The sequence below is a fragment of the Amblyomma mixtum genome, chromosome 4, assembly GCF_055824585.1.
Source record: "Amblyomma mixtum isolate Tamu chromosome 4, ASM5582458v1, whole genome shotgun sequence".
Lineage (NCBI taxonomy): Eukaryota > Metazoa > Arthropoda > Arachnida > Ixodida > Ixodidae > Amblyomma > Amblyomma mixtum.
The window spans coordinates 4,748,198-4,820,286 of record NC_143015.1 but is presented as its reverse complement, the minus strand read 5'-3'; the positions used below and the strand labels follow the sequence as shown (position 1 = coordinate 4,820,286).

The 72,089-nt window shown below is 45.5% G+C and overlaps 2 protein-coding genes and 1 pseudogene across 2 annotated transcripts; 2 read left to right on the top strand and 1 right to left on the bottom strand.

Moving 5' to 3' along the window:
* Positions 1–21,021: 21,021 nt before the first annotated feature.
* Positions 21,022–30,196, top strand: LOC149345526 (uncharacterized). Its single transcript, XM_089586104.1, has 5 exons — positions 21,022–21,226; positions 23,128–23,417; positions 25,731–25,916; positions 26,916–27,683; positions 29,598–30,196. The coding sequence occupies exons 1-5, from the start codon at positions 21,022–21,024 to the stop codon at positions 29,961–29,963; spliced, it is 1,815 nt and encodes a 604-aa protein (XP_089442230.1). The 3' UTR covers positions 29,964–30,196.
* Positions 30,197–51,437: 21,241 nt separating this feature from the next.
* On the bottom strand, positions 51,438–58,942 carry LOC149345525 (uncharacterized; annotated as a pseudogene).
* A 5,717-nt stretch (positions 58,943–64,659) lies between these two features.
* Positions 64,660–66,252, top strand: LOC149345524 (uncharacterized). Its single transcript, XM_089586103.1, has one exon. It carries the CDS (start codon positions 64,675–64,677, stop codon positions 66,139–66,141), a length of 1,467 nt encoding a protein of 488 aa, XP_089442229.1. The 5' UTR covers positions 64,660–64,674; the 3' UTR covers positions 66,142–66,252.
* Positions 66,253–72,089: the final 5,837 nt, after the last annotated feature.

Sequence of the window (72,089 nt, the reverse complement as noted above, 5' to 3'; positions counted from 1 at the left end):
CAGCGTGTCATCGGCTCTGAAGCAACAAGTGCAAGGGTAGGAACGAAAAAATACTGGCTTTGTGATTGTTGCGTCGCGGCACTTATTCACGTGAATACAAACTGCAAAGGTAGAAATGGCAGATGTTAATTGCACAGAGGACCAGGCTCTTTGTGATTAATCGAAGATGTTTCTAAGGGATGGGCGCTTCCTTGAATTCTCACACCCGTATTTCCCCCTTTATTTTCAGGACGTTTTAAAAAGAAATGTAGAACCGTTGATGAAATGTTTCTGATTTCAGCGCGTTGGACAGTAACGATAGAAAGATGGAATGGAATTGTGTAGAGCGATTCCTTTAAGGGACAGCGTATTCGTTCGATGTAGTACAGTTTGCGGGCGCCCTTACTTCAAGAACGGCTGCCTTTCCTCGGCTTACTTGTTAGCATTAAATATCTAATTGTATTGACAATATACGTCACGGTATAACGAAAAGGAGCTTGTCAATGCTCCTGAAAACAATATACAGGAGGGTGTTGTAATGGTCTTACGCAGTACTTTTTTAATTTCCGTAATAGCGAAGGAGGTGGGGGACTCCCGACATAGTTGCGGTCACTAGATGCAGGTCCCCTCAACATGCAGTGCAAAAAGAAATTGACATTGTTCTGGACTTAGTCGAAAGTCAGTGTATCGAACATTGTTAAATAAAATTACGATTGTTATAGACTTGTCTATAGGCAGTATGCTATCTATAGTGTAGTCTACAGACAAAAGGAAATTGAAGCTGCTATAGACCGTAGTCTATAGAGAGTCTATATTGTTCTGGACTTAGTCGAAAGTCACTGTATCGAACATTGTTAAATAAAATTACGATTGTTATAGACTTGTCTATAGGCAGTATGCTATCTATAGTGTAGTCTACAGACAAAAGGAAATTGAAGCTGCTATAGACCGTAGTCTATAGAGAGTCTATAGACCGTCTATAGACGAAAAGAAATTGAGGCAGCTATAGACTTTGGCCTATAGAGAGTATATAGACCGTCTATAGATGAAAGGATATTGTGGCAGCTATATACCTTAGTCTATAGACCGTCTATAGACGAAAGGAAACTGAAGCAGTTATAGACTTTAGTCTATAGACAGTCTATAGACAAAAGGAAATTGAGGCAGCTATAGACCTTAGTCTATAGCGAGTCTATAGACCGTCTATAGACGAAAGGAAATTGAAGCAATTATAGACTTTAGTCTATAGACAGTCTATAGACAAAAGGAAATTGAGGCGGCTATAGACCTTAGTCTATAGCGAGTCTATAGACCGTCTATAGACGAAAGGAAATTGAAGCAATTGTAGACTTTAGTCTATAGACAGTCTATGGACAAAAGGAAATTGAGGCGGCTATAGACCTTAGGCTATAGCGAGTCTATAGACCGTCTATAGACGAAAGGAAATGGAGGTAGTTATAGACTTCAGTCTATAGAGAGTCTATAGACCGTCTATAGACGAAAGGAAATTGAGGCAGCTATAGACCTTAGTCATAGAGGGTCTATAGACAGTCTATAGACGAAAGGAAATTGAGGCGGCTATAGACCTTAGTCTATAGAGAGTCTATAGACAGTCTTAGACAAAAGGAAATTGAAGCAGCTATAGACTTTAGTCCATAGATTTTCTATAGACTGTCTATAGACGAAAGGTAAAGTCTATAGGATGGCTATAGAGTCTATAAAAAGTCTATAGAAAGTCTATAGACCATTTTTATAAGGGTCATATCGCGCCGTCGGACGTCGCCCGGCGGAGGCCTCCACGCTTCAGTTCGCGCCGTCGCGCGCGACGCGGCGGCGGCGCCACCATCGCTGCATCACGTGATATGTGACGTCACGCCAGGGATGAAGCGGCGCGCGCCCGCCGGCGTCTTCGCCAACTGCAGCCGGCACAGCGCGCTAGCGCGCTATTGGCTGCGCAGTGCTTTGACGCACTTCCGGTGCAATTCTGTTTTCGGTTTCAAAGGCTCTCTCAGGGGTCAAAAAACATTTTTGTTTTCGGTTTCGAAGGCTCCCTTAGGGATCAAGAAACATTTTAAATATGAAATTTAAAATTAATAAAAAGACTGAGGAGGTATAAAAAAGTGCTGTCGACGGCGCGAAATACTGAGGAGGATGACAGCTGGGTTAAACAAAATGGCGCCGGCCACTCGCGATAGCCGCCGAGTTCGCCTGTGTTTGGACCCGTTAGTAAAGTTAAATAATGCGCGCCGTGGTACCTGTCCTAGGCTGTTGTTTCAACAGTGTAGGCCCGTGATTGTGCTGCGCCGTGCGTGTGTTAGCTGTTCTTCCAACGCTGACCACCAGGCTGTCGATCGCTCACCGCCTGTGCGCCGTTTGTTCTTGTACGATCAGTGTAAACCTGTGATTGCGCAGCTCCTCACTCCTGTTCGCCGCCGTTTGGCTCTTGTATGATCAGTGTATGATTGTGCTGCGCCGTGCGTGTCTTAGCGGTTGTTCTTCCAACGCTGACCACTCTGAACCAGGCTGTCGATCGCTCACGCCTGTGCGCCGTTTGCTCTTTTTGATCAGTGTAAGCCTGCGATTGTGCTGCGCCGTGCGTGTCTTAGCTGCTGTTCTTCTAGCGCTGACCACTCTCAAACAGGCTGCCGATCGCTCGCGCCTGTGTGTCGTTAGGTCAGTAGTGCCAGATAGTTTTTAGGTTGCGATTTACAAGATGCTAGCATGCTCATTGCCGATAATGGGCGCATCATTATATTGCTTATCCTGAATACGTACGACTGCGCTAGCGTTTTGGCCACGGCTGTTGTAGCGGCGTACAGTAGAGACTAATGTCACTGTAAGGTATTGCGCCCTAGGTAACATCGCGGCTAATTATGGTCATGGGTCATAGGCAGCGAGGCCCTTCGTAATACACACATACAACATACTCCAGCAAAGGGCAGAAAGCAAGGGAAACAGGTGCCCGCCCCTTCTTTGCCTATTTTTGAGTGTGTCCCTGTCGAACATCAGTAATAGCTAAAAACTTCTAACAAGCTGGACATAACAGTTCGATACAGCTACTGCTTGTAGCAACATATATCATCCTGAGTGAACTTGCAGCAGTTTAGTCAAGAAGAGAATAATAAGCAAGAATATATATTTTGTATTTGTACTGAAGATGAATTGATGTAAATGATCATATGTACCTGTTAACCTAAATGGCAGTGTACAGAGTCGCTCGAGGAGTTCTCCTGCAGAGCAAATTAAGTGAACTGTTGTATAGGATTTTTTTCATTTGGCAAGGAGCTTGTGTCTGTGCTGTTCACAAGTATTTTCAGCTGCCTGCGAGCGCAAGTATTATCAGGGAAAGCCAGTAGCTCCTTTAGAATTTCAGGTTATTCCTTCCGCACCACATTGTGCGATCGCTCGACAAGTGTGATCAACTCTGCACATTTGGTGCTACCGACACAAAGTAACAGACAGTGCAGTTAAATTGAATTCAATACCTTGCATGCTTGATCATGCTCCCAGCACTGAATTGGTGTGAAAGAAATGATTCACTGATAAACATATGGGTGTTAGCTTTAAAGAACTTACAGAATTTCATCATTAGCTTATGTGTTTGGGAGCCACTCCCTTATGAAAATTTCTATAGACAGTCCAAAGACTGTCTATAGACTTTAGTCTATGAAGTCTATAGACTGTCTATAGACAAATCCTTTAGACTGGTCTATAGACAGTCTATAGATTTATGGCCATACACTTTTAGTAGACTTTTGTCTTTAGACAGTCTATAGACAAATGTCTACTGAAAGTCTATAGGTCTATAGGTAGTCTATAGACACAGGTCTATAGACAGTCTATAGACGATCTATAGACTTATGGTCATACATTTCCTATAGAGCTCTCTATAGACCGTCTATAGACACTTGTCTATAGACGGACTATAGACGACCTATAGACTTATGGCCATCGACTTCCTGTAGATTACTTTCTATAGACAGTCTACAGACAAAAGTCTACTGGTCCAGTAGACATATGTCTATAGACTGTCTATAGACATTCCATAGGTGTGTGGCCTGGCAGTGCTATAGACCTTTGTCTATAGACAGTCTATAGACCTCTGTCTACTAAACTGTTAGTAGACCATTATCTATAGACTGCCTATAGACAGACAGTCTACAACCGTTGAAAAAGGTCACCAGACAAAGTTCACACATGAAACAATCAATATACTTACAAATTTACTTTATTTCCAAGCTATCCAGGCTGAGAATATGCAATACATGCACCATAAGAATGCACCACAGTAACATAAAAGTTGAAAGTAACAGTCCGGCTAGTTTCCTCAGAAGCATTCTTGTGGCCTGTTGTCTGCAGTAAATCATCCGGGCATGTTCACCTGTACAGCACAAAGGAAAAAAAATAATATAAGAGGAACTGAAAAAAAAATTCCCATTCCATCTCTACACATGTGCTTTATAAATGCAAGGCATATCCTGGCTATGCCATTCCAGAAAGGCAATCTTGATCTTTTGGTTTGGTTTTATGGGGTTTAAAGACCCAAGGCGACACAGGCTACGAGACGCTAAAGTGAAAGGCTGGGGAATAATTTCGGTCACCTGTGCAGAGTACACAGGCCTTTAGCATGTTGCCTCTATTAAAATGCGACCGCCTAGGCCGGAATCGAACCTGCATCTTTCAGGTCACCATACGAACATGATAGCCACTGAGCTATCACGCCGGCTCAATCATTTCAATAAATACACGACAGATTATAAGTGTCAGAAAACATTGTAACAAAGACCCCTAATCCCTGGAGCACTCTACTCTGAATCCAGTACTGATATTGATTTCTGTATGGCAATAATGTTAGAGCCAATACTGATCTCTTTATGGCAATCCTTTTACACTATTTGTAACAGAAGACTTCGAACAATTGTGCCACATATCTGCATTGACTCGCAAGGAGCTGTTAAGAATGCCACCTCCATAAAATACAGATTCAGTGCATCTTACAGAGGGATCCAAAAAGGAGAATATTGCAGCATTTATTCTTATAACCGCTATAGAAGAAGCGCTTCAGAATACCCTGCGTGAATTAAGCCTGGTACACCCGGCCAAATTTTTAACTGGCTCGGGTGTTGCATCGCTAAATGCACCTTGTAAAAAAGGTGCCTTTCGGCTACACTGCTGGCATATTCATGCTGTAATTTAACGAGTGAAATGTCATTTCGTGGTTCCTTTTTGTTCATATAATGTTTGAGTGCAGTACTTGCGTGTTTAGATCAACGTTATCAGAAACATTCGTCTGCCACTACGAACAGCTGAAAGAAGCGGCCTACGCAGCAATGGATATTGTCCATATGGCCTCATCCTCTGGGTAAAGTACCACTCCTTTCATGGCGGACAAGCCGTTTACCCAGATTAGTGCAAATGCGCCACCATAACCATTGCTGCGTATTCCGCTTGTTTCGGCTCTTCGAAGCGGCAGACGATGAATATTTGATAACATTGATCTAAACATGCAAGTACTCCACTCAAACATTATATTAACAAAAAGAAACTATGAAATGCCATCTCACGCATCAAATTACAACATGAATATGCCAGCAGTGTAGCCAACAGGCACCGGTGAATTTAGCGATGCAACACCAAAGCCAGTTAAAGATTTGGCCGAGTGTATACGTAAGCCGATACTCAAACGAGCACAAGCATACAAAACCAGCAGGCAGAAGCAACCAGTTCACCACAGATTTGCGCCTATAACTTGAAGCACAGAGATGGAACAGCATACTCGTACATGTGCGCGCGCTCTTAGAAACAAGCGGGTTGCAGCGCTTCCATGCCGCGCTCATTATTCAGAAAACTAATACAGTACACAGAGGCTGCAGCTGCGCCGTTTCAAAAGCAGTCGCGAGGTTGAGACAGCAAATTACTGTCACGATAAAATACTGCTTGAAATTCACTTAGTTTTTCCTTCAAGTGCAGCTCCAACAGCGCAGTAAAGAGGTGTGTTTCTTGCATGGAGGCAGCCTAGCCCAACGCTGCTAGAAAAATCAGCGAAAGCATTGAACGTGCTCAAAGTAGGAAGTATTTCAATGAAACAATTAACGCCTTCAACAGGCGCAGCTATAATAACACGAGAGCTTAATTTAATTTTAGGCGCAAATAAGCGGCGAGTCACATCGGCGCTTTCGTAACGTAGCAGTCTGAAATCAGAAACACATACTTTGCCTCTCGCGCAAATGGTATTCTAGAAATCTGTGCACGCGTGAGCGGGATTCATGAACGAACCACTCGGAACGAAATGTAAGCCACCTCTTGTCGAGCCGACCTTTACCCAGCTTTCAAAATGAAGTGCCCGCAAGCCAGCGGCGGCGGCCAACAGCTCTGATGACAGACACGGACGAATCCATACGTGTGCAACGAAGGGGAGATGGGATGGCGCTCGTGGGTTCTTCGCGGTGTTTGAGCACGACGGCCATTCGCGCCGGCAACGAATTTTATTCACCCATCACACTATAAGCATTCCTCCAGCGCCGCTTGAATACAACTTTGACAAACGTCTCGCGCTCCAGTCTATAGCGTTACAAGACACCTTTGCTGAAACGTCGGCGTCCACGACGCGCACCGAGCGAGCGTCCATACGTAGCAAGCAATGCACACCTCAAAAAGAACAGCACTCCATGGTTCAGAGAGGCGATAACACAAAGATAAGAAAATAAATGTAATCCACCACTGAACGAGACTGTATGTAAGCACGTTTTCGGAGGTGCAAAGTGAATTGAGCTCACACGGCGCTAACTAACACACAGTTCCATTTCGGCCGTCATTCACAGGCTAAACGACATTTCTGGCCGCGCATCTACCTTGAAACACGAAAAATCTAGTAGACAGCTCGCGAGGAGCGGCTTATCATCAAGGGCATCGCACAGACTGCCTTTCCGCGCGTTAGTAAAGACAGCGGGACAGAGATAAGCGGCATAAGTCGAGAACCCGATGGCTTCCGCCTTAGAAACGAAGATAGGACGTTTGTAACTGCGCACATAATCTGTTCTGCACACACAGCTCTGCTTAGAGTGGTTTAGGAGACCAAGTTAATAAAATATAAACGTGTAGACTTACCGTAAGCGGACGATGAAGCTGGATTTTGAAGAAAACGTAATCCGCGAAAAACACACCAACGTCATTGATGCAGCCACGCACAGGGTTGTTTGCAGCCCGAATGATTTTCCGCCGTCTCGCGGTAAAATGGGTAAAACGTGAAACAGAAACCCATTTCACGGTCGTATCTTTATCGCTCGCACTCTTGCCGTGTGCAGCTTGATCTGATATCCAAGACCACAGAAGGCAATTGGTTTATAAGCTTAAATTCTTCGCTTACCCTCTAAAAATCTTATTGTTTTCGTGAAAACAGAACCGAAATCTAACTTCTTGTCGGTATACGCGCCGCATCTCCCACCGAATAGTATGTTGTACAATTCTCAAATAATAATTATAAGGTTGCATAGCATAACGTCTTTTTTGCATGTGTTCGTCTTTAGAAAACTGATATGCGCCACATCAGCGTGTCATCGGCTCCGAAGCAACAGGTGCAAGGGTAGGAACGAAAAAATACTGGCTTTGTGATTGTTGCGTCGCAGCACTTATTCACGTGAATACAAACTGCAAAGGTAGAAATGGCAGATGTTAATCGCACAGAAGACCAGGCTCTTTGAGATTAATCTAAAGTGTTTCTAAGGCATGGGCGCTTCCTTGAATTCTCACACCCGTATTTCCCCCTTTATTTTCAGTACGTTTAAAAGAGAAATGTAGAACCTTTGATGAAATGGTTCTGATTTCAGCGCGTTGGACAGTAACGATCGAAAGATGGAATGGAATTGTGTAGAGCGATTCCTTTAAGGGACAGCGTATTCGTTCGATGTAGTACAGTTTGCGGGCTTACTTCAAGAACGGCTGCCTTTCCTCGGCTTACTTGTTAGCATTAATATCTAACTGTATTGACAATATATGTCACGGTATAACGAAAAGGAGCTTGTCAATGCTCCTGAAAGCAATATACAGGAGGGTGTTGTAATGGCCTCACGCAATACTTTTTAATTCCCGTAATAGCGAAGGTGGTGGGCGACTCCCGACATAGTTGCGGTCACTAGATGCAGGTCCCCTCAACATGCAGTGCAAAAATGAATTGACATTGTTCTGGACTTAGTCGAAAGTCAGTGTATCGAACATTGTTACATAAAATTACGATTGTTATAGACTGGTCTATAGGCAGTAGACTATCTATAGTGGACAGTCTATAGACGAAAGGAAATTGAGGTAGTTGTAGACTGTAGTCTATAAAGAGTCTATAGACCGTCTATAGACAAAGGAAATTGAAGCAGCTATAGACCTTGGTCTATAGAGAGTCTATAGACCGTCTATAGACGAAAGGATATTGTGGCAGCTATAGACCTTAGTCTATAGACCGTCTATAGACGAAAGAAAATTGAAGCAGTTATAGACTTTAGTCTATAGAGAGTCTATAGACAAAAGAAAATTGAGGCAGCTATAGACCTTAGTCTATAGCGAGTCTATAGACCGTCTATAGACGAAAGGAAACTGAAGCAGTTATAGACTTTAGTCTATAGACAGTCTATAGACGAAAGGAAATTGAGGCAGCTATAGACCTTAGTCTATAGCGAGTCTATAGACCGTCTATAGACGAAAGGAAATTGAAGCAATTATAGACTTTAGTCTATAGACAGTCTATAGACAAAAGGAAATTGAGGCGGCTATAGACTTTAGGCTATAGCGAGTCTATAGACCGTCTATAGACGAAAGGAAATGGAGGTAGTTATAGACTTCAGTCTATAGCGAGTCTATAGACCGTCTATAGACAAAAGGAAATTGAGCCAGCTATAGACTTTAGTCTATAAAGTGTCTATAGACAGTCTATAGACAAAAGGAAATTTGAGCCAGCTTTAGACTTTAGTCTATAAAGTGTCTATAGACAGTCTATAGACAAAGGGAAATTGAGGCAGCTATAGACCTTAGTCTATAGAGAGTCTATAGACAGTCTATAGACGAAAGGAAAATGAGGCAGCTATAGACCTTAGTCTATAGAGGGTCTATAGACAGTCTATAGACGAAAGGAAATTGAGGCGGCTATAGACCTTAGTCTATAGATAGTCTATAGACCGTCTATAGACAAAAGGAAATTGAAGCAGGTATAGACTTTAGTCCATAGATTTTCTATAGACTGTCTATAGACAAAAGGAAAAGTCTATAGGATGGCTATAGAGTCTATAAAAAGTCTATAGAAAGTCTATAGACCATTTTTATAAGGGCTGTAAGAGACTGAAGGTGCACATTTCGGAATAATGAACAAATTAACCTTTCTCTCTGTTTCTGTAGTCTGTATCTTCCAAGCGTGTGGTTGTCCAAGTGGCACAGCATATAGGACATGCTGAAGCATACATGGAATGGTACAAGCAACTAAATAGCTTCCTCACGTCAGAAAAGTGCTAGCGAGACTGACAGATGACACAGCACACGGTCTGGTTTATGTCAGCACGTCATCCATCAGTCAAAGATACAGACAATTGGATGCCGCGGTGGCTCAGCGGTTACGGTGCTCGGCTGCTGTCCCGAAAGACGCGGGTTCGATCCCGGCCGCGGCGGCTAGAATTTCTTTGGAGGAGAAATTCTAGAGGCCCGTGTACTGTGCGATGTCAGTGCACGTTAAAGAACCCCAGGTGGTCCAAATTTCCTGAGCCCTCCACTACGGCGCCTCTCATAGCCTTAGTCGCTTTGGGACGTTAAACCCCATAAACCAAACCAAACCAACCTTTTTTAGAGCGATGTTGCCACAGAGGGTCATATGCCAGCATAGAGGTTGAGGCAGATTGGCTCTCTGAAAGGAAGTGCGACACGGTTTTGATATATTTTACTGCCTTTTGAGATTCACGTGGCGCTACTATTTAGCAGACACTATAATTAATGCCTCTGCGGTGGTGCAGTGGTAAGACGCTCGACTACTGTGCCGGAGTTCCCGGGTTCGGCCCTGACCACCGGTGGCCGCGTTTCGATGGAGGCGAAATGAAGTGGCGCCTGTGTGCTCTGTGATGTCAGTGCAGGTTAAAGATCCCCAGGTGGTCGAAATTATTCCGGAGCCCTCCACTACGGCACCCCTTTCTCTTTCCTCTTTCACCCCCTCCCTTTCCTTATGGCGCGCTTCAGGTGTCCACACTGTGCCTTTCTTTTCCTGTGAACCAATTATTATTATTATTATTATTACATCTAAGGATTGGGCTTGTTTGTTTAAACTGTCCAGACTCTAATCAGTGGCCCTTTAACACCATCAGAGCTATCTGATGCATGGAAAGTGCCTAGCACGCAGGAACACAACCTTATGCATGCAAAAAATTGGCAATCTGCAATGAACAGCAGCAACTGTTGCATTCAATCTAAGCAGTAAAGGAATGGGTTCAACTGAAACAGCTCAAAAGTTTCTGTCACAAGCTGCCTCACATATAGAGCGGAACTTACGGGATCTCTCCTCTCCTCCGACCAAGGTTCGACATGATGTTCGGGGCTCGTCCTTGACGCGGCCACAACGCAGCCAACCGAGAGTATAAAAAGGCATACCGCAGCACGCCCACGGCAGTGCGCTCTGGGAAGATTCAGTCTTCCGGGCCTCTCTCGCGGCCGCTCTGGGAAAGTGTCTTCTGTTTCACTGAGCTCACAATCAACTCAGCGACTTTGACGCCTCATCTTATTTATTTATTTATTATTCCTCAAAGGTCCACAAGGACATTACATGAGGGGTGGGCTGACAAAATTCTATTATTTTGGACACAGGTGATCTTCGATGGCGGATTTGAAATGAACTGGATTGGTGATGGTCGCCACCTCAGATGGAAGGCCATTCCAGTCGTTGGCTGTTCTAAGGAAGAAAGACTGCTGATATGTTACAGTACGAGATTTCTCGGGGTAGACGGTGTTAGGGTGGGAGTTACGGGATATCCGATGAGCGCGTGTGATACGGGGGGCATCATGGTTAAAGGTGTGTAAAAATCTGTGATACAAGGAAGGACGGGCGATTTTGCGACTGCAGGCTATCGTGGGAAGACTGAGCTGGGATTTTAATGCAGAAACACTGGTGTGATAAGAGTAGTCAGAACAAAGGAATCTGACGGCACGGTTCTGGACAGATTCGAGCATAGTGATAAGGTTAGCATTGAAAGGATCATACGCTGCACATGCAAATTCAAGTTTTGGACGTATAAAAGTTAAGTAAGCAAGAAGTTTTATCGAACGGGGAGCTAATGATAAGTTACGCTGTAAGTACCGGAGAACTTGATTTGCTGAATTAGTAACATGATGAATGTGATGGGACCATGTTAAATCTTTACTACTTAAGTGGATGCCAAGGTACTTGTAGGAGTCAGCTGATATGATAGGAATAGTGCTAATAATGCAAGTATTATCCAGGTGGTTGCAGCGGCGATGGAAAGAAAGAAGGGACGTTTTAGTACTATTTAGTGACATGAGCCAAGTGCGGCACCAATCTTCGATACGAACAAGATCTTCATGAAGGATGGTAGTGTCAGAATGATCATTAATTTGGCGGTAAATAACACAATCATCAGCAAATAGTCGAACATTATACCTGATGTTAGACGGTAAATCATTTGTGTAGGTTAGAAATAGAAGTGGTCCTAATACGGTGCCCTGGGGAGCGCCATACAAGACAGAAGAGAGGGATGACGAATGTGAATTAGCATGGATGAATTGATAGCGGTCAGTTAGGAAAGCTCGAATCCAATCCAGAACCGAGGGATGCAGATTTAGGCGTGAGAGCTTATGTGTTAGGCGCCTATGGGGGACTTTATCAAAAGCTTTTTCAAAATCTAGGAATATGGCATGAGAATACCTTTTTGCCACAGACTGTCGGTTAATAGAATTTTGTTTTTGCCTTTTTTTAATTAACCTTGATCTGTCTTAGTAGTTTTTTCGCTGTATTTTCTGTGTAACTTGTGCCCTTACTATATTTGAATAATTGCCTTGTTATCTTTATAGTCTTCTTATCACAGTGTTTTGTTCACTGTCGGGTTTTTCCTCTTGTCATTTACTAAGTCATCTTTTATCACTATCTTGTCGTGGCATTTTATTTTTTTTATTGTACTCTTTTATTATGCAGTGTAATTTGGACCACTATCTGTAAATATTCAATTGTTTGTAAAAGAAAGTGACTTTTTTGAACTTATTCCTCAATCACACACTGACACACATACTTCACGGGTTGACCGGCCTAACTTTTTACTGTGTTCTCAAACCTCGTAGAGGGATGACAGGTAACCGTAAAGGGGATCCCACGCCTGTGTTGACCGTAAAGGCGGGGGTTTGCGACAGTTTCCAAGTGGACGGTTTCCAGTATGTTGCACATGGAAGGTTTGACGCCTGGTGCTGCTAGGTAACAAGCAGTTTCCAGTAGGTACAAGCATACCGTTGCACTGTTGCCTGGTTTCCTTGGGGCAAAGTTCTAAGAAAAAAGTAGGTCTCCCGCCACACCTCCAGCTTACAAAAACACCTAGGGCAGGCTGCCCAAGCACCATCATAGAGTCAAACCATCAAAATTAACTTGGTCTTGGCTTCACAAAATTGGCAGTAGCAATGCTCGAAAACGGCTCAAGGCTGGCGGTGCTTAGTCAAACACCATTTGACAATGCTAGCACCTTTTGAGAATTGGAAATCAGCATTAATAATACGGTAAAAGGACACACACAGAAAGGGTGCTGTCACAAACATGCATGCAAATGCCAAAAGAGGGCTGCACATAGAAACATAGCTGATTGCTGCAACAGGTTCAAATGAGCATCTTATGTTTGAGCAATAATTTTGGCATGATGCAGATGCCTTTGTGAATTTCGTCCTTTTCAGTTTCTAATGTTTTCCAAACACTTGTTTATCAAATCTCACTTAAATGTGTACTGTGTACAACCCTCTTCAGGGGGGCACTTTGTTGACCTAAAGTGCAGTGAGGCGAAAGCCTTAAGCGCGGTGTTGCTGCTTGTGTCACTGATACGTTGTTAAGATGTTAGGCTTCGCCTCTAAGAGTGAAACGCGACAGCGTCTTGCACAACGCTGCCAGGGAGTCCATAGAACACCATCGCCCGTTCGGCTTTATGCCTTGCTCGTCGGTAAATTGGTTTTTGAGGAAAGGAAATGTATCTGTCTCGCATACCTCGGTGGGCACCTGAACCTCGCCGTAACGGGAAGGGAGGAAGATGGGAGTGAACGAAGACACCGTATTCACTAGACGCGCCTTTGTTCATTCCAAACCATCGAGCTGGCATGGCAGAGTGGTTAGCATGCTTGTCTCGCACTCCGGACACTGGGGTTCGATTTCAGATTTCCTACTCGGTTTTATGTATTTATCTGACCTGATTAGAAAGGTTAATTAAGCTAATTGGGTAATAAGCAATTAACTAAACTTATTCCCACTTACTTGGAGCATCACTATACGATCTCTTGAATTGGTTGCATGGTTACTAGGCAAAGTACAATTGGCCCCGTTTGAAATTCGCGCACTGTGACATCATGACCGTTTCGACCAATTGAAAAGGGTGACATTTCTGTCGACAACTCCTACTTACAACGATGAGGCATTAAAGGCTTCCGCCTTAATAGCTAATTGCCAACTGGTTGCTTGATTTACATATATACCCTGTGGTGACTTATTTCAAGATAAATTTGAAAGCCAGCACCTGTTGTCTACATCATTGTTTTCATGCTCCTTTTGGTTTCCAACCTCCTGGCAGAAAATGGGGAAATGTTCTACATCACCAAAAAAGATGCTTGCATTGGCCTAGCATCACTACAATTCTGTACACAAAAAATCATGTCATTGCAGGCAATCACAGGCAAAGGAATGCAGCAGACGGACGTGTATCGATGACATACGCCTTACAAGGCTTTGAAAATGCTTCAAACAAGGTGGTGCATTCGACAAAGGAAGCCCTGCTGAACAAATGCTCAATGCCAGTAATGTACCAAAGTTGGGCCAGGTACTCAATCGTAATACTATATGCAATCACGATTTATAAGTAATTCTGACCAAATCATATCAGGTAAGCACTCCGCTCAAACAGCAAAAAAAAAAAAATTACCAATACCCTTGAGCGAAATACGACCTGAAAGTGAATGGCAAAGCTGATTTTTTTCTCTGTGCTCCGGGTAAGGCAACACTCAGCATGCGGTCGAAGCTCCACTGTCTGGAAGCAACTTGAAGGAGTGTGACCTCAACAGCATCTCAATCCACACCTACTGTGTGTAGTCAGAAAACAACACAGAAGACAAGAATCACTTCTACTCATTTTCCATGCTAAAAAACTTTTCCTCATGAAGTAGCAGTGTTTTTTAATCATCAGGGGTGTTTGTTAACGAGAAGAAGGAACCTTCCCAGCAGCATAAGCTGCGCACCTCATGGTGGTGGCATGTCATTATAACTATGCCATAGTTTGTTTTTTTTTTCCCCCTCGGAACACAACCCAATGCGATCTCAGTTGATGTGACAGGTGGCATGTGACTACTAGTGGAGAGGAAAAACTTGCCATGCACAGAACCCACAGCATGTGCATGTTCTCAACTTCAATGTCGTCTTAAACAAGGCTGAATCAGTGGTATGACTGAAGGACACAGCACCAAGATAACATTAAAGTCGAGAAAACATGTTGTAATGAATAAGATGAGAAAAAATTGCAGCATCTAAGAGTACCTGAGAAAGAACCGAAGGGCACAGTAAAAATTCTTTGGCTCGTCCTTACTTCAGCTTCTACAGTGCCTTAAAGGTGCACTGAAGAGGAATCTGAACTCATCTTTTTGCCGCGGGAACTCAGTCTACACTTTCCAAGCATTCTTAGAAACTTATTATAGATTTATTGCCCTGTGTGGCTGATTTCCCTAATTAAATCGAATTAACGTCCAGCTCCCGCCTTTTTTTTTTTAATTCTCCCTCGTACGGTGGGCGGAGTCGACCAATGCGTGGAGTGCCTTGCAGCCAGTCCCGCGGCTGCTTGCCGCTCTGCCATCGGCGGAGTAATACGTAGTAGTCCGTAGAAGCAAATAGTCCGCACGTATTTTTATCTCTGCGGGCTTATTATGCGGCTATATTATCTGTGAATGAAACTATTTATTCACAGAAACCTAAAAAACAAAATAAAGCGAAAGCAAAGCCTCCACGGAGCTGGCTGCAAGGCACTCCACGCGTTGGTCGACTCCGCCCACCGTACGAGGGAGAATTAAAAAAAAAAGGCGGGAGCCGGACTTTAATTCGATTTAATTAGGGAAATCAGCCACACAGGGCAATAAATCGAAGTTTCTAAGAATGCTAGGAACGTGTAGATCGAGTTCCCTGCGGCAAAAAGACGAGTTCAGATTCCTCTTCAGTGCACCTTTAAGAGGCAGATGTCTGTTGCCCTTGAATGACACTGGCCAACAGCTGCTTGAAGAAATAAAATAGCGCCTACATAAATGAAAACAAGAGTGACAGAGACAAGTGCTTTTCCATGTCCCTGTCTTTTCTGCATTTGTGTTGGCGCTTCCTTATTTCTTGACACGCACCAACTAGTTTGACAATATGTTCTATGTGAGCTGATTTAGGAATAAACACACTCATGCATTGCCTGAAACATAGTTCGAGTTTGAACAGTCAAAGACAAGTGTTACCAAAATAGAAAAGGACACTTGTCACGGGAATCTGTTACAAGCAGATATAATTTAACAATAATTTATTAAAAGACAGATACATTTCAGCCTGTAAAAATAACACATGGGCCAAAAGATATAGCATAGAGGAGGGCCGATTCTGATACTGCAAAACAAATACCAAAATATCAGAACAAAGCAGTTCTGCACATTGCCTGCAATGAAATTTCACCATGGACGGGACTAAGCCCAGTCTAAGAGAAAAAATGCCACCACGGTTGATCACCCATTTAAAATGCTACGAAGGCTCACTTCACTACAGCTCAATGCCACTGTAGACCAGAGAACCGCAAAGGAGCTTCATGCTTGCCAGACAAGCATTTGGATAAATGGCCCTCAGCAGCAAATTATGCTCCAATCTGTCAAAGAAAGAAAGAGCTGCAGCACCACCATCAGTACTGATATTGTAACGATGAGGCATCAGGCATGTGCACAAAAAATGCCGAGGGCATTCAATCAAAGTTGACATGCTTGATAGAAAGCTGGCACTCCTCAGCAAGGTGTGATGGCCATGCGACACATTTTCCCCTACAAAGCCTTTACATGTAAAAAAAAGAAGAGAAGCTATACATAGGTTCCTGATAAGACTCTTGAAGAACAGGCGAATACGAGACCAGTGAGGAACGTAAATTCAGTAAATTTGCCAAGCATCTTTGATAATGATGACAGCATCAGTTTAAAGCATTATGATATTTGTTATACTACTTATGATCATTCTTGTTAACACCATTTCCCCTACAAGCAAAGCCTAGTACAGTAGTTTGACCAAGGCACACACAAAGTGGTAAAGCATTATGAACAATAACACACCATGGACCAGAAGCAAGTCAAGGAACAATAAGTAAACATTCACATCAGTATTTACGCTACAGTCACCTGTTTCCAGAACTGCATGAGTAAGTATGAAAAACAACACTGCCATCATATGCAGTGTCCTATTTCCCACTTGCTAAGCCAGACATTTCTTTCAAAATATTTTGCAGGTTAAGAAGAAAAGAAAAGGCTAAGATATGATGCATCGGTTGCATAAAGTGGGGCTTTATATCTTTGTCGGGTGATCTTTCACATAACGTAGTAGCATATGACTGCGTGCTAATGAATATATATGAGAGAACAGTCAAAAATGAGATCAGCGATTAAACAAGTGGCAAAGTGCATGTACACGAGCCAGAATCTGCAATGAGACCTGCAGACGGGAGGCAGTGACACTATCATGTCCCAGTCTTAAAGACAGACATTAAGTGGCTCCCTCATTTTTCATTCATCACAGTGCAGTGGGCATATAACTTCTGATGTGTCAATAAATGAGTTTTCAAGTGGCTACATAGCTTACGATTTTGTGTCCCCCGTCAGACGTCATGTCTGAAGTTATCACAGGTGTTGCAGATATGCTCTTTACCTCTAAGGTATCATTGCAACCTTTTATGTTCAGAACAGCTGAGCGATGGTCAGTCTGATCTTTGATAACCGCTCAGCACATTTGTTGCTGTTGCAACCACCGCAAGTTCAGTGAACACTTAAGTAGACCGTATAAAGTTTCCGTTGAAAGCCTTCACCTGTTTTCTTGCTTCCCTGCTACAGTCATCAAGCGTGAGAATATCTAAGCCAACTGTATTCACGAGGGTGCAGTTAAAGGTACAGAGAGAGGATCCAGAGCACATGGAACATAATTACGAGACAGGACCCAAACCAAACGCTTTTTATTCTTCTACCTCTGAGACCAACTCAGAGCCCGAGCATTCATGGCACGCGGCTCCTGTCCAGTCTTCTTTTTTCATCGCTCTCCTCGTCAAGAGAGTGCGCTGGTACAGGTCCCCTCCTTCAAGTGACGTGAATATCGACTAATGAGAAGTATGTCAGGGCACCAGTGAAATAATAAGCAGACTTCAGCCGCTCCAAGACTATAGCATCGGCTGAACCGTAAACATCTATCATGTAGGAGATGGGATGGTGATCCAGAACATGAAGCAGCCCTTGGTAGAGCGGCTGAAGAGGACGGTGGTGGAAGTCGTGACACATAAAAACTTGCAGCAGTACTGAGGTCCAACGATATATCAGATACAAGTTTGTCGAGTTGGTCTAGGGCGGGGCGGCTGGGGTTGACAGTTGCGGAACACTTCACGCAGAAGCTGTATGCAGTCAGTAAACAATAAGCATTCTTCTAATATGATGAAAGGCTATGCCCGATACGTGCTGCGACTGATCCGGTTGTCATTGAGATTTACCTGTCAGTGGGGTGGGGAGAGTGAAGGGTCAAAGAAGTCATAGGGAGGCATAAGGAGGTTCCATAAACAAGCTCATCTGCAGGGCACCAGAGGCCTTGTTTGAAGGTTCTGCACAGCTGACTGGAGCACTACAGGACAGTATGGCTAATTACATGTCACGACATTTTTAGCCAACTGAGTATTACAACAAGAATCTTTGTTTTTTTCAGCTTCTGAAGCTTACCAGTGCTGGCTTTTTTAAGTAGAAATTTTATAGCAATACTCTCTACTAACTACTTTTCTATGCGAGTTTTGAAAATTCTACCTTCCATTGAGAACAGAATCTGAGGGTCACAGCCATCAAAACAATCTGTTGTTTCAGCATGACGACATGGCCTGAGAATGACGAAAGCCTGGTAACTTTTTATGCGCAGTAAAGAAGCACTCGTTGCCTAGGTGTTACTTAATAAAACACCAGACACCCGAACGCTGCAGTTAACGAGCGACTGAAGCCAAACTATTAACCGCCTATCACAGCAAAATGCCCAAAATTAAGACCCTGGACCATGCCGAAACAGCAATGTAAAAGCACATTTTGCCAAAGATCACTGCTGGAAGACTGAAAGGAAACGGAGAGACACTCTAGGAAATGAATGCGCCGTAAACGTAGTTTTTCCTTCACATGTACGAGACTAGATCATGAGAAAAGAATCTTGAACAAGAGAATGTTTGCTTTAGGTGCAAGACCGACATTTTTTACCAGTCTACCAATCATCAGATGGACTCTCTGCCTCAATTTACGCACTATGCCTTGTCCATACATTTAGCAGTAATGCAATGTAAGCAGTTCAAATATATGGCACAGTTTGCTGCTACTTCAGACACGCAATATCGTGTTCAGCTATGACATTTGAATAAAGACCTGGGCGCGGACGTATGGGCAGACCGTTGCTGTGAAGCATGGGTTTTTCCTTCTTGTTCATAGCACAAGAGGACGACAGGGTAGGCAAAGTCTCTGCAAGATGCGTCTTGTTCACATAGCAAATACATCGCACCTTGGAGCTCACCAGAGAACAAGCTTGGCGTCACCGAGTCACAGGAAAGCTTCTCTTGGCTCTCTTCCATGCGGTATACTGGCAATACTGATTTCCACTTGTGGTAGGACTTCCAAGGGAAGCAGAAAAGTAGAGGCAATGCAGTCATGCATTTTCGTGTAAGAGTAGGATGCGATGCGACCCATGGACGCGACTACAGTGACTGTAACGCGACGGAGCATAGGAGGTGATGACGATGACGATGCGTCGGTTAACTATCGTCGCAATGCTAAGTTATATACATTTATTTATAGCTCTTTATTATCTTAAAAACTAACACAATAACAACAATCTTCAGATAATTAGGCCCATAAAATACCATTTAGAGTAATGAACGCGCACCATAAAGTAAACTAATACAGAAACGAAACCAAAACTTTAGAGCGCGGAGCCCTCGTTTTTTCTCGCCATTTAAACTGAACCTATGCGCTGTTGCCGCTATGGAGCATGTATCGGAACCTGGGCAATCTACATCTTCACCGGATGATATCTCAGTCACCGGTGCGCTAGAGTGCGTTAAAGATCACGGGTCATCCACTGCTGATGTGGAGGTACTTCGCTGCAACTTGCCCGATGGAAAATCCGCAGAAATGTGGGTGCGGCAATACAGCGCAAACACGAACACCTCCTGGATTTGCGAGAAGATTCAAACCAAGTGCACAAGGTGAGCAAATTTCATGACATAGAACGCATTGCGCTCCATAGAGAGAAAGTCTGCGACCTCGTAACATATAATTAGAGGGGTCCACCGTACAAAAACTACCTATGTCTTTATCGCACATTTTGATCTTAGCAGTCCCGTTTTTCAATGTACCATCGCCCATGCAGTTCATGATGAGCATGCATTAAAAAATAAGAGGGGGGGGGGGGAGAATGAGTTGATCCAAAATCTATCGGGGATTTAATAAATTATTGCCTTGGTCAAATTCTTCAGAATGTGTTTTAAACGAATTTCATAACCGATTTTTACATCATATACCGTATGCTTAATCAAGCGGATGTCAATTGTTCCCCCAGCATCACTGCTCCAATGACAAGTTGTAGGCTTCGCCACTATACACACAAGTGGCTGGTGTTGGTGCAGCAAGCGTCTGTGCATAGTCCGAGCATTATTGGCTTCATCAAATTCTTCCATTTTTAAACGAACATGCGCGATTTTTACATGGTATATCCAACACATCTGGCCATAGATATCGCGTGCTGCAGTTATGTTGCATTGTATTGTACTTTGTATGGACCCGACACTAGCCCTTGGCTATGGGCCCAAAATCTTAGTGCATATCCTATTGTTGTAAAATTATTGTTCCAAAAAAAAAAAAAATCTTCACTCTAGCACCAATTCCGCAACAGCTTCGATGACAAGCAGTAGGCTTTGCAGGACTTTGGGTACACTTGTTACTTCTGTAACTCCAACACCGCCACTGAAGGCTTGCTTTCTAGACAGTCGCCAGCTGTCCATGCATGCCATAGCGTTGTGCACCGCTTGTTTTAAACATTTCGAGGCAAAATATCAATATGTGATGAGTGATGTAATGATGAGAAACTTTGCGGACTGATTTCAAAGAATTTGGCTTGCTTGCTTTGTAAAATATAAGGAAAGTCCTGTTATAGCCATGAACAAACTTCTTCAAGCCAGCTTATTCATAAAAATGACTCGAAGTATAATCTGTTCAACACATCAGCTATACACCTGTGCACTGCTAGAATGTGCAATATCATTTTTTTTTTATTCTTGCAGGATGATCTTCCACAAAGTGTGGAAATGTCAACATAATCCACGTGACAAAGCATCAAGCCGCAGCACTTCATGCCCAGCGAAGCTGGATATTAAAGTTAAAAAAGTGAACCGCCACACAAAAAGAAATGATCCATTCTTGTGCCGAGAAACACCTCTACAGGCTGTTGTAAAGATATCACATCACAATCATAGCCTGCAATCAGCTGACTCTCTTAGACTTCTTCGACCAAGCGAGGAAACCAGGGCTGTTTTTGAAAGCTATTTCGATGAAGGAATGGGAGCAGCTGAAGCTATAAGCCACCACGAGAGAATCCTTGCTGGAAAACCCAATGGGCCCACCTTACAGGCAAACTCAATGGTGAACCCACCACCCAGGAGTGTGTATAGGTGGCATCAGGAATTTCGGAGCAGGAAATATGGCCCACAGGGCAACCCATCTATAAAGCTGCAAGAAAACAAGCCCAAGTACTCAGCCCAGGGTAAGCAGCATTACTTGACGAGCTCGAGCATCGTTCTGTGAAATTTTCAAGCTTGTTTCGGCTACCAGTCTTAATAAGTACACACCATCACATATCAAAACTGTAACCTTTGAACAGTTCTGGACAGTATCACTAAGTGTTGGACTTCTGCTTTTATTTTTGAAAGATTTGGTGCACTTTTTTTTGTGTGTGTATTCTAGACCATCACGTTCATTTTTGGGAGGTTGGTGAGAAAGTATTATTTTGTGTGCAAACATATCAGGTTTATTATCAGCAAAATACATGAGGACACTGTTTGGCTTCAGACATGATCTGGGCTTTATCACTTTTCTTTTTAAACCCAAAAGCTCATGTAACGGTATTTATAATAGTTATAATGGCTAAAGGGCACTGAAATGGCCGAGAGAGAGCCTTAGTTCGCAAGCTGAGCTAACGTTTTGGCAAGGTGTCTTGCCTGAGCGAAGACAAGTCCTCTTGTCGAAATGGAACTGAGGCTTCCCCTCAACCTTTGTTCAGTGGCCTTACATACTGTGCAGCCATCTTCTTTCTCTCATTCTACCATGGATCCTTATAATGGTTAAAATATTTCAAGGAAACAAAATAACCAATGCAAGACACGATAATGGAAGTACCATATGTAAACAAGGCACTAACAGATGCAGTGTCAAACAACTCTAAGCAATATGCAAGTGCAGGTTTTGGAGTCACTGCTGTTGGTAACATTACACCATGCACAACAATCAATCTGTGACTATTTTCAATAACTTTTACAGCTCCTTGATCTCACTGCTGATAAAAGGTGCTGGATAAGATTTAAGTAAAGACTGTGAAGCGCTGCCAAAAGTCAGGAAAAAGTTATGCGGAGACTCAAGTCATGTATCATACCAGAGCGGTCATTTTCATGAGTGAAGAACAACCTCTTTTAGACTGCATGAAAACAACTTTGTCATTCACTTTGTTGCTTATGTTTGCTGTGGTAGACAGCAGTGAAAGACTACTCCGCTGTCAAGACATTGCAACAGAATAAATGATATTACGTTAAGCGTATACAGCTCGGTAGGTCAGAAAGGCATCGCTGTAACCCAGAATTGAGAAAAATGGTGTAGGCTAAAATATACACCATTTCATATCTAAACTGCAATGGAACTGTCTTTTGAGCTGCACTCAAGGCATTGTCACATCACTTCACTTCCCATTTAGCATCCCTAGCTCTGCTAGTCAACTTTGAGGCTAGTTTGCAATAGGGATCCTAACTGATGACATATGTACCTCCAATGGTACGCAGTTCATTGTAAGATACTGCAGCTTCCCCCCAAAACCAAACCAACTTTTTCCAAACACTTTGCCAAACTTTGTGCCAGTCTCGTGATGCCGAAAATTTGTGGAATGGAAAAGCGCTGCTAAAGGCATTATCACATTGCTCTTAAAACAATGCTTACACCATCCTCCTATTTTTTTGTTTCTGAAATGTCAAACTGCTTTGATAATGCCCTATGCGGAGACATCTAAAAAAATATGTTGGAACAACAGTACGTTATCAAAAGCAACATTATGTTGGCTTCTCTCATTAAGTGAAAAGAACATTTACAGCAATACAAACAATGTTCTTGACAGAGCTGCATTACACTCTGTGGAAACACCTGCATGAGGACGAGTGTTGAGTTAAAATTAGTGACAAGGTCTTGCTCAAACATAACTTGTGAAAATTTGTGTGTTTAAAGCATAGATTTTGTTCTGCCCTACTGTTGTAGTTCACAGCCTGTAGTAGATATACATAAAAATGTTATGAATCTTGCTTATTGGGCGTAAGGAGAAAAGGAAAAATTGACGTATGCTAAACAAGCCTCTTTTTATGCCATTCTTTTCCTGCCTGTTCAATGGTATGCTTGTTTGCTTTGTAGGAGTGGACGTCACCTTCACAAGTGTCACAGATGACAGCTGGGCAGTACTTGTAGTGACACCCATCATGCGTCGAGCCCATCAGCTGGAGTCAGCTCAAGATATTATATTTGTAGACTCCACATCGTCATGTGATGAAACCAGGAGCACCATAACGGTGCTGTTGACAGCAACAAAAGCTGGAGCTATACCAATAGTAGTTCTGATACACAGCTCGCAAACAACGCTGGGGTATGAGCAGGCCTTCCAGCTGTTGAAGCACCAATATCCAACATGCTTTGGAACCAGCCCGGTATGTTGCTTTATTGAATTATAAGCAAATGCAAATAAGGTTCATTTTTTGAAAAATTTTGTACTAGGTGATTGACACTGGTCAGTGCCTTGGGGCAGTCACAGCAACAGTGACTAGCAGCATAACAAAGCTACTGCTAGTGTGAATGGCTTAGCAATGCTACTTCAGTGAGCCTTGCTTTGCTTTCTTAAACTTCCCACAACTCATTTTAAATATTAGTGTCAATCGCGCTTGACCCCCTAGTGAAGGCATCACACTGCCAACAAAGATCCAGATAATTTGTGCTATGGTTTTTTCCTGTTGTAATGTATGGATGCGAGAGTTGGATTGTGAAGAAGGCTGACCGCTGAAGAATTGACGCTTTTGAATTGTGGTGCTGGTGGATACTCGTGAGAGTTGCTTGGACTGCCAGAAGACAAATCAGTCGAGTGACCCTAACTGCTCACTGGAAGGTCAAATTCTAAAGTTAAAGCTGATGTGAAGAGAGGCAGTCGCTGGAGAAAACTTTGATACTGGGAAAGATTGAGGAACACAGGAGAAGGGGGTAGGCAGCAAAAGTGATGGTTAGATGGCATCCTCGAGGCATTGCAGATGAATCTAAGCGATATTCGAAAGATAGTGGGAGCCCAGAAAGCTCGGCGTGATTTGGTTTATAGGGTCACGAAAAGTCGGATATGACTCAACTGTTAATCATGCTGTGTTGTGAAGACTTTCAGTTTCTTTTCTGAACATTCCTCATTAAGTGCAGATAACTTTATTATTATCAGGAACTTTGATAGTGGTGATGGAATGGTACAGTATCATGTATAGAAACATATACACCTGCAGAAGTTGGGTTTGTAAAACCCATTGCAAAAGATGGGCAGTGTTTTGTAGTAATCTTCAGGTATACTTGCTTATAAAAATTTAAAAAGAATTGAAACATGTCAGGAGAACAGCTACCAACTTTTTTGGAAAGCAAGATTAGGATAAGGGCCAGTACACAAAACAAACAAACAGCTGCAAGTCCAAGTTTGCATTTTTTTTAGTTCAAAGCTAAACTATGCACTTTCTTGACTGCTTTCTCTCTTGCAAAGTAAGTTTCCACCACAGAAGTTCAATAAGGAAACATAGTGCAAAGAAAAACATGCTTCCAGCTATTCCACCAACTTGTTCTTGCTTTACTCCTAGGAATTGCTGCAAATTATTGCTGAATCAGGGCTTCTTGATTCTACACGAATGCTTAGCTTACTTTTCAGCATGTGCATAATTAGCTGCATATACATCCTTTCGCTATCCTTCCACGAGCACAGAATGCTTCCTTTTTCTTTGGAGTAGAGTACACCTTCTCCACTGCCTGATTTTACAGGTCACATAGGTAAGAAACGAACATTTTGTGCAGTGGGATATGTTCTTGAATATATAAGGCCTATCCTTGATAAAAAATGTGACCATTCTGACAAGACAATGTTTGCAATGGGGTCTACCCAGATATATGTTTACCAACCTCCGCAAAATCTGAGTTAATTGGCAACAGTACTCACTGCCTTTGTATACACGTCTAAAGTATCAAAGTGCTGGTTAGCTTTGGTGTTAATGTCTACAAAATTTCTATATGCCACACTGCAATGTTGTAAGCTTGAGTTATTGGTGCCTGTTCTATTTACCAACCTGTCATCCAGAGGCACATGTACATGCCAAAAGTAGGCATACATTTTTTTTCCAATTCTCTTGCAATAGTATGGCCAGCATATCTATTTGACAGCCCCATCCTGTGAAAATCTGGTCAGTGTTGTGAGCGAAAAATCATGGGCATGCTTCTGGGAGGTGGGTAGATGGCAGGTGACATGGCCTGCCATCGATTGGTTTGCAGGTAGTGTAATGTCACATGACCACAACATGGTAAAACTGGCAGGAGCTGCAAACTCAGATGGAAGGGTAAAATGGGAATTCAACCCGGAAGCCTTGGCTCCCAAATCAGACAAGCTGCTCTAGGCAGGCAGGTTCGTATGGCATGGTTAAATCAGGGCATCACATCACGTGGTCTTTCATGAAATGTGACAGCTCACAACTGCATGCTAAAGAGCATGTGCAAAATAACAAAAGCAGGAATTAAAGGATTAGCAAATAACTGCATGTACATGAACGAGGAGCCACAGACGGGAGCCATTAACACTGTATGGAGATATGGAGTTTGACTGTCCCTCAAATTCTTCATGAAAAAAACAGGGAAGCAAGTTAACCATTATGGACATGATGTTTTAATGCAGTGTTGCATCTGAGTGCATCAGCATGTTGGTTCATGCTTTTGGTGGATTTTGGTTCTCTTTACAGGCTCCAGCTTTGTTCATGACGGACAATTCCAGGCCGGAAAAAGATGCGTTGCACGCAACATGGCCCAGCGCAAGGCAGCTACTCTGCCATTTCCACGTGTTGCAGGCCGAGTGGCGTTGGCTGACCTCTGCGCAAAACCATGTGCCAAAAGATGAGCGGCGTCACTTCATGAGGGCTTTCCAGCAGGTAACGCAAAAGCTTTCATTTGCTTTTTTTTTCATTTTCAAAAGCTTTCATTTTCAAAATGTTTGATTTATTTACGGTTTCAGACCAACTATTCTTCATGAATGCAAGTTACCTATAGTTGGATACAGCTCAAGAATGCAATGAAAAATGCCCTTCAAAGGAGGCCCTCTGCCGAATGGCATAGAGTGTGGGTGCTTACGCAGCTTGAAATCACAGGTGAATGGCAGATGGGCCCATCAAATGGGATTAACAGTGATGTAACAATAATCGATCATTGCCATTAAGGACTTCCTTTGAGGGGTGTTTGCCACTGTGTTCTTGAGCTGTATCCGACTACAGTTTGTCACAAAGCCCATTGTGGCTTAGGCGGTGCAGACTGGGCACTATTATTTTCCTTTTTTCTTGCCCACACAAATTTGTGCAGTTTGTTACATGTGGTGCCATCAATCAGATTTTTAAGAAAATTTTTTCTTCACAGTTTAAATTGATGTAGCCCTCAGAAACCTTTTATGAATATTTAAGTATTAAGTGTGTTCATATGACAGGAAATTGCTTGTCTGATCAGTCTAGCCCTGTTTGGGGTAAATACCTTTTATTCACAAGTGAGTTCATCATAAATTTACTAAACCGAGTGGAGTTTGATCCTACCTGTAACCAAACAATATCGTCAAACGCTTTTGCCAACTTGTTTTTTTGCAGGACTAAAATAAGAATTCCATTTTGTTCGCAACAGCTTCTTTTTATACTGTTAATTATTTGCACCGGCATTTTTGTTTGTTTCTCTTGCATTTGCCACTTTAAGTGTGTATTGCTGCATACTCTTTGATACTTGTCTATTTTGGAACTTTGATGTATGACTGGCTGTCATCTTGCTGTTTGCTGACTAGTAAGCGGTCGGGACCTCGTCAAGCTCTCCGAGCTTTTAGTCCCGTGCTCCTCCTTCTCAAAGGAAATAAAGGTGATTGATTGATTGATATACTTTTTGTGTTCCGGTTTCAGATTCTGTATGCGAAAACAGCAGAGCAGCTCCAGAAAGCAAAGGAAGAACTCCGCTGTTTGAAGCATGAAGCTTTTGTGAAGAGGGTGAATACCTTTCTGAACAATGAGCAAGAATGGGTGCTCCTTCACCGTGCAGGCACAATGACTAGGGGGCACAATACGAACAACTATTCCGAGACGTCCATCCGCATTCTGAAAGATGTTGTTCTCTGCCGCACAAAAGCCTACAATGCAGTAGCCCTAGTCGACTTCACCATCACAACATGGGAGAGCTACTTGGAGGCACGGCTGCTAAGGCATGCTCACAATCGAGATGCCTCTCACCGTGTTGCATTTCAGCACCTGCTGCAGAAGCTGCCAAGCGATTTTGCCCAGTCAATAGTGCAGCTAGATGGCACTTTGTATAGTGTGCCTTGCTCTTCTGGCACAGGCTCCTACGAAGTGGACGCCGACATTGGCACCTGCAGCTGCTGGATAGGCAGCCAAGGTGCTTTTTGCAAGCACCAGGCTGCTGTGCAGAAAGCCTTCGGTGGCTTCTTCCCAAACAGCCCAGAGCTGACCCCTGAAGATCGCCGACAGCTGGGACACTTGGCGTTGGGAGACCGCTGCCCGCAGCTAGAGTTTTTCCTACCAATGATGTCAGCAGGCTGTGTGGATGCGACTCCAGAAGCTTCCACGTCCACATGCAGCGATGAGGCAATGGAAGATGTGTGCCAGCTGCCGAAATCTCCACCAGGGCCACTTCCAGAGCTGAATGAGAAGCCTCAGGTACAGTTCAGTATTAATCCTCTCAACTACTGCAATGAGCAATTGTAGCAGCATATCAATTTTTTTAGCTTTATGACCATCAGAATGTCATCATCGTGAGAATAATATGGCCGAGTTCATTTCCTGGCTGCAAAGAATATTCTAAAAGAAAAAAAGGGGATGTGAACAGGTTCTATTATATACTGTAGATTATATAGATAGTAGATAAAGCCGGAATTGGTGCTCATTTCTTACAAGGCTGCAGTGGACAGGAAGGCAAAGCCTGTAGAAACATGCCTGTCTCCCCCACTCAGAACAAAGGACACAGCATAACCGTTTTGTATGCCAACAGGAGGGCTGTGTGTCGTCCCATTTCTTCTACTTCGTCTCATGCATCACGTTGCTTTAGTAGCTCAGTATACCTGCGAAAGGAGTGAAATAGGACAGCTTTGGTTTTATTAAGGCCAAGTTTTAAACTATTGCCTTGAGTCCATGAATTTGTTTTGTACAATGTGTCATTAGCTTGATTAGTTAAATCCTCACAGTTGTTATTTTAAAACAATAAACTAGTGTCATCTGCGTACATTACATAATGGGCATTTTTATCGAGATGAACTATCTTATTTACATATATTTAAATAAATAAACAGAGTGGGGGGGCACTTAAGCTCTGCCTTTAAGGCTATGATGCAATAGCGTAGCGCTAACAGCTCTTCTCTGTGGCTTCTCTTGCAGGTTGTTTAATTAATAATTCCTTCACATATGCATCTGATATCTCGCACATATTCATTAGCATACAGTCATAAGTTACCAAATTATGTAAAAACTACCCGCATAGATACGTGTAAACCACTGCTTTGACCAAGCCACATGGATGTGCCTCTGTGGCCTAGGAGTAGCATGCCTTACTCTTCGCCGAGGGGTCCTGGAGCTCTCAATTGCCACCTCACCTCCCAGTCTTGAATGACAAGTCCTAGTTGGCAGCTTCTGCCATGCTGTGTTGTGACTTCATACAGCCCAGAAATCGATGAGTGCATGACCATGTCACCTAACTACCACTTGTAGGAGAGTTATGCTTCTGATTTTTCGCTCTTAAGGCTGGCAATGGTAGGTTTTTCTGCAGAACAGGGCTTTTAAAACTATCACGTTAAAAAATAATGCACTAAACTGAGGGTAGCACAATGGTTGGACTAACAACTAGAAGGGTGCCAGTCACTAGCACAGCCATGAATGTGCCAAAGTCAGGTTGAGAAATAAACACAAAAATTATCCAAAATTCGATTTCTTATCTGTCATTGTTATAGAGGGTGTACCCACACAAGAATATGTGTGCTTCTTTATCAGGAAGATCTGAAGGATTTTTTGTGCTTTATGTGTTTCCCCATGGTCTAAAATGCAACCCTTATCAAAATTCTGTGAAAAGTGGCATTACAACCTAGGCGAAATGCCTGTCCAGCTTGATCTTTCCAAGTGGAATGATAAGAGAAACAGTGGTGCTAAAAATGATGATGCCCAAAGTGAGAAAAAAAGAAAACATGCGACCAATAAAAGAAAGAACATTCAGGTCATTCCTATACTTTGTCTCACTAGATGTTTGCAGCACTGTGAAAGGCAGCGGTTCCCTGGACCAATCAGGATCATGCACACTATAATAGGCAATGGTGGTCCTCTTGGCCCAGGCCACAATAATAGGCACGTATGGTCCTGAAAGGGTCAGGGTATTGCTGCTTTTCACAGTGCTGCAAACATCTTGTGAGATGAAGTGTAATTTGCATAATATGGTGCACAGCACAAAAACTATACCCATCAGCTTTCTGTTTTGTACAGAACTATGTACACAGCATATCAAAATTTTATGCCTGATTCACTGAATCAGCATACCTGTAGAGGTATTCTCACCATATCATAACTATTTTCATTAAATATCAATTGCAGGACATGGAGGCCAAGTACTGCGCCCTAGAAAAGGAGCTGCGACGTGTACACAAACTGGCTGAGGACAGTGATGTGTATGCTGCTCTGCTGGATGCAGTCACAGCCCAGCTCAAAAACGTGAACACAAGCAGTGCTGCACATGCTCTACTGCTGAAGCTGAAGGTCTCTTCAGCAGTAGACAGGAGGCGTGGCAGAGTAATCAAAGTGCAACCAACAAGCCTGGCAAGACGCCGCCCTGGCTTACCAAGAGGCTCAAGACGTGTTCCACCTGGGCGTCCAGCAACAGCATCCAGCAGGAAGACAAAACGTGGGCACAAATTAAGCCGTAGCATTGAACAAAATGTTCCAGGCGCCAAAAGCCACTAGGGCTTTTTTCATGGCTCACAGTTCACTCCACAGTCGGGACCAACTGCACATGTCTTTAAAGGGACAGTGAGGAGAGCTCGATTAATATTTTTTTTATAGCAAAATCCGATAGTTCGGCATTTCATGGCTTTGTTGCCACTAGGCCGGCAGCGAAAGATGCATTTATTTCTAAGAAATTTGGATTCGAAGTTGAAAAAGTTTTTCCCGCCATTCTGATTCAAACTTGGGATTCTCTTATGACGACACAGGACTAAGTGACGTGAAACATGACGTGCACATGATGTAACGCAGACTCCGTGATTTCTGGCGGCCAGCAGTGCGGCCTAGCAGCAGCCGAAAAGAAAGCTACCGCAAGCCGCACGTTGAAGGCATCTATTGGCTATTGCGGCCGTCTCTACCATCGCTTCGTTTACGTTAGCACAGGCGTTACGATGGATCCCGTTCTCGAAATCGTCGACGAAGTTCTCGCAAATAAACACCTTTAGCATACCGTGTACCTTGTTACCGTTAGCGGAATACCGGGAGCCCGCCTACCGCCGGTGAGCAGGCGCTGATTGGTCCCGATGCTGCAGGCGCGCGCATAGCTTCCGGGTACGTGGCGCCATCTGGCGATGTCAAGGAGATTTGCGCATGCATTGGCTGCGCCTCAGTGATTCGTGGCTTCTCGTGTCGTAGTGTTGCTGGAACCATTGGTTCTAGCAGCACTGTTTTGTCCTATGACATCATCACGCTTGTACTTGCGAGTTTGGCCTGTGGCAGCGATATCTGTATTTTGGTTCTTGCTCTTTTCTACGTTACAAGAGTGTTGTTGTCAGTATGAGTGGCGTTTTTGTAATCAGGAGCGGGTATTCTGTCGATACAAGTCAACTTCAATTTCTCCTCAGTGTCCCTTTAAGGATGTTTGTGCTCTTTTTGACACCAGTGCCCAACTATTCATTCTCAGTTCCTCGGTTCATCACCGCTTCAAGAAAGTAGTGACACCAGCTGCCTCGTCCACAGTGCGCACCGGCAATGGCAGTCTTGCTTCTGAAGAGCCCACTCTGCCCTTACTGGCTGCTCTACTGGCCTTCTTCGCTTGGACCTTCCCTCTGCTCTGAACATCTCACCAGCTCAACTCACCTACTCTCAGTGAAATTTTCCCGCTTCCCTCCTGAAGCTGCCGTTTACATTCCTATGTGCCCTTTTCTGCCCATGTGAGATGGCGACTACCTGACACGTCCCATAGCATGACACCACTGGACACTGTCCCTTCTATCTGCTCTTTGGTCGACACCCAATACTGCCTTTCAACACCTCACCACCAGCTGCTGACACTGCCGCCAGTACTCCAGCTCTCTAGTTCTGCTCTGGCTCTCCTCCCATTGAGGAGCTTGGACTCTCACAAAGTCACGGACACAGTGACTAAAATGGTCCATTGTGCCTATAACATCGCTACCAACCACCATAGAGACCACACTTCATGTCATGTCGATTTAGGCTGTCGTGAGGCAGAAGCTTGTGGATCTGCCTTCTGCATGCCCGTCACACTCACTCATCTCAGTCATCTCCCCTTTTGGCTGCTGTCCCATACAACTGCTGCACTCTGGAAAACTAGATGAGGTAGCCCCCAAAGGCGATGCTGCCTCAACGCCCTGACCTAGAAACCTTCTACCCACTCACAGACTGACCTTATTAGATATTGCTGTCAACGGTGTTTCTCTGTACACACTTAATGACACTGATGCAGACATATCTGTGATGAGCGCTGCCCTTCACCATTGTCTGCACAAAGTTCTCACGCCTGCAACATCCTGTGTGCATGTCGCAGATGGCAGCATGCCTACTGTAGAGCGGCTATGTATATACCGCTTCGGTCCACATAGCTAGCCACAGTATTCCAGAACAGTTCCCATTTTGAAGACCTGTGCCCATGACCTCATACTAAGTTTGGATTTTTTGGCCATCCACTCCGCCCTCTGGTATCTCAACAACATGACTGTGTTTTCCCCTACCTTTTCTTCTCACATCGTTGACCTTTGGTCCTCTCTCTTTTTAATCAGGCTGGTTTCCAGCTCAACGCGTCTAAGTGCCGTGTCACATGACGTCACGTTACAATCTCAGGACGTTTAGTCAATGCTAATGATGTTCATCCTGACCCAACCAAGCTTCAAGCTGCGAAGAAGTTCCCGCTGCCCCATTCCTGTAACAACGTGCCCAGCTTCCTGATGCTCACACTTTTGTCGATTTGTGCCTGGCTTTGCCGAAATTGCACGCCCCCTCAACAATCCTCTTTAAAAAGACGCAATTTTCTCCTGGGGACCAAGCCCAGCAAATGCCTTTGTCGTGCTTATCGCTAAGCTCACCACCTCATTGGTCTTGACACACTCCAATGTGAATGCCCCTACCAAACTCCACACTGATGCCAGCGGTCATGAAATCAGCGCTGTACTTTTTCAGTGCCAATTAGGGCCCTATTGTGTCACCACCAATGCAAGCCAGCTCTTCTCCATCACACAGTGCAATTACTTGATCACAAAATGCGAGTGCTTAGCTTTAGTGTGGGTCATTACGAAATTTCACCCGTATTTACATGGCCGTCCTTTTACTGTCACAGCACAGCCACTATGACCCAGTTAGCTTTCCTCTCTCAAAGTCCCCAGTAGGTGGCTAGGGTTTTGGGCTTTACGTCTGCAAGAGTATTACTACACAGGGTCTATAAGTCTGGTCACCTACATGCAGATGATGACTGCTTTTCCCGTTATCTCGGTGGCACACTGAGCAATTCTGGCGGTGGCTGCAATGCTTACCTGTTTGCACTCTCTTCCTTTACTCACACTGATGAAGAGCAGCGCCAAGATGCCGAGCTACACAGTACTATCGACCGCCTTGAGACTGCCCCTTCTTCATACCAGTTTGTCCTCTGCGGTGACACTTTATACCACCATGACATTAACCCTGCTGGCGCCGACCTCCTCCTCATTGTTCTCAAGCACTTTCGCAGTGCTGCCCTTCAAAAACTCCACAATCTCCCAACTGCTGGTCATTTGGGTGTCTCGTGCACTTACGAACATGTGTCGTTCATTCCATTGGCTCCACCTCTAACACTCTGTGTGCCACTGTGAGCTGCCTGCATCAGCATCAGAAATGCTTTAACATTCGCCTGGCGGTGTTTCAGTCTACTGACATTCCCTTCAAAACTTTCTATTGTGTCAAACTGAATGTCCTCGGCCCATCAATTCATGTGCACATCAAATACAAGATATCAAATGCATACTTGTGCTTGCTTATTATTCTTCCTGCCAAAAACTGCAATTGCATTGACTCTCAGGATGACCTATGTTGCTACAAACAGCAGCTGTATCATGGTAGGCCCTACACCCTTGCCATAGTTTCGGTCCAGCTTCCAGACGCACATATGGATCAATGCTTAGCAAGCAAGCTTTCAGTCTGCACTGGCAGATACATCAGCCTAGGTCATTTGGCTTGATGGCCTTGTGCCGTGCTTGTATGAAGTTTTTAGCTACTATTGACGTCCGACAGAATACACTCTAAAAAATTTTAAAAAAGGAGACAGACACCTGTTTCCTTCTGCATCTATGCTGCTCTTTGCTGAAGTATGTATTATGAAAGGCGGCATTGCTGTGATCCGCGGACATAATTGCTGATGGAGATACCGATGAAATTTTTGGCGTTGCAGTACAGCGTCACGTCATGTCATGCAGAAGCCCGCACAATTTAACACATTTCTTGCCAACTACTCATTCGGTACATCTAGTGGCCGCGCTAGCCGCCGCGATGTTACCTAATCCCACTGTAAGCCACTACAACCAGCCGCGGCCAAGTCGAACACAGTCGTCGAGCCGGCTAGCATCTTGTAAATCACAACAAAAAAATCTGATACTAATAATGAGCAAACGAAACAGGGCGCAGGCGATACGCAGCAACCCACTATTTCACGCACAGCGATTTGCGACAGCATGGTTGGAGAGCCCAATGGTCAGCGCTGGGAGATCAGCAGCGCGAAGGCAGGAACGACAGAGCAGAATCGAAGGCTTTACACTAGCTTCAAACAACAGCTAGAATAGGCACGGCGCACGGATTAGCATGACTTTAACTATACTTAACGGTGCAAACCACAGGGCGGCAAGTGGCGCAAGCGCGCGGAGATCAGCGCAGCGCGTGTTGGGCGACGTGGGCGGCGCCATTTTGTTTAACCCAGTTGTCAGCTGTCATCGCCGCGACGGCGACAGCACTTTTTTATACCTCCTCAGTCTTTTTATTAATTTTAAATTTTATATTCAAAATGTTTCTTGACCCCTAAGGGAGCCTTTGAAACCGAAAACAGAATTGCGCCGGAAGTGCGTCAAAGCACTACGGCAGCCAATAGCGCGCTAGCGCGCTGTGCCGGCTGCATTTGGCGAAGACGCCGCCCGCCGTTGCGTCAGTCTATAGTGAACTAGAATACTATGAGTATTCTAGTTCACTATACGTCAGTCTCTGTGCCCGCAACCGCGCCAGCGTCTTTGCGCCGGGCGTGTATGCGGTAAAGATGCCTCCAAACGCTAAGGACGTTAATAATAGGACTGCGAAACGAATCAGTGGGGAAACAGTTTAGACTTGGTGTTGTGTAGAAATGCCCAAAGACAATACAGAATTAGTGACGTGCAAACCAAGAGTCATGCATTTACGGAGCATAAGAGTGTGTTTGTCGGGCTGCAAAGTATAAAGTACGACGATTAACCTAAAACCACGTCTCCGTTACTTAGCCCCATCCACACTGAGGCAGTTGCTTAACATGCTTCGCATCCACTGGGCTTAACCTTGATAAGCCTCCAATTTTTTTCTTCCCAGAGGACGTAAGTCGACCTGGGGTACACTGATAGTAGTTCCAAGAACCCTGTAGTAGACATTCCGCAGGCGTTTTGAAATGCAACAGTACCATGCGCATCTATCCATTCTTCTACAGACACCATTATCTCGTCATGCGGTATGAATAGTACAAATATTTTACATCAACTGAGCATGCGGCAAAGTCACTGCTAGAATTGTCATTTAAAAATGTAGCTATATCGTCCGACGATTTCACCTTAAATGGGTCGTCAATTGTTAGTAGTTTTAATTTTGCTTTCAAGAAGACACCAAGAATCTTTTGCCAAGTCCCTCCCTCAAAAATTATTACCCTCAGGGGCCAGTCTGGTTTATGAGTTTTTAGAGTGAAAAACGCGTCCAAGTTAGACTTCTTGCAAGTTTTTATGCCTCGAAGGAGGCAGTCAAGTTTAAATTATTTGCAGAGCTTCATAGCAGTCAACTTTGCTTTTCTAACAGCTGATGTCTTGTGCTCGTCAAAAACTGAGCAGATGGTTTCTAACGCCTTAGTTTTGTACAGGTCCTTGGAAATCACAGCAAAGCCCCCCTCTTGAGCAACGAAAGGGAGTTGTCTTTCAAATACCTTACAGTACGTTCCACTGGCAGATTTCTCTTGCAGAGCTGGTAGCGCCCAACGACTTCGGCTCCGTCTGAAATACACCTTGCACTTTCCGATTCATGGCCTGTCTTTGCAACGCGCCGTACCATTGCAAGAAGCTCCGGTGTTGCCATCTTAGGTTGGATGGCACACTTCGGCCCAAGGCTAAGCATCTCGCGGACCGGCTGTGGCAGAACATCGGCGACAACCGTGTGGATCTTGTTTTCATGGCTCTTCGCGGTCATGCCTCTTCTGCTTTCATTGATGTCAGCGCAAAGCCTTGACAAAATGGAGCGCCACATGAACTCGCTCGTCCCGCCATTGGCGACCAATCCCGCCATTAGCGCCAGTCGGTGAATAGACGCAGGGGAAGGCGGTGTTTTGTGCAGTTCCGTCACAGAGGAGTAACCAACATGCCCAAGCTGCTGTCCTGGCTGATTTCATTTCTCGGGCTCTTTTCAGTGTTTCACTCTTGACTTCCAAGCTCTCATTGCCCTCATTCTCAACGCGGTGTGCCGAGCACGGAGCACGTCGTTCTGCATCCGGAAAAAGTTTTTACCTCCAGTTGTGCTGGCTCTCGTTGGAAGGCATGCTCCTTCTGACAGCGATGGCCGAAGATGACTGAAGATTCTTGAATCAGAGTGGAAACATCAAGCTCAACGCTGCAGGGACCGCCTTCGCCTGCGTCTATTCAGCGACTGGCGCCAATGGCGGGATTGGTCCCGCGTTATAGACCAGACGAGCGAGTTCATGTGGCGCTCCATTTTGTCAAGGCTGCGCGCTGACATCAGTGAGACGAGAAGAGGCATGACCGCGCACAGCCATGAAAACAAGATCCACACGCTTGTCGTCGATGTTCTGCCACAGCCGGTCCGCGAGATGCTTAGCCATGGGCCGAAGTGTGCCATCCAACCTAAGAAGACAACACCGGAGCTTCTTGCCATGGTGCGGCGCGTTGCAAAGGCAGGCCATGAATCGGAAAGTGCAAGGTGTATTTCAGACGGAGCCGAAGTCGTTGGCCGCTACCAGCTCTGCAGGAGAAATCAGCAAGTGGGACGAACTGTAAGGTACAGCCGCCCACAGATTTAACACGAAAGACGTAATGCGTGGCCTGGACTGCCGTCAGCGCCATGAAGCGATAGTCATCGGGTGCGAGATAATTCTCTCGGAATATTTGCGGTATCTGACGATAGAAGGTGCGAACTGCGGCAGCTTAGCGGGCAGTTCCTGGCTGCCGCGATAAGAAAACTGCAAAGAGCGTTGCCGGGGCCGTGGAAGCCGAATAGGCGAGCAAAAAACTCTGAAACGACCCGTGACGAGCCCGCTGTCCACGCGGCGATCAGTCACAAGCGGAAAAGCAGTAAAAGCGAGCTGCGCACCAGCTATCGTCAGCCACCGCCAACATACCGAGAGCATTGTCTCGCACCAATGACTATCGCTTCGTGGCGCTGACGGCCGTCCAGGCCACGCTTTCCGTCTTTCGTGTTAAGTGTGTGGGCGGCTGTACATGAAAGACAACTCCCTTGCGTTGCTCAAGAGGGGGGCTTTGCTGTGATTTCCAAGGACCTGTACAAAACTAATGCGTTAGAAACCATCAGCTCAGTTTTTGAAGATTACAAGACATCAGCTGTTAGAAAAGCAAAGTTGACTGCTATGAAGCTCTGCAAATAACTTAAACTTGACTGCCTCCTTCGAGGCATAAAAACTTGCAAGAAGACTAACTTGGACGCGTTTTCCACTGTAAAAATTCATAAACCAGACTGGCCCTTGAGGGTAATAATTTTTGAGGGAGGGACTTGGCAAAAGATTCTTGTTGTCTTCTTGTAAGCAAAATTAAAACTACTACCCATTTAAGGTGAAATCGTCGGACGATATAGCTACATTTTTAAATGATAATTCTAGCAGTGACTCTGCCGCATGCTCAGTTGATGTAAAAGATTTGTACTGTTCCATACCGCATGCCGAGCTAATGGTGTCTGTAGAAGAATGCATAGATGCGCATGGTGCCCTTGCATTTCAAAACACCTGCGGAATCTACTAGAGGGTTCTTGGAACTAATATCAGTGTACCTCATGTCGACTTACGTCCTCTGGGAAGAAAAAGTGTACCTCCAGAAACGCGGTGTTTGCATTGGTTCATGTATCGCGCCTCTACTCAGTGATTTGTACTTGGCCCGAAACGACAGGTTCTTGAAAGTAACCCTCGCTGGTACAAGTGTTAAAAAGGCATTTAGGTACGTTGATGACTACCTGGTTCTTTGTGATGGCCAACGCGCGAATACGCTAGAAACAGTAATGGAGGAGGTGGGTCGCTTTGCTCAGGCTTTGCAGCCCCTTATTAGGCATTTTTAGCTGAGCGTTTTTACGGCCAGCGGGGCGCAGCGCGCGAGCGGATACACCAGCGGAGACGCCCGCGAGAAAACAGTTTTAGCCGGGCAGATCGCCCGTCCTCTCGAGCGGGCTAGAGTCGAATTGATCTGCTGCTCCACCTATAGATAGATCACAATTCGAGTTAGAGTGAAAAGAATATCAATTAAGCCAGCTAATAAAGCGCTGAAACTATTTAGTAAAGGTAGATTCTGTGTGCTTAGTTATTTATTGGGTAAATGTTGCGTTTTAGATGTACAAAAAAGGCTGACATCTTGAATACCCATACACGCCCGCGCGCTCTTACGCACGCTCGCGCGTTGTCTACCACTCCGCTGGAGAGGGCTTCCCAGCGGGCGTAAGCCCCGCTCCGTAAAAACGCTGGCCGGCCCAGCGACGTGCGCATGCGCAGTGGCGTCTGCGCCCGTCCGCTCCGCTCCGCTGGCCGTAAAAACGCTCAACTAAAACTGCCTATTGCTCAAGGGTCTCTCAGATTTTTGGACCTGAGACTTGAGTTGACTGGAGGGCATGCCTGCTGGGCCTATGAGCCCAGAGGGGAGAAAGCGCCAATGTCGTACCAATAAACTCACTCAAAGCTGACCAAGAGGGCTATTGTGTATTTGTGCCTCACAAATGCCTTGAGGAAGTCCTATGCTCACAAAATGGAAGTGAGCTTTTTCGGCAGACAGAACGGCTTGGCAACTCGGGTTACCCCTCGCATCGGTCGGTATCTGTTACCAAGCAGATGAAAAAGCACCTGATGCGGGCTAGGCCCGAGCAGCAAGCTGAGCCAAAGAAACAGAAAGAAAGGAGGCCGGTAGTAGCAATACCGTACTTTCACAACGTTTCCCATCGTCTGGAAAGCATTGGTCGAAAAGCTGGCGTGAATGTAGTGATGACTGGTCCTAATAAACTGAAAAGTCTGCGCAGACGAGTCAATTCCGAAAGAAGCAGGGATCACGACAAAGCATCGAACCCACTTTGTGGAGTGTACCGAAGGCCTTCTTTATTCGTTGCCTGTGAAACGTGGGAAACAATACATTGGGCACACTGGCAGGGGCATGAATGAAAGGCTACTAGAGCACAAAACTAATTTCGAGCAAGCTTGCAGGAACCTGCGTATTCATTGCAGAGATTGCCCTTTCACAACTTGCGCACCTGATTTCCAAAAACCTAGAGCGTTGGCTAATCACAAAGACCAGTTAGCCCGTGAAATAATCGAGGCAGCTTCGATAGCGAGGCTGCGCGGCGATTGTGTCAGCACGCCTTCTGTTGCTTTAACAAAGAAAAAATTCGAGATGTTGAAAATGTGATTATAAATCTTTCTGATTATTTGTCTTAGGACGTCATTTTAGGACGCTTGAACGATACGGTTCTGATGCATGTGTTTTGAGGGTGTGAAGAAGGTATAAGAAGCAGTGTTTCTTGGAAATAAAAATCAGTTGTAAGTCAGCGGTTGTCTCTTGTCCCGGTGTTTCGCGCTGTTCCCTCACCAATGAGTAACAAATCATACACACACACACACACACACAGGAGAAGAAAGACGAGACAGAGCGCTCTGTCTCGTCTCTCTTTCTTCTCCTGTGTGTGTGTGTGTATGGTTTGGCGCCTTTTAATTTAATGATGAATAACTACCAACTAGCCCAACAACAAGTTCTTCTAATGAGTAACAAAGATGCGAAAGCTGCTGTCCTGGAGGCTTTTCTCGCAACAGGCCCTTAAAACTGTCGCCTTAACAGGAAATAAAAAAAAATTTAAACCGCTCTTTTGGCCCAGCTGTACATGCGAAGTGCATTTAGAACACAGAAGCAAAGCCTCGCCACTGGAAATCGCAGTATCTCAGCGCTGCGCGAGCCTATACTAGTTGAAAAGCAGCGGCAAGTGAGCGCGGCAAAGCGGGAGCACCTTGCTATGACACTCGATTTTCGCGCCCACACGGCGCGCGCTGACACCCGCAAATATCCAGGCGCCCTCTTTCGAAGCGAGCCCCAGGGACGAAACAGGCGAACGCCGAACATTATCAGGCGCGTTACGTAGAACCTCGATAGTGAGGGCGAATTCTGTCGTCACGCGGGGCACTCTCGCAGCAAGCGCCGGTCGGAGACAGCAGCGCTGCAATGCGGCCCCGCGGCCGCTCTGCCGGCTGAAGCCGTGGGCCGTGTATTTTTGAAAACGACTGTACGTGTCTGCTATGAACCAACTAGCCAAAGGTCTGTGCTCTAGCCCACGCAGAACAAATCGTTGGACCAATATTGGGACAGAGTTGGCTATCTCTGGCCGTATATAGGACCAGTGCTGACTTCATTGTCCCCATATTGGCATTGCCATCCCGTATCATATCCAACAATGGCCCTACTTACCCGATGTTCTCCCCATATTGGCTATGCCTCTTCATATGAACTCCAACAATGACCCTAAATGTCCGCTGTGGTCCCTATATTGGCAACGCCGCTGCATTACACCTCCAACGATGTCCCTACTTGTCCGCTGTAGCCCCCCTATTGGCAACGCCGCTACTTTACACCTCCAACAATGGCCCTTCTTGTCTGCTTTTATCCCCATACTGGCAGTGTCACCTCTTTACACCTAAAGTGATAGTCCTACTTGTACGCAATTTTCTCTGCATTCGCAATGCCACTCCATGACGCATCCAATGAGCTCCCTGCTTTTTTCAATGACGAGTGTCGTCAAACATTCTTCTTGATAATCGCGCATGTTTGGTTATTTGCAATTAGTTGCCTTGTTTCATTAACTACAACAGCGTCAAACGCTGATGTAAACTTACTGATAACAGGGGTATAAACAAGCCAAGTGGTCAAAAAATGAGCATGGTCACATTCATTCCCCAAGGTAACAGTTTTTAAAAGCGGCTTCTTTTGTCACTATGGTATGTGGTGTAGGGGCAAAGAAACTTTTTGCTTTGAATCTTAATCCCACACGGCTCAGGAAAAAATACACAGAAATGATCTTTAGTCTTTGCCTGCAAGCTGCGCCTCACTAAGTTTCGCTCTTTGTTCATCTTCATGCAAGCTCAGTGTTTCGCTACTACTGTAAATAATGCACAAACAAGCGGAGATAACGAAATTCATTACTTTATGCGTGGAAGGTCGAGTGATGCTGCCTACGGCACTGAGAGTAGTCTACGAGCTTAAAAAAGGACGTATTACATAAACAAAAATAAGAAATGAATGATCGTTCTGAAGCCGCGAAACTAAGTTTGCAAGCTTTTCCGAAATAAGGAGATTAAGGAGCGTTAGCGCTGCTGTAGCGTTAACAGATTTATTTAGGTGGGCTACAACGAAGGCAAGCGAACGAGGTCTCCACGTATACATGAATACCATAGCAGCGCATCGTATTTCCTAGTGTATCAAGCGGAGGGGCCACGCCATGCTTGCATGTACCACACCAAGTCAAGCGAAAACAGTGACCTCTTGTCCAGGACACGCGGCGGGGAAGGGCAGCCGCTCACGTCCTGTGCCTGGTCTGCATGCTTTGTTATCCCTCTGAGGGGTTATTGTGTATTTGAAAAACGTAGCGCGAAAAACGAGACACAGACAAGGTGAAGACAGGACACGAGCGCTCACCTTCACCTTGTCTGTGTCTGGTTTCTCGCTCTACGTTTTTCAAAGATGCAACTGCTCCGACTAGCCCAGTTTAGCTTACTTGTGTTATTGTGTAGGCGCTCAGGGATGAGGGGGGGGGGGGGGGGGGGGGGGCTGTGAAAGCCAGGGTGCCTCGTTGCGCAGGAAAGGGAGGGGGAGGGGGGAGGCACACATCTAGGCTCCCTACCGAAACTTGCTTCTACTCACCCCAGCAGACGCTTGCATTGGACTTGCACTTGCCGATCTGCCCACTGCCTGAGCGATTAGTGCATTTTCTTGGCGCATTTTCCCTGTTTACATGAGTGCGGTACACCAGAAAGTTGATATGCTTTGCTGCCCTCACATTCCTGTAGACGCGGCTCATCCTTTCTTTCTGTTTATTGAATGATTCTACCCACTAATTTTGACGATTAGGTACAGAATAATTCTAAATTTTTTGGCGTGTAAATACTTTCGCGCAGCTGAAAACGCGGCAAACTTCACACCGAGGATATTTTTCAACTCCTTCGTCTATGATTGCAAGGTACAGAAAAAAAAGGCTGTCAAAAGAAACAACGGTCATTACACTGACACGTCCGCAGCTTAAACCTATACTCATAAAATATGACACGATGTTACTACCTTGAACCAGCCGCATTTCGCTGCAAAATTTTTAGGTGCCATTGGCAGCCCATACCGAAGTTTAATCGCTCATAGTCTTTTAATTGATTGCTGCGTAGAGTGTTCAGAGCGCTTATTAATTCACAGCCTGAGAAGATATGAAATATGCTTTCAGCTCCCGCTCTTGGCAAATACAGAGACGAACATCGTCGCGATATAATAGACATAAACTAAAACTTGCCCCACCTGAACTTAAAAAATTAACCTGCTTTTCAATAATAAGGCCATCACTAGAATATGCGTGCACCGTCTGGGATCCCTACACTAAACGTAACATCGAGGCCTTTGAAATGATTCAACGCAAAGCCGTCCGTTTTATTTTTTCAAAGTATCGTGTAACTGACTCACCACCGACCCTCATGCGAACTCACGGTATTGAAACATTACAGCTGCGCCGGAAAATTCAAAGACTGAAACTACTTTTCTTACTAAAAAACCATAAACTGTCTATGAATGCAGACCCCTTCCTTAAACCTAACACTACGCGCCAAACACGAAATCATCATACACAATCATTAACCCCTTACAGTGCTAGGATTAACGCCTTTAAATACTCATTTATTCCACGCACCATTGAGGAATGGAACAGGTGTCCGCCAGAACTCTTAACCAGAGCTGATTCTTTTGACTTAATGTTTTCTTCACAGCATTCAATTTCAGAGCCATTTATTTCTACGTTTACTTTTTGTATTTTGCATCTGAGCCTTGTATTTATTGCTCTATTTTGTGTTACAACTTGTATTTAACATTTTTGAATTTTGCTAAACCTGTTCTTTTTTGCATATATTATGTATTTCGCCCCTCCTGCTTGGGCCTACTGTAGGCCTGCAGTATGTTCTAAATAAATAAATAAATAATGCCTCATCCGCAGGATGCTCACCCTAGAAAAAAAGCAACACCAGTAGCAACACTGTCGGGCAATGTTTAAAAAGAAACGTCATTACAAAATAGGAAATGAATGCATCCACTGAAGCATGAGGCACGCATTGCATGAAACACTACACAGCGGACAAGGTGTTAAACACAACGTATCGAGCAACACTCACAGAACACGCATTGTGCCTGCTAATTTTAGTTATTGTTTTATATTTTCGGTATTTTCACAGTAACACTCAGCTTGAACCAAATAGGCACACGACCGCAGAGATTACGCTAATGTTTGGAGCCGTTTTGACGAAATCCATGCCCAAGCTCCAAGTTTCCACTTCTAACATCTCCGCGTTGTCGTTTCTTTGCCGCTTTTCACGTGCTCAACTGCCTATGGCGCATCCTCGGGACATTCCGGAATCCTTTCACTCATTTCACAACCCCCCCCCCCCCTCTTCCAAGTCCCATACAGCCGCCTTTTGCCGGGCCGAGCTTCATTCTTGGAAGAGCGCTGGCCCTCACCATGCTAGGAGATATTTTTTCTTTGTGATTTTTGGTATAGTGCCCTTCTCTAACCTGCTTTCCCCTCGCTCCCAACTACGCGCGCGCCGCTCATCCACCCTCCCTAGATCTGCCTCCACCCCTTTTTGAGCTGCCGGTTCTCTTTCTGCAACAAATTGTAAGGAAAAAATATAAGGAACCTGTCCCATCGTCGTCTCCTCCATTCCCCAACACTCGCCCAAAGAGTATCGACTGTAGCTAGCAAGGCGGCGAAAGCCACACAACCAGCGCGCCGAGGAAGCATGCGCGCTCAAGATGACCCCGTTCGTTGTCGCAAATCCACATCCGATACATTTTGACAATTATGACGTAATTCAGTAGCCTGACCTGAAAGATTCTATTTGTGAGTACCACCGTACTTTTATCTTGAATTGTGTTCGGAAATGAATGTGGTTCTTGGCATAATTGCCGCTTTGACTCAGCGCCGACCTTTTTTTCTCCGGCAGGAAAAGAGAAAGCGACAAAGCACTGGCGCGACATCTCTGCTAACCAAACGGGGCATTTGTATTGGCTCGTGTGTCGCCCCGGTACTCTGTAATATGTTTTTATCTGAAATTGATCGCTCCTTGAGTGAAGAACTTGACACGGATTGTATGGTCCATGTTTTTAGATATGTAGACGATTACCTGGTCCTTTAGGCAGATAACAATTTTACTTTTGACGAAGCAGTAGCTGATGTTTTAGGTACGTTTGGTCGGAATAGCATGGGTCTCACCTTCACTCACGAACTGCCTAGCAGTAATAACCAATTACAGTTCTTAGATCTCACCCTAACCTTTCACCCTTCACACGTTTGCTGGCAGTACTGTCCGCGCGCAAAGAAAGATTTCTTGCTTTCCATTCGAAACATTCGATCCTCATTGAGTCAATGCTCATCGAACTCAATGCAGATCGACGGTTGTCACACGGCCACTTTCAAGCGCAATCGAGCTCGATCCTGCTTGACTCGATGCCGGCCCCTCAAGAGTGTTTGAGGTTCCAAGCACAATCGAAAGCACTCTAGCTCTCACGAAGCTATAAAAACGAACACTAGTTAACAAAACAAAACTACAACTGTTGTTGTTGTAATTGATTAAAATACAAGACAGAACATTTTCAGGCACTATGCCTGCTTATATGCAAACATATTTATGTATAACCTCGGCACCACGCTCCAAGCTTCGTAGTCAGTGTAAACAACAAAGATGGTGTCCTCCTGCTCGTCGACGCGCAAGCTGTGGAGCGAGCGCGAGACAGCCGCTCTCATCGACTGCTGGCTAGACCGCCTAGATAATTTGCGGCACCAGAAGAGAAACGCCGTAGTCTACGCAGAAATCGCGGAGGCGTTGCGGACCCTCGGGTTCCATCGCACAACAGCAGAGGCACAGAGGTGCGTCGCACGTCTGGCTACGGATTTGGCTGCCGCTGCCCCCGACTGCATAGTGTTGCCGGACATCACCTTGTTATAGCTGTTGGAGAAGCATTTGGCGCCACCTAACACACATGAGGGAAATTTCTCAAGGAGCATTGAAAATGCCCGTGTAGCACCGGATGTTTCGAGCGTGCTCGAAAATCTCGATGCAGATCGAGTTCAATGAGCATCGAAAGTGCCCGTGTGACAGGGGTATAAGACCGTTAAGAGGGCTATCGCTTCCTGGTGCTTAGCTTCCGCACTAAATAAGTCTTGCCACCATGCCATGCACGCAAGCTTTGCTTCTCAGGTATCCAGGCTGCAGAAAGCAGGCAGGCTTCCCGGCTTCCCTGGTTCTCTCCGTGGCGCAGTCCTTGCTGAACAAGCTGAAGGGCAGCAAGGAAAACAACCGACCTCAAGAAAAAAAGCAGGCAAGGCCGGAAGTTGTACCTTACGTACACCACACTTCTCACAACCTCATGAAGGTGGCCAATAAGTATGGCGTCCATGTGGTATTTTCAGCGCCGCGAAAACTCGCCGGAATGTGTTGACGCATTGGAAGAAAAAAAGTACAAGAGTGCACCATCAGACACCGTATGCCACAAGTTGGCTGCAAGAAAGGAGTAGTGTACGAGTTCCCGCTTACATGCGGCAAGGTGTACGTTGGACAAACCGGACGTTGTCTTAATGAGCGCCTGCTTGAACACAAGAATTCATTAAACAAGGGAGGCCATCTTCCAGACCACTGCCAAGCCTGCTCGAAAGAGAAGCGTGTAGCCTGCAAGCTTCGGCTATCTGACAGCAAAGTGCTATTGAAAAGCCGAGATAGGACAGAACGTCTGCTTGTGGAAGCCTTCTTTATAAAGAAGCGAGGTGATAGTTGCATTAGTGACACGTCCGTTGTTCTTCGCCACAGTGAAATGCTGTTTCTTGATGCATATCTGCGAGAGGTGATTGCGATCAAAAGCATGGATAAGGGAAAAGACTATACAAACGTTATTCTTTGAATAAATCCTGTTGAAAGTGCAGCGCTCGTCTTGTTCCCTTGCCGTTTTGCGCTCGCATGTCTTTCACGAATATGCAAGCCCAGCCCCAAGTACTTCTTAGCCAATTCCTTTATTGGGCTCGGCAGCATATCCACGATGGGCACCACTAGCGTAACTCGCTTCCTGATTCCGCCTTCGCGCCTGGTTGCTGCTCTCCTTGAGTGCATACATAAATCGCCAGTCAGCTCCACTCTCTGGGCTACTCCTGCTCCAGCTGGCACCGTCCAAGGGTGCCGCGAAATTTGTGCAGGTGCCGCCTTAGAAACTGCTTCGGAGCTGCAACCACTGCTCGCACTCAGGAGACCAGCCGGTGATTCCTCGTCAACCGCCGCACCTTTGCGACAGTAGCGCCAAGGGATACAAAGGCGTCCCTGTCATCATTCTGGCAGCGGCAGCGTCCCGCACGTCAAGACTGCTGCAAACTTCTCGCAGGCGCCACCTCATAAACTGCTTCGGAGCCGCAACCAATGCCGGCAGCCCATCGTAAGTCAAACCCACATCAGTTTTTAGAATTTGTAACAGGCGGGAGCCCTCGGCGCTGTGTCCCAGCACATTTTGGCTACAGTATATACCCGAGAATGGTATCTAGCCCCAAAGACGAGAAAGAAGAGAGACGGACAGACATCAGCTGGTTTTATTCCAAAGGGACCCACTCAATGTATAGGCGAGAACTTACAAAGACGCCATTGTTTTTTGCCATAGCTTGTTATGTATAGCCCCCCCCCCCCCCCCCTGTTGTCTAAACACCCACTGTGCTTCTCTTTTGCTCGTTTTATCCGGATATATCGAACTAAACCTAGGCTCTACTGAAACCGATGCTCCTCCGTCCCTCGAAACCATCTCACAGGCCGTATTACGCATAGAATCGAGCCAGAACACTATACTTTCAGAGCTCGCCTTGATAGGCCTACACAAACTACCATTGAAGACTCTGTACGTCGACTTTCATCGCGTGTCGAAGTACTTGCAAAAATTGTTGAAAACAACCCTGAAAATGTTGCCGCATCTAAAGCTACCCTGGACTTGACTCAACTTTCTTCTGACGTCAAACTGCTGACGACCAAGTACGATGACGTCGAAAATCGCTTACGCCGCTCGAACTTATTGTTATTTAGAATGACAGACTAACTCGGTGAAACTTGGGCACAATCTGAAGAACGCGTTGTTTTTTTTTGCTTGGACAAGCTTGACATTTCAATTGAAAAACATCAGATTGTACGCGCGCATCGATTGGGTCGATTTGAGGTAGCCAAAAAACGCCCAATCATTGTCAAGCTAACGCATTTCAATGACAAATCAGGGATATCGCTTGCTGGTCCGAAGCTGATGGAAACATCGTTTTTTATCCGTGAGGATTGTTTAGCCAAGGTTCGCGTAGCTAGAAAGAAACTTTTCACTTATGGTGAACAAAACAACGCCTCTTTTAAGATTTGTTTTGACAAGCTGCTCATCGGCAAAAAGGTGTTCACTTATAATGCACATACGGATTCTGTGGTCGAACTAAAACCATAGCGATTACTGACAACACCGAGATCCCCACAATCGCCTCATTCCAATCCTTCACAGCGCACTCGCTCAATTGATACCTACAAAAATATTTCGGTTTTGGTGACAAATATTTGGAGTTACCTGCCCAAAAAAGAATCTGTTGAGGCGCTTCTCGACGACCACAGCATTGACATCGCATTAACTGAATCAATCAATTTCAATTTATTTCCCAGAAGGTTCTGGTCGGCTGACTCGGCTAAAAGCTGTGCGTAAACAGTTTGACGAGGCCCCAGCCAGCCCTTACATGGGATAACAGCACACATTGATAAAATATTCATATACATCGAGAAGCAAATAGGGGATACAACAATGAAGCAAAAGAGTATCATGAATTCAAGTAATTGCAGTGAACATATAGTTATATTAAGAGGACACCAAAAATATCAATTCGGCAAGTAACACTAATGGCAATGAAATATGCATACAATCAACTCAATAAATGACAGCAAATCTTACACACTTTATTAACGCTTTAAACGAGAAATTTGTAAAACAAACTGACGAAAATTGGAGAGAAATTTCCAGCTAAGAGAAAGAACATCAGGTTACATCATTACAAAATAATGACGTAGTGTAGATTTGGTAGATTTATTCGTGTCTTTGTATTTGTTGAGAATTGTGGGAAGATTGTATTCTAGTGTCTGCAGCCTGCAGTGCCTACAGATTGTATTCTAGTGTCTAGTGGGTACTAGCAATTTGTCTGTGTTGCGTGTGTTTACTGGATGGCTATTTCCTTTTAGCAGTGTGTTACCTTCTACCATTGATCTGAAGCTGGAAGGGAAATAGTATGACAACAGAATTCGCAATTCGTACATATTTTGAATCCTTACAACATTGTGCGCCTGGAGAGCTTGTCGCGTATGACCTAAGCAATCAAGATTCGCAATATGACGAATGGCTTTCTTTTGGAGCAGTGAAATTTTCTCTATGTTTGTTTTAGTAGTTGAGAGCCAAACTAAGGAACAGTAATTGATGCGTGAGGCAAATAGCGCATTATATATCTGAAGTTTTATTTTACAACGAAGAAAAGTGCGGCAGCGGCAGATTGCGCCTGTCACTGACGAGAGACTATTAGTTAACTTTTGAACGTGTGAATCCCAAGTAAGGTGAGAAGAAAATGTTACCCCAAGTATGGTGTGTTCATGAACGATTTCAATTTTCTCACCAGCGCAGGTAATAACACCTTCAAACCTGGTAGCCTTGTTTTTTGGTCGAAATACCATCACTTTTGATTTTGTAGGATTGATTTTGAGTATATTAGCACCACACCACTTCTGAAGGGTATCAAGCAATTGGTTACATTTGATCATTAGTTTAGTTACATCTACACCAGAGAATAGTACTGTGCAATCATCAGCATATATAATGAATTTTAAGGTCTTATCAATGTTTACAACACTGTTGGCAAGTGGGACTGTATTAAGGATAGACGCTTACCCCTGATACCGTAAACTGAAAGCTTATGAGTTAGAATATCATGGTCCAGAGAATCGAAAGCTTTACTGAAATCGATGAAAAGGCTGACAGTTATTAGTTTCATTTCAAAATTTTTCACTATGTATTCCTTAAGTTATAATAATGCTAATTCAGTAGAGCGTCCTTTTCTGAAGCCAAACTGTGCATTAGAAATCAGGTGGAACTTATCAAAGAATTTGCTAAAGCGGTCATGTATCTTTTCAAATCCTTTTCCAAATGTAGGTATTATAGATATTGGGCGGTAATTTTTTGGCACGTTTTTATCCCCTCCTTTGTATACAACAGACACCCGGGACTTTTTCATCGCATTTGGAAATTTCCCGGCTAACATCCTGGCTAACATCCGATGCAGACGATATCCAACGTTTAAACAAAAAACTGGTAATGGCGCAAGAAACAGGGACACAGAAGGCCCACAAAAGACAGGACTGACGCCAACTTGCAACTGCAGTTTATTGCACCAAGCCTGCCTTTTGTACCACAACCAAGCCGTATCAACCAATGCATTAATGTTTTACATATCAAACGGCAATTCATGCGAAAACTGGCAACTAAGTATCGCTGAGCACTACAGAATCTAATCTAAAGGGAGCTTGGGATGCCAACTTCTTTTTTGGCCAGCAGAAACAATAGCAACATCAACCAAAGCAAAAAAAAATCAAGAAAAAACAAACAAACAAACAAGGCACTGGGGATGACAAGGCTACACTAAAAAATTATGAAATGCGTGATTAAGGCGAAAAAGAGCAAGAATCGAACGGCTATGTGATAAAACCGCATGAAATATAGGTGACCAACAATAACCCTGAAAAAAAAAACATGACAAACAATAACAATAAGGGGCGATGAAGACTGAAGGTACAGCGCCTGGCGTCAAGGGATAAAAACTGAAGATCATTTCTGAAGAACAGCCTCCTCAACGTCAAAGAATCTAAAAATTGCAAAACTCCAAAAGAAAGGACGAAATAAGAGCACAAAACCAAGGGAAATCTGCGAACTACAAAAAACCTACTATAAAGGACGTCTCGGCGCTGCTACGAGTAATGGAAGGCCTGCTAACACATTTGTTTCCAGCTTTCACGGTGAAATATGCTTCGACAATCTCTCTCTGAGTTTTATCTTTTCCAGTCCTCAAAAATCTAGTTATTTCGAATTCGGGAAGGCAATTAGAACAGCTTTCGGAGTGGTCAACTGGGAAGCTCCTTTCGTTGTTGCGCAAGTTTCGGCACTGTTCACTTGCACGCTCATTAAAACAACGACCTGTTTTCGCGATGTAAACGAGGCCACAGCTAAGCGGTATCTCGTAAACCACTTGTGTCCTGCATTGCGTGAAGTTTTTTTGGTGTTTTATGGTGCAAGCCGGCCGCTTTTCTTGGTTGGTCATGGCACAAAGTCTTGAAAGCTTACAAGGCGCGGAGAATACAACTTGAACATTATGTCTGCTTGGTATTTTCTTAATGTTATGCGACACCTAGTGAATATACGGTATTACTGATACTGATGAATGCGATGCCGGCTCCCTGATGCGAGTGAGTTCCTCAAGTTTCTGCAAAAGCATTTCGCAAACTGCCGAAATTAGACAAGGCGGATAACCTCCCTGTTTTAGCCTTTCAACTTGAGTGCGAAAGCTTGTTGACAACATGTGGGGGCAAGATTTGTTTAAGGCAGATTGTAGGGAGTTAGAAAATATCGCGCGTTTCACAAGCTTCACAAGCGTTTCACAAGCGCGTTTTACAGTGTTCATCACTGTAAAGACCCGCAAGCCTGGATTCCCGCTGCGCACCATCGTGTCAGAAAAAGGAACTTGGCAACGTCTCTTTAGCCGCTACCTCCAGGCACACCTTGGCACCCTGTTGACCGATGACCCTTTCCTTGTGCGCCGTTCATCGGACGTTATTAAGCATTTAGAGGCCTTGCCCGCCCACAAGTACACCGCGTTCTCCATTGACATAGAAGAACTGTACAATTCGGTTCGTCACCTAGGACTCCTAAGAGCGGTCAGGAATAAAACCCTTTCTACAGGAGAAGTTCGCTTCCAAAATGCCGCAGGTATAAGCACTGACAATTTCATTACGCTATTAGAATTCTACTTCAAATCCACCGCCATTTCCTACGAGGTAAAGTTCTACGTCAAGAAGAAAGGAGTCTGCCTTGGCTCTTCTGTTGCACCCGTCCTTTGCGACATCTTCCTTTCAGTGGTAGGAGCGGACATCAGCCGAAATATCAGTGACCCTCATGTAGTTTCCATACACAGGTATGTGGACGATTTCTTGGTCATTCTGAAGGACATTCCGGAACAGGATTTAGACGCGGCCGTCACGAGGACTGTGTCTGTTTTCTCAAGCCACGGCCAGGGTCTCACGTTTACCAAGGAGGTCCCTGCCGTGTTAAGCCGGGGGGTGTAGCCGAACGCGCGCCTGAGCGCTGTCCGAGGAAGCAGTCCAGACACCGTGTACCCAAGCGATGAAAGAAGCCCACTTTATTACCGCACTCAGCTTTTATTATCGCACTCGCGTCACATGACCACAGATCCGCTATCGCAGTCGCAGCTGACGATGCCTGCTGACGTCACGCAAGCATGAACAAACGATCCCAGCACATCCCCCTTTTCAAGCACTATTAACATCACCTGCATAAAAGTTAAAATGATTCAGTACGACAAGCATAATTGACACCAAAGAAAATAACACTGAACAAAGCATTAGTCGTCCACACCCAGCCTTATGGGCTTGCGAACGACTTTACCAAATCTGGTCCCAGTTACAATCCTAGCTTGAGAATTGTTACCGTCAGTCTCCGTCTTAGTTAGAGGCACCGAAGGTTCGCCAATTTGGCTGTCAGCACCAGTGACCAATCGGGCCCGGCTAAGCTCTTCCTGACTATCTGGAAACTCGCAGCTCCCGCTATCTACCCGGTCTTTTGGGAGACGGTTGAGCATTCTCCTGTTTCGACGGACTTGGACCCCGCACTCTGGTATGAACGCGGCTGTGGTGCTGCTCCGAGCACTGTACCTTTGGTGCGGAGATCAGTCACCCACACCACATCACCTGTTTCCAGCCTTGGGAGATTCTTAGACCGAAGACGTCGGTCGAAGTGGCGGCTTTGCCCCTTCCTGACCTTACGGTCATTCGCAATCGCTTCCTGCAGACAGCATTGTCCCGAATTGCGGTGCGAAGGCAGCATTGGGACTCTCGTCCTGAGCCTTCTACCCATTAGTATCTCCGCTGGGCTGACATTCAGAACACCAGGCGTGGCTCTATAAGCCAGCAGGGCTAAGTAAGGGTCATCCGATTTCAGAATGAGATTCTTAACCGTCTTTACCATACGTTGGACTTCCCCATTGCCCTCAGGGTGCCTCGGACTAGAGGTGACGTGACGGAAACCATACAGTTTTGCAAATTGCTCGAAGTCTGCACTCACAAATTGGGGACCATTGTCGGTCACCACACACTCAGGAATGCCATGTCTCGCAAAAATGCTCTTCATGCGGCTTATCGCAGTACCAGACTGCGTTGACGGAAGAAGGGCGATCTCTGGGTATCGAGAAAGATAATCTACTAAGACAAGATATTGCCGTCCCTGAATCTGACACAGATTCACCCCTACTCTCTCCCAAGGAAAAGAGGGTGTTGGCGAGGCGATCATCGGTTCGAACTGTTCTGGCGCATGCATCGCGCAAACGTTGCACTGTTTCACAAAACACGCTATCTCAGTGCTAAGTCCCGGCCACCAGATAGAACCTTTAGCCAGACTGCGGCATCTCGAGATGCCTTTGCGACCGTCATGCAGCTTGCTTAGTGCTTCTTTTCGAAGGGACTTAGGAATGACCAGCCGCACACCATTCAGCAGCAATCCATTCACCAAAGTAATACACGCACGATTCTGCCAGTATGGCACAAGATAACAGGGAACATTTTGTTTTTTTAGGCCACCCTTTTTTGCAGAGTATGCGCAGTTTTCGGCACACTCCGCCATTGGCTTGTCCTTCTCTTACTCTTTCAAGGAAATCATCGTCTGTTTCTGTAGTGAATCGACAAGTGATTGGCGAAGAAGAAGGAACGAGCTTTATTAGCCGTTAGTAGTTTTTATAGCCTCTTGGCTAGTGACGTCACCGAGACCACTGCCGATAGCAGATGGCTTGGTCGGTGGGCCTCCTAAGATAAGCACGGCACGTATCAGTAGCGCATTCGGTTCACAACAATTCTTCCCCCTTAAAGGGGTTGTGAAAAGAAAATGAAGCTGCCCGGTTTTAATTTTTACTAATAAGGGAGTAATTACTCATTGACGTCCACCCGAGCGCAGCCATAAGGCTACAAAGGAAAGCTATACAGCTTCCTCAGAAACTTCGTAGTTAAAGAAAAATGCTTCTATAAACTGTTTACGGAAGAACTGCTTCCATAAACATTAGACATGCTGATTCCGAAATATTTCGTCTCAATATTGAGTCTGCATTTAATAAAGCCCGTTCGAAATCGCTGCTTTTTTGCGTTCATGAAACGACCATGCACCGCCGTCGGCCGGCACACGCACTACTCGACTACGTCATTTTAAGACCTTCAGAAACGTATAGAGCTGACATTTTTCAAGCGCTAAGACAACAAGGACGAAGAAGGAACAGACAAGGACGAGCGCTACTTCCAACTGTTTATTTCGTAAAACCGCAAGTGCTTAAAACAGTTCTCGAACGCTTTTATGACACGGCAGTAAATTGCACGTGCGCGATTACACAGTATAGCTACCGAGACAACCAGAACTATGAAGATATAAGTGCGCGATTACGTTGATACCCTGAGGAAGGCAAGTTCTTTTTTTGACAATGAAATAGACGGTGAGCTTACACAATTGCTACCCAGTGATGCTATGTTCTGTGCTTCTATAATCTCTCGGGTTAGTTCGAGATTATAGCGTTCGAGAACTGTTTTAAGCACTTGCGGTTTTACGAAATAAACAGTTGGAAGTAGCGCTCGTCCTTGTCTGTTCCTTCTTCGTCCTTGTTGTCTTAGCGCTTGAAAAATGTCAGATCTGCACCAACTAGCCCGATCCGCTACCCTTCGAAACGTATAGAGATATCTTCAACTTTCGTTTGCCCTAAAATAATAGCTTTATGAGAAATTCGGAAAGTGAAACAAGGTTTTCCAATTATTTGTTACTCTGTTTGCACTCTGTTAAACTGAAGCGCGTGGTCATACATCAATCACTGACCTGGGACCAGTTTCGGTTTCGGTTCTGCTTCTCCATCCTCCTTGGCTTCAGCATCAGCGGCTCGACATAGCCTTGCTTACGTGAACCTGTCTAGGTGGTGTTCCTTGACAGCGGTGGTTTGAGTGAGAGAATCGAGCTGAGCAAGGTCAGCCCATCTCGACGACTCTCTGTTTACATGAACTCGATATGAACGAGTCAGCTATCGCGGCGCGCATCGGTTCCGCGCTTCTGTTCTTTGCTGCAGTAAAATATATTCCAGAAGCGTGAAGAGGGTTAGGCATAATTTGCAGATGGGGCTGCGAGTCAACCCACCCCTTGCGATAGAGATGAAGACTCGAGTCCACGACCGGGTTCGGAGGTTCACGGTCGGGGCTCCCGCAGGCAGAGGTGTCGCGGGCTCTCGGCATGACTGCTACTTGCCGGGCGCGCGACGTGCCGTTGCGAGCGGCGTAGCAACGACTGACAGCAGCTCGCCGCCTGCGCCCAACCGATGTCAATGACAGGCCGCACGCGGCCCGTCGCACTGACAGGGGCAGAATGCGAGCGCGCAGAGCGCCAGCGTCATAATGACGTGGGGGCGCGTTTCCAGGGGCCGGCCTGTCAGCATGGATGCCGGCCGCCGGCGTCAGAAAAACACGCTAGTATTATTTGTTCACGCTCATAACAAGCACTGGAATAGATGAATGCCAAAAATGAATCATTTTTGAGGATCGTTGGCTGATGCCAAGTTGCTGGCAGTATTTAATTCGGCGATACAAGCAAATTTCATCCCATGACCGCTTTATTTACTGCCTGGTCGCCGCTCGCATAGCTGGCATTTGCTAGCTCCGCTGGCGTCGCGGAAATAGAGCATATCTTTATTTTATTATGGGACAGGTTCACAGTTAAAGGGGTGACGAGAGTAGTACCTTTTACAGCGCTGACCAGTTCCGAAGCTCCCTCAGCTGCGGTATCGATAGTATCGATGCAAAACCAGGTAGGCTTAGCGACGACCAGGGCCGCCGGCAAGCCTCGCAGTTCATCGCCCGGCGCGTCCGCAGGCGGCGTCATTGCCGAAAGCTCGGCATGCTGCCACTGCTCGAATATAGCAGGCAGCCTTTCTGATAGCATGGCTGTTTTGTCTTTTCTGGTGCGAATGTGAAATACAGCGATCGAGTCTGCAGGCCGGCCCGCAAACCTGGATCCCGTCCGCTGGCGTCATAAAAATGAGCTAAAGATTTTTCTTCACGTAAATAATAAACTGTGGGAGCAAGAAGTGTGGAAAATAGATCATTTTTGAGGATCGTTGAACAACAAGCAGCAACTGTAATACGAGCAAATTTCTTGCCACAACCGCCGCTCAGCTGCCGCTGCCCGGCCGTTGCGGTCCGGCTTGCGCGCCTGGCGTCCGCTATATAGCTCCGCTGCCGAGCGCACCGCAACAATGACCATATTTTTTGTTGTGAGACGATGCTGTTGACAGTAAAGCGATGCCAAAAGCAGGCATTTTATTATAACCCAGGCTACTTCCGAAGCGCTGTCCACCGCGGCTTCGATGCGACACAGGCCTAGCGACGACCAGGGCAGCCAGAGAGCAGTGCAGTTCGTCGCCCTGCGCGCCCGCGTCCAGCGCCGTTGCCGAAAGCGCGCTACGTGGGCAGGCATGCTTTGTCGCCGCCCGATTACAGCCGGCAGCCTTTCTGATAACATCGCTATTTTGTCTTTTCTGGTGCGAACTTTAGTAGCCAAGCAGCGCGCAGGCGTTGGTGTGCGGTGGCAAAGTGTTACACCGGATGTGGGCCGGGCATGAGTCTAGCGGCGCAAAGATGCTTGCCGCTCCGTGTCCCTGCTTGCAGTAGGCGGCAGTTCGCAAGCGACGACTGGTGCGGCGCGCCCGCCAAGTTTTCGCACATGTGTCAGCTTCGCAGCTAGCAGACTCCATTCTGCGCAGACGACGGTGCCACATTCGAGTCAATATGCGTGCTGTAACCTCGGTCAACTATGGCTAAACAGGCCTCGCTACGCCGCCATGTTGTGTTGACGACAGAAGCCTCTGATTGGCTTCTTAAAATGACGTTTGCTGTGAGTTGAGGGGGACGCGCGCTGGGAAACCGAAATTTAGTTTTTTTCGCTATTCAATCAACCCAGACGATGAAACGAACCAAGGTATACTATAGAATGAAGGGTCAGAATTCCAAATACACACGTCGTTCAAAATTTTCCGAAAACATTTCACGACCCCTTTAAGGAGTGAAGCGGTCCGGGGGCCGACGCTGCCGTTTTGACCTACGCGGTGCGTAAGCGCCGTCTCTTCCCTGTGCTTCGTTTGTACAGTCTTCGGCTTGCGTGTCTGGCGTCGTTTGACTGTCCGCTCCTGGTTGAATTCTGGGCGGCATAGCATCGATTGCCATGTGACCCAATAGCGATGCCAAGAGCTGGTGGTCCGTTTCGAAAACAACTTCCAGACCACGTATATACTCGTTAAACCTTTCCGCTGTCCAAGTCAACGCCAGCGCTTCTTTTTCGATCTGGGAGTACCGTTGCTCAGTTTTGGTGAGCGAACCAGAAGCGAATGCGACTGGTATACGTTGCCCGTCTTTTTGCTTTTGGAACAAAACTGTTCCCAGACCGAAAGATGATGCGTCAGCTGAAAGAGTGGTTGGTAGCGAAGCGTCGTACATAGTCATGCATTGCGCTGAACAGATGAGCTCCTTGAGTTCTTGAAACGATTTTTCCTGACTGCTACCCCAGATCCAGTCCCTATCCCTGTTCAAAAGAACGCGCATGGGAGCCGTCACTTGAGCTAAATGCGGAAGGAAGCGGCCCAAATGATTGGCCATGCCCAAAATGCTTCTAAGCTCGGTTACGCTGTTCACTGGCCTCAAACCTTTGACAGCATCGACCTTCGCCGGATCAGGATAAATGCCTTCTTCATTAAGAATGTGACCTAAAACCCGTACTTGCCTAACTCCAAATAAGCATTTCGCTTTGTATAAGGTCACATTTGCCCTCGCTAGGCGTGTGATCACTTCATTTAAACGCCCATCGTCTTGAGCTTTGCTTTTGCCAAACACTAGGACATCATCCATAACGTTAACGACCCCCGGCAGGCCACCTAGTATCTCAGACATCCTCTTTTGAAAGTATTCCGGAGCGGAGGTAATTCCAAAGGGTAGTCGCGTGAAACAGTATCTAGCGAAGGGTGTTAAGAACGTAGTTAGCTCTTCCGAGTCTTTACTGAGGCGTACCTGGTGGAAGCCCGAGTTGGCATCGAGCTTTGAAAACCATTTCGCTCCTGACAGAGAGCCTAGAGCTTGATCCACAGTTGCAATGTAAAACGCTCTCGCACTACGCATTTGTTTAATTTTGTGAGGTCTACGCAGACTCTTAGGTCTCGTGAAGGCTTCACAACCGGAACTATACCGGCGCACCATTCGGTGGGGCCATCCACTTTTCTGATTATGCCTGAACGCTCCATTTTATCTATCTCGCGCTTCAGGGACTCCCTCAGAGGAATTGGTACCCTGCGTGGAGCGCTTATAGCATGCGGGATAGCGGCAGGTTGTAGTCTGATGGTGTACTGCCCCGGCATCGTGCCTAGACTGCAAAACATTTCTGGAAAACGAGCCTCGTACTGTAGGTTTCGCGACTCGACCGCGTCAGAAAATTTAACTACACCTAAGGCCTCAAGTTCTGGTAATCCCAGAAGGAGATCACGTAACGGACTGACGACGTAGCATGTTTGATACACGGCTTTTCCTTTCCATGCTATCTCTGCTACGAATTTGCCTAGTACGTTAAGCTTACTGCCTCCTGCACCCTGCAAAATTTCATCATTTTTTTCGAGTCGGGATGGTAATCCCGGAAACATCGACGGTACCACTGACACTTCAGCAGATGAGTCAACCTTTGCAAATATGGGCACAGAATTTATGCGCACCTGAACAATTCGAGCTTTTTTGCATGCGTCTACTGCTCCCACGAAAGTCTCTCCAGATTCCTGGTTGACTGCGGAAACGCGTACCTTTCGTTGAGCGGAAGCCTTCCTTTTCTTCAAGCAGGCCTTTGCGAAATGTCCCTTCTTGCCGCAGTGGAGACACTTGGCAGCTCTGGCTGGGCACACCGTCCTAGGGTGGGCGTCGCCACTACAGAAAGGTCACAGTCCCTCCGGCGGTCGTCGCGCATGCGGCGGGTGCACCTGCAGACGTCCCCTATGCCTCTGTTGAACCACAGCGTCCACACTGGAGTCTTGGTCACAAAGTTCCGGTGACTGCTGGCTTTGGTGTCCTCGTAGAGTACACTGCTGCTGTTGGACGTTTCCTTTAGGCGAGCCTTCGCCAGCGCCGAAGCCAACGTGAGCTGCGAATCCATTTGTAAAGCTTCTGAGAGCTTTGCGTCGCGGAGCCCGACAACCAGCCTGTCTCGGATCATCCTTGTCTTTAGTTCACCGAAGTCGCAACGGTCCGCCAAGCCATGTAGCGCAGTAACGAACTGGTCTACCGACTCGCCTGGCATTTGTGTACGTCTGTGAAAACAGGCGCTTTCGTACACGATGTTGCTCTCCTTTACAAAGTGCCCGTCGAACTTTTTCTTCACGGTTTCATACGTCCTCGCGTCTTCGTCGGATAGTGAAAATGTCCTGAATATTTTCCGAGCTTGCTTCTCAATCGTGTACAGCAGCGTGCGTACCTGAGCCTCCCCGGAGCATTCGTTGAGCCCCGTTGCGTATCGGTAGTCGTCGAAGTGCTCTATCCACGCCGTCCACTCAGACGTGCAGTCAAAGTCCAGCGGTGGCGGTTGCTGAAGCCCATGCAGCCGCATTGAAGGCGTCTCCGACATCGTAGAAGGTGTCTCCGAAGGCGTCTTCGACATCGAGGATGGAACGAGCCTCGCTCAGTGGGAAGGTTCTTCACCAGCTGACACGATGTCGTGTTAAGCCGGAGGGCGTAGCCGAACGCGCGCCTGAGCGCTGTCCGAGGAAGCAGTCCAGACACCGTGTACCCAAGCGATGAAAGAAAACGGAAAAAAACTGGTCACACAAGACGACGGACAAGAAGAGTGTACACACCGCAACGACTGGACTAACAACTGAAGTTTATTGGAAAATACATGGTTCGAGCAAGGCCCGCAGAGCATGCGCAACAGCATCATCACTAATCACTGAGCATAAGAGACAAAGACAAGAAGTCTCATCTATCGTCGACGACCTAAAAAAGCAAATTCTTTTTCAAGTAAGCGCACCGAGGTTGTGCTTATACAGTCAGAGCCTAACAAACCGATATGATATGCTTCCAAGATTTCCCGCTCCTGTTTTCCCTTGCCTCTACCGAGAATGGTGACATTGCTGAACAAAGGACAACATCCTTGTTCAGCAACATGTTATCCTTGTTATCCTTTGTTCAGCAATGTCACCATTGCTGAACAAAGGATAACATCCTTGTTCAGCAACATGTTATCCTTGTTATCCTTTGTTCAGCAATGTCACCATTCTTGGTAGAGGCAAGGGAAAACAGGAGCGGGAAATCTTGGAAGCATATTGTCGTGTTCGTCGACCAAGCGACGTCGCGGCCTCAGAGGTTTGACAGCCGACTGCAACCCTGGAGTGCTGACGACAACGCCTGCAACATCGACGACGCCGGGAGAAAGCAAGTCGATCAGCAGCTACGTCGCAGCCTCAAAAGTTTGACAGCCGACTGCAACCCTGGAGTGCTGACGACAACGCCTGCAACATCGACGACGCCGACAGAAAGCAAGTCGATCAGCAGCTACGTCGCAGCCTCAAAAGTTTGACAGCCGACTGCAACCCTGGAGTGCTGACGACAACGCCTGCAACATCGACGACGCCGGCAGAAAGCAAGTCGATCAGCAGCTACGTCGCAGCCTCAAAAGTTTGACAGCCGACTGCAACCCTGGAGTGCTGACGACAACGCCTGCAACATCGACGACGCAGGCAGAAAGCAAACCGATCAGCAGCTACGTCGCAGCCCTCAAAAGTTTGACAGCCGACTGCAACCCGGGAGTGCTGACGACAACGCCTGCAACATCGACGACGCCGACAGAAAGCCACTCGATCAGCAGCTACGTCGCAGCCTCAGAAGTTTGACAGCCGACTGCAACCCTGGAGTGCTGACGACAACGCCTGCAACATCGACGACGCAGCCAGAAAGCCACTCGATCAGCAGCTACGTCGCAGCCTCAGAAGTTTGACAGCCGACTGCAACTCTGGAGTGCTGACGACAACGTCTGCAACATCGACGCCACCAGAAGCGTGCTTTGGACCTGGCCCTGCCATCAAAAAGTGCGTCAAGGCAGCAGCGAGGACTCAAGGGAGTGACGAGCTCCGCAGAAGTCCACGAGACCTCAACACAGAAACGGAACGGTTCGTAGGCACCTTGGTCACATTAAACCAGGTGCAGCAGCCTACCCGACGGAAGATCCGCCGCCACACGATCGGACGAACGGACCAGCAGCAAGTAAACAATACACTGTGCCAGCTACGTTCGTGATCACGCTGCCAGCGGAAACTTCGCCTGTGCTCGACCTGTCTACAGCGCCCCCCTCCGAACATGGAGAACCGGCGGCCAGTCTGGACGACAGTGCGACAGAACGTTGCGGAGACCAGCCGAACGGTTCCACGCAACAGCAAGCGCTAAGACCCCAGCGTGAACGGCGCCCGCCCTACCGATACGGTGACCACAGCTAAGGAGGAAGGGATGTCGTGTTCGTCGACCAAGCGACGCCAGGTCGCTCCAGCAACCCTTGCCTCCTCCGCGCATACTCGCCGCCCGCTTCCCAGAAACAAGCGCGGGCCGGCCGCTCCAACAAAAGCTAGCACCCACAAAAGCTAGCAGGCGTCTCCCCCGACGGCATCTGGTCCCCACGGCCCCGTCGACTGACGCATTCCCAATTCCCTTACCGTGACCGTCTGCATTCCTACAGCAGCGAAAGTGCATTCTTGCACACTCGCCCTCTCTCTCTCTCCCTCTAAAGAAATAAACACCAGTCTCTACCCAGCAACCGCCTGGAGAGGTTCCTCGCACGCGGGGCTCCCACGCCCCGCACCAACGCCGCCATTAACACATATCATATCGGTTTGTTAGGCTCTGATTGTATAAGCACAACCTCGGTGCGCTTACTTGAAAAAGAGATTGCTTTTTTAGGTCGTCGACGATAGATGAGATTTCTTGTCTTTGTCTCTTATGCTCAGTGATTAGTGATGATGCTGTTGCGCATGCTCTGCTGGCCTTGCTCGGACCGGTATTTTCCAATAAACTTCAATTGTTAATGATGGGTTTAAAAGCGCGACAAGACGGAGACGAAAGGAAGAAACACACACGACAAGCGCTTACTAGCAACTAAAAACGTTTATTGCAACGCTGAGAATAAATAGGGGTCACGGAAAATAAAGAAGAATAACAAGACAGAAAAAGAGATTAGCCGTTACTATCTAAAAACGCTCGTTCCTTCTCAGAGAGCAAAATTGAAGGCTCACTGACACAGTCCTTTGTCATAGCAATATGATAGGCTTCTATGATTTCCCTAGTCTTCTGGTCGTGATGCGAAAAGATCACTGTCGTTTGATCCAATAGGGATCAAACGACACATGCAAAAGGAACGTGGTGTACATGATTCCCGTGTCATGTGGGGCTGTGTATATCGGCCAAACTGGTCGATGCATTAACACGCGCCTCGCAGAACATCGCCGGGCTTTAGGAAGTGGCACAGGTACGCACCTGGCAAGTCATGTGCGTAAGCACCGGGAAAAAGATAAGTCCTGCCAAGCCCTATTGGATCAAACGACAGTGATCTTTTCGCATCACGACCAGAAGACTAGGGGAATCATAGAAGCCTATCATATTGCTAAGACAAAGAGCTGTGTCAGTGAGCCTTCAATTTTGCTCTCTGATAAGGAACGAGCGTTTTTAGATAGCAACGGTTAATCTCTTTTTCTGTCTTGTTATTTTCTAGCTTTTTATGTTTTCCGTGACCCCTATTTATTCCCAGCGTTGCGATAAACGTTTTTAGTTGCTAGTAAACGCTTGTCGTGTGTGTTTCTTCCTTTCGTCTCCGTCTTGTCGCGCTTTGAAACCCATCATGAATGTTTACCAACTTGCCCAACTTTCTGCCCTCCTTCAGTTGTTAGCCAGTCGTTGTGGTGTGTACACTCTTCTTGTCCGTCGTCTTGTGTGACTGGTTTTTTTTCCGTTTACAATGTACCAACTGGCCCGCATTTCAACCCTTCCGATGAAAGAAGCCCACTTTATTATCGCACTCATCTTTTATACACTCGCGTCACATGACCACAGATCCGCTATCGCAGTCGCAGCTGACGATGCCTGCTGACGTCACGCAAGCATGAACAAACGATCCCAGCACAGTCCCTACGGACGGCCAACTACAGTTATTGGATATCAAGCTAATGTTTCCGGAAAAAGGTATTTGCTGGCTGTACAACCCACGTTCTAAGGAAGGCTTGCTACCATTTGACAGCGCTCACTCAAAGCTTGTGAAACGCGTGATTGTTTCTAACTCCCTGCAATCTGCCTCAAACAAATCTTGCCCCCACATGTTGTCAACCAGCTTTCGCACTCAAGTTGAAAGGCTAAAACAGGGAGGTTATCCGCCTTGTCTAATTTCGGCGGCTTGCGAAATGCTTTTGCAGAAACTTAAGAAACTCACTTGCATTAGGGAGCCGGTATCGAATTCATCAGTATCAGTAATACCGTATACTCACAAGGTGCCGCATAACATTAAGAAAATAGCGAGCAGACATAATGTTCAAGTTGTATTCTCCGCGCCTTGTAAGCTTTCAAGACTTTGTGCCATGACCAACCGAGAAATGCGGCCGGCTTGCACCGCAAAACACCAAAAAAAGTTCACGCAATGCAGGACACAAGTGGTTTACGAGATACCGCTTACCTGTGGCCTCGTTTACATCGGGCAAACAGGTAGTTGTTCTAATGAGCGTGCAAGTGAACATTGCCGAAACTTGCGCAACAACGATAGGAGCTTCCGCAAAGCGGAAAGTTGGGCAAGTTGGATAACGTTCATGATGTAAAAAATAGCGCACAGGGAACACACGGGACGGAAAGTAAACGACGCAGACAAGCGCTAACTCGCAACTGAGGTTTATTGCTGACGCGCGCAATATAAGGTAGTCACTTTAAAAACATAAAACAAAAACAACAAATGAAAGGAGCTTCCTAGTTGACCACTGCAAAAGCTGTTCTAATTGCCGTCCCGAATTCTAAACAACTAGATTTTTGAAGAGTGGAAAAGATAAAACTGAGAGAGAGATTGTCGAAGCATATTTTATCGTGAAAGCTGGAAACAAATTCATTAGCAGGCCTTCCATTATTCTTAGCAGCGCCGAGACGTCTTTTATAGAAGGTTTTTTGTAGTTCGCAGATTTCCCTTGGTTTTTATTTATTTATTTATACAGAATACCCCTAAAGGCCCTCGAGAGGGTATTACATAGGGGGGGGGCACAGGCAATTGAACAGAATAAAACAAAACCACAAATATAAAACAAACGACAAAAGCACAAATAAGACACTTTGGATGACATAAGTAAGCAAAAGAATCAATCAAAAGCACAAATAAGACACTTTGCATGCCATAAGTAAGTAAAAGAATCAAAAGAATGGCAGCGCCGCAAAGAACGAAGATTACTGCAGTATTCAAATTATACAAACAGAACACTAATACAATGAATCTTTTTAGTAACAAACCATGCAAAAAAGGAAGCCATGAACAAATAACAATGTATGCGAAGAATTAAGCAGTAGTTATTGAAGATATAAGTTTAAAATATTTATCAGGATCAGTGGTGGTAGCGATATGTGAAGGCAGAGTGTTCCAGTCACATATTGTGCGTGGTAAGAATGAATGCGCATAGATAAATGTTCTGCACGTGAAACGTCTAACTTTAAAGGGATGATCGCGGCGGTCAAAAATCGAAGGAGGCAAAGAAAAAAGTGGTTACGAAGTGATCGATGATGATAAAGTTTATGAAAAAGTGATAGTCGAGCAATTTTACGGCGAATACATAAATCCTGGAGACCTGCGCGTTTCTTTAAGGCTGTGATGCGGGTGTTACGTGAATAATCGGAGTAAATAAAATGAACGGCGCGGTTCTGCAATGATTCAATGTTATTTATTAGGTAAGATTGTTAAGGGTCCCAATTAGCCGAGGCATATTCAATTTTAGGTCGAATTAGAGTGGTATAGGCATGAGCACGGAGGTGAGGAGGAGCATGCTTTATATTATGTTTTACAGACCTAATGACCGATTAGCAGATGCAAGCATAAGGTTAATATGGTGGTTCCATGCTGAGTCTGAATGAAGGTGAAGTCCTAAGTACTTGTACGTGGTGACTAGCTCGAGTGAGCTATTATTTAAGGTGTATGCTGTTTGAATTCGAGACATTCGGTTAGTAAAAGACATCAATTTAGTTTTTGAATGATTAAGTTGCATAATCCAGGTTGAGCACCATGCTGTTACTGAATCCAGGTCAGGTGGGCTCGGTGACTGCACTACGGCGCAGGCACCTAAACCACTCACTTTTGCGATGCAGATGACCATCCTTGGGTTTGCCAGCCTGCTGCTGCCGTCGCTGGCGTGCCTACCTATGGGGGCGTCATCGCCAAGCGTACTGCCATGCACTGGATATGGATACGGCTACTACAACCAAACACCTGTCAGCCGCACTCCCCCGCTGGATCTGCCGCTAGAGCAACTCCCGGAACTCACCAGACCATGGGCTACCGCATCATCATCGACATCACCATGTTTAAAAGGGCGTCATCCGCCGACACGGCTCTGTGGGCTCGGTGACTGCACTACGGCGCAGGCACCTAAACCACTCACTTTTGCGATGCAGATGACCATCCTTGGGTTTGCCAGCCTGCTGCTGCCGTCGCTGGCGTGCCTACCTATGGGGGCGTCATCGCCAAGCGTACTGCCATGCACTGGATATGGATACGGCTACTACAACCAAACACCTGTCAGCCGCACTCCCCCGCTGGATCTGCCGCTAGAACAACTCCCGGAACTCACCAGACCATGGGCTACCGCATCATCATCGACATCACCATGTTTAAAAGGGCGTCATCCGCCGACACGGCTCTGTGGGCTCGGTGACTGCACTACGGCGCAGGCACCTAAACCACTCACTTTTGCGATGCAGGTCAGTAAACCGTATGTCCTCTTTGCTAAAAAATCAAGTAACTATATGCTAGTGCAGTTCCCGAGCCCCCAGTGCTGTGTTTCCATTGCTGTTGAGTGCGTTTGTGTAATTCATTCTTTGTTAATGCTATCAGGCGACGTCGAAACTAACCCTGGTCCCGAAGACACGGCTGCTGTACTGGCTGCATTAGAGAAATTAACCGCCGGCCAGACACAACTGATTGCCGAGATACAGGGCTTGAAAACCCAGCTAAGCAAGACGGATGAAACCATTACAGACTTAAACAAACGAATGGCTGAACTAGAAACACACTATCAAACACTTAATCTCTTAAGAACAGATATGGATGTCATGCAAGCAGACGCAATAGCCATGAATAATAAGATACACGAACTGGAAGCACACCTTGACGACGCAGAAAACAGATCTCGCAGGAATAATCTTATTTTCTATGGCATCCCCGACAATAGCACTGAATCATGGGCTGAGTCCGAAAAACTAGTTATTGATATTTGTCAGAATAATCTAGGTATACAGGTAGAACCTACCGACATAGAAAGAGCACATCGTCTTGGTAAGCACTCAGCCGATCGAACTCGTCCCGTCATCGTCAAATTCTTATCGTACAAAACCAAAAACGCTCTTCTATCAAATGGCCGGAAATTGAAAAACACCGGTTACAGTATTGGTGAAGACTTTTCCCGCCCCGTTCAACACGCACGGAAGCAATTGCTAAGATTCGCCAAAGCACACTCTGACAAGTACTCTTTACGCTTCAAAACACTGCATATAGGATCAAAACGCTACACTTTCGACGCATCGTCTGATACTGTTAGAGAAGTCGCGTAGCAGTTGCCCACTCACCGACCATCAACAAAACGTCGACCCACCACGCCCCGCAATGTTCTTTCGTTTTCCATAATATTCACTAACATCCGAAGCTTCCTTCCTAAACGTGAACTCGTATCAAACATCATCTCGTCATCCAGGAGCAACATACTCATATTAACAGAAACATGGCTAAATAGTGATGTAACAGATGCTGAACTCCTAACTGATTTGCCTGATTTTAATGTTTATAGAAATGATCGGAAAAATTCGCGGGGGGGTGGTGTCCTTGCTGCAATTCATAGGGATATATCTTGCTCTGTTGTTGACGTCACTTCCGACATCGAATCATTATGGCTCATTTGTCGCACTGCCCCCGTAAAGTACTGCTCGGCGTTTGCTATAGACCTCCACAGACTAATCCTGACTTCCCACGTCATCTCAATAATACCATTCATAAACTTCGTTCCACATATTCAAATGCTTACATCCTTCTTTTTGGCGATTTTAACTACCCTGACATCGACTGGCAGAACTTATCTAGCTCTGAAATAACATGCCATGCAGAGGCAAAGAACTTTATCGAAATGTGTCTAAATTTTAACCTTACCCAATTAGTATCACAGCCAACCCGTGTGACACAAGAATCAGCAAACACACTCGACCTGATATTAACCAATAGCCCCGAAAAACTAACATCTATCAGTTTTCTTCCGGAAATCAGTGACCACAAAGTCATACATGCTCTATTTTCATTTCACTCTACTAAAAAACAGACATCTGAAAAAACAATACGTCTATACGATAAAGGAAACTACAACGCAATAACTGAAGATCTTAGCACTTTTTTTCCCGAATATGAATCCGCATTTCACACTCGCTCAATTCATGAAAACTGGTCAATCTTCAAGAACAAATTAAACAGTCTAACTGATACGTTTGTCCCGACGATTACTTTTCACACTAACCGCAATAAACCCTGGTTTACTCGGCCCTTAAAACGACTAGAAAACAAAAAGAAACGATTTTTTCGCTCCGCCAAACGCATAGACACACCTGCCGCATGGGAAAAATATTACCAAATCGAAAAATTATACTTACATTCCGTTCGTGATGCCAAGCATTCATTTTATCACCACGACTTACCAAACCTACTAATAAGCAACCCAAAGCAATTTTGGCAGGTCCTAAATCCTACGCACCGTTCCCATATTACGTTAACGAATGACCTGAATGAACCTATTGCTGATAACAACTGTGCAGATGTTTTTAACAATGCATTCGCAACTGTCTTCACCACCGAGTTTGACGCGCCTCCACACTTATCATCCTTTAACTTGGAATCCTTCATGCCGGCTATCGCCTTTAGCGAAGAAAGCATCTCATCCATAATTCATAATATGAAACTGTCGTCTGCAGCTGGTACAGACCTAATTAATTCAAAACTTTTGAAGAACGTGAACACTATTTGCGCAGCCTATTTATGTCTTCTTTTTTCACAGTCACTGTCTTCGGGAATCATTCCAGCTGACTGGAAACAGGGCAAGGTCGTTCCAGTCTACAAATCGGGTAACAGAGACTCACCTTTGAATTACCGCCCCATTTCCTTAAATAGCGTACCGTGTAAAATAATGGAGCACGTCATATACTCACAAATCATGAACTTCCTTGACGCAAACGAATTTTTCCATCCTTCACAACACGGATTTCGCAAGGGCCTCTCATGCGAAACCCAACTAGCACTCTTCCTTCATGACTTACATGCTAATCTCGACCGTAACATGCAGACCGATGCTATTTTTCTAGATTTTGCGAAAGCCTTTGACAAGGTCCCTCACCGCCGACTATCACTAAAACTTTCGCAGCTCCACCTACACGCTAATATTTTAAAATGGATTGAAGAATTTCTAACTAATCGTTCGCAGTCTGTCTATGTTAACGGCCACCTGTCTAAGTCCGTCCCAGTAACATCCGGTGTCCCACAAGGATCTGTCCTTGGTCCCCTTTTATTCTTAATATATATTAACGACTTGCCCATGCATGTTTCCAGCAGCATTAGAATGTTCGCCGATGATTGTGTCATTTACCGTACCATTAACAATCGCGATGATCAACACACCCTTCAGGCAGATCTTAACAGTGTATTAAATTGGTGCAATAATTGGTTGATGTCCCTTAATCCTACTAAATGCAAACTCATGTCTTTTTCTCGTCGTCGCAACCCTTATCGTTTTTATTACTCTGTTTCTGATACACCGATTGAGCTAACAGAATCGTATAAATATCTGGGAATCACCGTCTCTCCTGATCTCTCATGGCGCGCTAATATCAGTAACATCATTTCAGCATCAAATAAAACACTAGGTTTCCTGAAGCGTCACCTCCGTCTTGCCCCACCTGAGGTAAAGCTGCTCGCGTACAAATCATTGGTAAGACCAAAATTAGAATATGCATCTGCCATCTGGAACCCACATCAAGTATATCTAATCACTGCATTGGAATCTGTTCAAAATCGTGCCGTCCGGTTCATTCATTCCTCATACTCGTACGACAACAGTGTTTCAACTTTGAAAGTGAAATCCGGATTGCCACTCCTTTCATTTCGTCGCCGCATCGCTAGCCTCGCTCTTTTTCACAAGTTTTTTTATTCTTCCCTGAATCAAGCACCGTACATCACAGCCGCAGCACGCATATCTCACCGCACCAGTCATCCACTGCAAGTTGCACGCCCATCGTCGCACACTACTACTTTTTCTGCATCGCTCTTTTCGCGAACAGTTACAGACTGGAACGGCCTTCCCTATGACATCGTCGTCATCGCTTCGCCATCTGTTTTTCAAGCGCGTGTAACAAATCATCTTCAATGTTAATCATTGCTGTTTTTCAAGTGTATTCCCACCCCTTATGTAACACCCCCTGAAAAGGGGGCCTTTAAGGAATAAAACTGAACTGAACTGAACTGAAGATTGAAGGGATTGGCAATCGGTGTTAGAATAGATTTTGCGATAAATTACACAGTCATCAGCAAAAAGTCTGATATGGGAAGAAATGGAATCCGGTAAATCGTTGATAAATATTAGGAAAAGTAAGGGGCCAAGCACACTTCCTTGTGGGACGAGGGAGTGTACTTGGCTGAAAGACGAATTGTGGTTATTGACAGTTGTAAATTGAGACCTGGAAAAGAGAAAATCTTTAACCCATGCCAAGGGGGTGAATATTAAGCAGTGCTAGTTTCATTAATAACCGGTTGTGAGGTGCTCTGTCGAAAGCTTTAGAAAAATCAAGAAATATGGAGTCTACTTGAATGCCAGCATCAATCGATGAATGTATGTCTTGAATGAATCCGGCAAGTTGCGTTTCGCATGAGTAGCCTTTACGGAACCCATGTTGATATTTAAAAATAATGTTATGTTCTTAAAGATAGTTAATTACTTGCGAGTGAATTACGTGTTCAAGAAGTTTGCAAACAGTGCTAGTTAATGAAATGGGTCGGTAATTTAGTGGTGAGGAACGATCGCCAGACTTGAAAATTGGCACAACTTTAGCTAGGCGCCAGTCCAGCGGAATCACGCCTGATGATAGAGATTGTGAAAAAATAGCGGACAAGATGCGATGAATACCATCAGATGAATTTTTGAGTATTTTGTTATTAAAGCCAAGGTGATCTGATGCTGATGTTGTTTTAAGCTTCCCTAGTAAGGATAAGATACCGGTCTCACTGATACATATTTCGGACATTGATGTATCAGAAGTGCTGACAGAAATAGGAGGTAGAGGGAGATCTTCACGGGTAAAAACGGATGTGACTGCGTTATTGAAAAGTTCGGCGCATTCGGCCACTGGAACACTGCTGCCTTCCGCGTTGGTAAGAGTAATGTCAGGATGATTAGCGGGGTTTATTATCTGCCAGACCTTGCGTGGATTGTTTGTTAGCATTGCCGGTAGATCGTGTGTGAAGAAGTGCCTACGTGCAGATATCAACTCAGACTGATATTCCTTATCACATAGTTTGTACCGTTGCCAAGATTCGGAGTGTCTGTTCTTGTCGGCTTGTCTGTAAAGACGCTTTTTCTTGTTATTAAGGCGACGTAGATGCCTATTAAACCAAGGCGCTGTGTTAGTGCAAGGGATACTGATGACGGTTATGAATCTGTCAATAAGAGTAGCAAGTTTCACGCTGAACAGGTTCCAGTTCGTTTCCACGGAGCGTGACGAAAAATCGTGAAGAAAATGATCAGCAAAGACTGACAACAGAGCGTTTATTTCACCGAAGTTTGCTCGGTTGTAGCACCTTATTTGTTCAGTACGAGTTACCTTTTTATGGGGCACAAAATTCAGGTTACCCGTGATTATGGAATGGTCAGAAAGGCCTTCTAAGAGCAAAATGTTGGAGCAAAGGTAAGGATCACTTGTCAAGATAAGATCGAGGATATTGGCTGTAGTGGCGGAACGACGCGTAGGTTCAGAAATAAGTTGTTGCAAAGAGAAATCGAGACAGGACTGGAGGAAAGCCTGAGCTTCAGGATCATTGGCAGGAGCTGTTAATGACGACCAGTTAATAGCCGGAAAGTTAAAGTCACCAAATAAAAGTAAGCTTGAATTCGGGAAACGACAAGTAAGATCGCTTAGTAAATTAGAAAACTGACTTGCGAATGAAGAATTCATGTCCGGAGGGCGGTAAATGACGCCAATGATGGCGACCATGGGACCACAACTCAACCGAACCCATACCGATTCTATGTACGACGTGACCTCGATAGGCACAGCAGTGAGCACTTAATTGACAGCCTGAAGGACACCGCCACCTCTACGGCCCGTGCGGTCACAACGAAATATGTTGAATTCGGAGTCACAGGCGAAAATGACATCATCAGGAACCATGTCATTTAACCAAGTCTCGGTAAGCGCGATGACCGAGGAGCAGCATGAATCAATTAAAGAAGAAAGAGCTACGTTTTTAGAAAGAACACTCCTTATGTTAGTGTACAGAAAACTGACATCGTAATTGGAGCAACGCTGCGTGTTTGGCCGCACGGGTGGTTTGCCAGCCACTTTACGAGAACTGGAGAACTTGTGCTCTTATTTCGTCCTTTCTTTTGGCGTTTTTCAATTTTTAGATTATTTGGCTCTGTTGTAGGTACGAATTCCGCACAAAAGACACACACAGGAAAAACACGAGGGAGACTGAAAGAGCAGGGCCGCGGCTCTGTGCAGTGATCTTGATTTAACTAAGCTGGCAAGATCGATAACTGATTGCAGGAAGAGAGCGTTAACGGTCTTCTTCACCGCAAAGACCCACAAGGACACAGTGCCGTTCAGAGCAATTGTTAGTGAGAAGGGTTCGTGGCAGTTCCTAATAAGCCAGTATTTGCAGAAGCATCTGAGTGGGTTACAAGTTGAGGACCCATTTGCCACAAAAACCTCCGGTGATGTTGTGCGCTTTTTGAAATCCAACGCTCCTATTGTATACGCATTCTCTGTGGATGTGGAGGATTTGTTTTATTCCGTGCCTCATGATGAATTGTTTGTTGCCGTCAGAGAATGTATTGAAAGGAATGGTGAAGTAAGTTTTCGAAACTCAGCCGGTGTGCCAGCAGACAGCTTCATTTCCTTGCTATAATTTTATTTGCAAGCCACTTTTATTTCTTTTAACGATGACTTTTACATTCAACGACAAGGCATTTGCATCGATCCTGCGTCGCACCGACCCTTTGCAATATTTTTTTATCCGCTATTGACCGATCCCTGAATCAGGTAATTAGTAACCAGGGTGTACTTAAGGCATTTAAATACGTTGAAGATTTTCTAATTTATTTATTTTTATTTATTTATTTATTTATTTATTTATTTACAAAATACTGCGGACACTGAGCCCAAGCAGGGTGGGCGAACAAGTCAATCAAACGGCAAAAAACGCAACAGTTAAAAAAAAGAACAACACAATACAGCAATAATTGGTTAAAACTCAT

What these genes read in the sequence shown, in the direction of transcription:
- LOC149345526 (XM_089586104.1), top strand. Translation starts at nt 21,022, where the DNA reads ATGGGAGCAGCTGAAGCTATAAGCCACCACGAGAGAATCCTTGCTGGA. An exon ending in CATGCTTTGGAACCAGCCCG is followed by an intron (nt 23,418 to 25,730) that starts GTATGTTGCTTT and finishes TTCTCTTTACAG; the next exon opens with GCTCCAGCTTTGTTCATGAC. An exon ending in AGCTGAATGAGAAGCCTCAG is followed by an intron (nt 27,684 to 29,597) that starts GTACAGTTCAGT and finishes TATCAATTGCAG; the next exon opens with GACATGGAGGCCAAGTACTG.
- LOC149345524 (XM_089586103.1), top strand. Translation starts at nt 64,675, where the DNA reads ATGCAGATGACCATCCTTGGGTTTGCCAGCCTGCTGCTGCCGTCGCTG.